This window comes from Cibotium barometz, chromosome 34, assembly GCF_041138505.1.
Source record: "Cibotium barometz isolate CiBa-2024 chromosome 34, ASM4113850v1, whole genome shotgun sequence".
NCBI lineage: Eukaryota > Viridiplantae > Streptophyta > Polypodiopsida > Cyatheales > Cibotiaceae > Cibotium > Cibotium barometz.
The window spans coordinates 8,343,231-8,415,319 of NC_141079.1; positions in this window are offsets into that span (position 1 = coordinate 8,343,231).

Below are 72,089 nucleotides of genomic sequence, written 5' to 3' on the forward strand. Positions count from 1 at the left end.
AAATATTCCTCCATGGCTTCAACCCACTTCTCCACAGCCTCGCCCAAGTTCTCCCCTTTGCCTTTGAAGGGTCCTAGATGAGTTCTATGAAGAGCCTTGCATACGTCAGGGTCAAGCTCTTCCTCATCAGTGAGAGGATCTAGCTGCTCTGTCGGCCACAGTTCCCTCACTTCATAATTTTGCCAAAAATGATACATTATTAAATTTTTATTTTGATTTTGTCAACGAGATCCTAAGACTTGAGAGGTTCAGAAAATAATTTTTTAAACAAGATAAACGATCTTATTGGAGATCTATGACATATGTCTGAGTAGTAGATTTTGCTTCATCAATTCGTTATATAATAAACAATCACTTATACAACAAGAAATTTTTCCACAAAACATTTCTTTATTTATATGAAGGTTGCAATATGTACATAGAGTATCTCGGCTCCAAAAAGTCAAAACCTCCTCAAGAAATGCATGACGGCGATACTGGTTGGTGGGCTACAGACATGCCCTGATATACAAATGTTCCCTTACTACCAAGGGAGCTACTATCTTCTCCTTTGGAATAAAGTGGCTAAGAAGTCTGTAGATATTGTAGGAAAGTCTAAAATCTCGAGGCGTAGGGTGATATAAAATGACACAATGAATCACTTTTAGCCTCATCAGAATCATGGCCAATGAGATATTCTCCCTCAGCATCATGTGCTGGTTACAAGAGGCGTGGACATACTGCCCCTACACACCACTTGTGCTGCCGTCTCTCCAACTGGGTATGGGAAATATAAATCCTCAAAATGCCTTACGAGTCTGGCTTGGCTCGTTCGAGTTGTAGCGGAAGAGATGAGATGCTCGAAGGCGAAAGCAGTCATATCTTGTAACTGGGTGAGATTGGGAATACCAGATAAGTGTGGAACTTCCATCTATAAAATCGAATTATTTGATTAAAAATCTTCATTACTGAAGCTTAAGGAATGAAAATACAAACGTAATGCTCTTTCTAAGTTCTTATTATAAATTTCTAATAAGAATTCATTTTCTTTATTAGCTTTCAATAAAGCTCTAACATACTAGTTGTGAGACCCCCGCCCCCTCTGAGGGCGCTAGTGATGGAAGCGGAGTTAGCCTCTCATGCAGGGCAGGGATCCACACTCAGGGCCTTGCCCACGGATATCCGGACAAGAGACTAGCTTGGTGGTTCCTCTGAAACCAAGCTCGGAAAAACCTCCCTTGCCCGGAAGGCACAAGCGATTCCACCAGGAAAATCATCTAATGGGAGAATTGATCTAACGAGTCGAAGTCTTAACTAACAAAACTGATCCAACCGAACGAGCCCGAAAGTCACATGGTCAGATCAAGGAAGAGACTTGCACTTAGTCCATAGAATCACCGCTTTTTTCCTCCTTTAGCGAGGCAAAGTTGTTGATTCCCTCCCACAGAACAAGGGCCTTCCTAGGACTTATTCTAACTAACGTAACTTAATCATAACTATTTGTATCGTAAGAATCCCCTGATCCCCAACCGGCGGTCCATGGGTTAGCCAACCGCCCAACCACTTTATTGGTGGGATTCCTTTATAAAACTTTGGTTCTGTTTTGCCTAGGTACCGAGAGGAAAAGAGTTCCCATGCCCCTAGTTGGCGTTTCAAGCAAAATTCAAAGTAGTCATACCACTTACACACCCAATATGAAATTGCCATTTTAACATATTCGACTGTCTTTAAAACAATCTTTAAATAAAATCATAGTATTACTGATCATAATCCTCCAAAATATTGAGTCCATTGTTTTACAAAATATATCATTCGGACTCTCTGTTGAAGACCAGCTGGTCAACCAATGAGATCCAATATACAAATTCCATTCACAAAAGTCGTTCTTTCGGTTCATCCATATCTTCCTCGATGAAAGATCCCTGCCCCCTCTGCGCAATGAAATCGAGGGTGCTAGCAGCGGAAGTAGCACTTCTTACGTAGGGAAGAGCCTCTCACTCGGGGCCTCACCCCCATGGATATCCGGACAAGAGACTAATCCCTCGATTCTCAAAAATCAAACCCAAAAAAACCTCCCTCGCCCAGAAAAATCATGGGCGATTCCTCCACGATATTTTTATTTTTAACAAAGTCAAGAGCCTCAACTAACCAAACTGATCCAACCGAACCTGTAAGTTACATGATCATATCAAGGAAGAGACTTGCACTTGGATTATCGAAACCAACACTTTTTTTGTCATCACAAGAGGCACATCCGTTGATTCTTTTCCATAAAACAAGGACTATCCGAGATTTATGTCATCTATCATACCATAACAGAATTGAGTCTCATTTTAGGGATCCATCAGTCCAGCCTAACCCCATCTAGTCCCATGGGTTAGCGAGCCGCCCAACCACTGTAGTGATAGGATCCATTTAGGAATTTGGTTATGTTTAACCCCGGGTACCAGGGAAAAGATTTCCCAGGCCCCCTAGCTGGCGCTTTAAGCAAACTTCAAGATAGTCTCACCACTTACAAACCCAATATGAAATTGCGTGTCTCACACATTCACCTATCTTTAAAACAATCTTTTAATGAAACCATAGTATCATTGATCATAATCTTCCAAAATATCCAGGTTGAATTCTAATTTCTAATCATTCTTTCATCGGTGTACCTATGGCATCATTGGCAACCAGAACGGTCACTGCACCTGTTCACTCAGGGGCCTTTTCAATAGTTCCTAGCTCATAGTACCCGGAAATATATTCACTTATAAAATCCAGATGGACTCTCCGTTGAAGACCCAATTACCAGTTTATGAATTTTTATTTTGAATACTGGTACTTCATAAATCTTTGACATTTCTTGCTTCTCGGTTGACAGCCGATGCTTCAAGCAAACTTTAAGGTAGTCACACCACTTACACACCCAATATGAAGTTGCCTGTTTCACAGATTCAGCTGTCTTTAAAACAATCTTTTAATGAAACCATAGTATCATTTATCATAATCCTCCAAAATATCAAGGTTGAATTCTAATTTCCAATCATTCTTTCATCGGTGTACCTATGGCATCATTGGCAACTAGAACGCTCACCACCTGTTCACTCAGGGGTCTTTTCAATAGTTCCTATCTCATAGTAGATGGAAATATATTACTTATAAAAATCCAGATGGACTCTTCGTTGAAGACCCAATTACCAGTTTATGAATTTTTATTTTGAATGTCAATTTGTATGAAATTTTATTTTGAATATCAATTTGTATGAATTTCATCACACAATTACAACCTTTTACTGGTACTTCATAAATCTTTGACATTTCTTGCTTCTCGGTTGATCCACTTTAACCAATTCATTCTGATCCCAGCTGAAAGATCCATGCCCCCTCCGCGTAACGAAATCGAGGGTGCTAGCAGAGCGGACGTAGCACTTCTTGCATAGGACAGAGCCTCTCACTCGAGGCCTCACCATGGATATCTGGACAAGAGACTAATCCCTCGGTTCTTTCAAAATTAAACCCGAAAAAACTTCCCTCACCCAGAAAGCACGGGCGATTCCTCCAGGATATCTTTATTCTAATGTAGTTAAGAGCCTTAACTAACCAAACTGATCCGACCGGACCCGTAAGTCACATGATCAGATCAAGGAGGAGACTTGCACTTGGATCATAGAGACCAACGCTTTTTTCCTCATCAAGAGGCACAACCATTGATTCTTTTCCATAGAACAAGGACTATTCGGGATTTACTTCATCTATCGTACCATAACGAAATTGATTCTCATTTTAGGGATCCATCAGTCCAGCCTACTAACCCCATCCACCAGTCCCATGGGTTAGCCAACCACCCAACCACTGTAGTGATAGGATCCATTTAGGAATTTGGTTATGTTTTGCCCCGGGTACCAGAGGGAAAAATAGTTCCTAGGCCCCCTAGCTGGCGCTTCAAGCAAACTTCAAGATAGTCACACCACTTACACACCCACCAATATGAAATTGCCTGTTTCACAGATTCAGTTGTCTTTTAACAATCTTTTAATGAAACCATAGTATCATTGATCATAATCCTCCAAAATATCAAGGTTGAATTCTAATTTCCAATCATTCTTTCATCGGTGTACCTATGGCATCATTGGCAACCAGAACGCTCACCACCTGTTCACTCATGAGGGGCCTTTTCAATAGTTCCTAGCTCATAGTACCCGAAAATATAATCACTTATAAAAATCCAAATGGACTCCCCATTTAAGATCAACAAGATCAACCAACAAATCCATATAAAAGAGCCATGGACTCATCCGTTGAGGACCAGCAAGGACAATCAACCAGATCCATGCCCGAGTTCATAAAACAACTCTAACACCTTGTTCCATTTTCTTCCTCAATGCACGTGTGGCTATCTTTGGTGACCCAAAGCCTGAGCAGAGCACCCTCTAGGTTCCTTTCGCAGGTCACCTAGCACTTCACTCATAGGCCGCTTCCTTAGTCCCTCATCCGCCGTACCGGAAGCTCACCATTTAAATCAAACCGAGGCTGGTCAAGACCGACCTTGCTACGCGAGACGTCCTTCATTGACTCTTTGTCAGCTGTGCAACTTTACCAATTAGGTCTCCATGACCTCATTCACAAGATGGTCAAAATGCTTCCCCAACAATCTTGACATAAAGCAACCATTTAAAACCAGGCCATAAATATAGTTTCTAACGAACTCTCATCTTTCCACATTGTTCCACATCATTTCTCAGTATTCCACATTCTTCTACATCAATTCACATTGCTTAATCCACATCCAATCATATGTATTTCCATCATCCACCATCATCCATTCTCATCCAATCACATCATATTACATCTCATCACATCTCATCCATTTACATATGTATTTCCATCGTCCATCATCCATTCTCATCCAATCACATCATATTACATCTCATCCATTCTCATCCAATCACATCATATTACATCTCATCACATCTATCCTCATCACATCTCATCCATTCACATCACATCTTATCCATTCACATCTATCTTAATTCACATCACATCACATCACATCCATTCACATCACATCTCATCCATTCATATCTATCCCGATTCACATCACATCTCATCCATTCACATCTATCCCAATTCACATCACATCACATCTCATTCATTCACATCTATCCCGATTCACATCACATACATTCCATCCACATTACATCATGTCCACATCTCATTCTCATCCATTTATATCACATCACATCCTTTCACATATTATTACATCTCAATCTCATCTCATCACATTTGCATCCACATCCATTTACACATCACATCCCATCCACATCTCTTCACATCCACATCCACATCCATTTACATCACATCTCATCACATCCACATCCATTTATATCACATCACATCCCATCCACATCTCTTCACAGCCACATCCATTTACATCACTTTCACATCTTATCACATCCACTCACATCTTATCACATCCACTCACATCCTATCACATTGCATTCACATCTTATCACATCGTATTCTCATCTTATTCACATTTAGTAACATTTTCTACTTTCGATACCGATGGAACTTTTTCTAAATTTCTGCCAATTGCTTGGCCTAGTTAAAGGTACTTTTTCTCGATGGATATTTTCATATTCTTTCTCAAATTTCTCAAGTGAAATATATTCAATATTCTTCTTTTGAGTAAAAGACTCATGGGATTTACAAAAATCAATTCTCCCCATATTTCCCAATAATGCTCAAAATTCCACTTTTGATAAATACTCATAATTTGAATTATGCTAAAAATTCATCTTTTTTTCATTTAATTTCTTGGATCTCAAATATCATGGGAATTCCTTTTTTTACGTTTAAATGATCGAATTCCAAATGTCATGGGAATTCCTCTTTTATCATAAAATAAATTTATCTAAAATTTCTCTTTTCTTTAAAAAAATATCCATTATTTCAAATAAGCCAAGAATTTCACTTTTACCATTTAAATGATTGAATTCCAAATGTCATGGAAATTCCTCTTTTATATCATAAAAATAAATTTATCTAAAATTCATCTTTTCTTTAATAAAAATGTCCATTATTTTAAATATGCCAAGAATTCCACTTTTACCATCTAAATGATTGAATTCCAATTGTCATGGGAATTCCTCTTTTATCATAAAATAAATTTATCTAAAATTCTTCTTTTCTTTAATAAAAATATCCATTATTTCAAATATGCAAGGAATTCCACTTTTACAATTTAAATGATTGAATTCCAAATGTCATGAGAATTTCTCTTTTATCATAAAATAAATTTCTCTTTTTTTTAATAAAAATATCCATTATTTCAAATATGCCAAGAATTCCACTTTTACCATTTAAATGATTGAATTCCAAATGTCATGGAAATTCCTCTTTTATCATAAAATAAATTTATCTAAAATTCCTCTTTTCTTGAATAACAATATCCATTATTTTAATTATGCTAAAAATTTCACTTTTACCATTTAAATAATTGAATTTCAAATGTCATGGGAATTACTCTTTTTGCATAAAAATAAAATTACCAAAATTACCTCTTTTCTTAATTACTTATTTATGAATAAACAATAAAAAATAGTTTCCCATGGATATGATGAAAATTATTAATTTTTAAAAATTTTGCCATAGCTTCGCTGCTATTACTGATAATTTTCAAAATTTCTAAGAAGAATAAGACTTTGTAATACAATTATGATAGATAACTATCCTTAATCTTAAATCCAAATTATGGAATTAAATCATAAATTTACCATAATTTTACTAACATAAAAGCATAAAAAGCCATTAGGAATGACTTTTCTTTTGGGAGAGTGAGATATACATAAAAAGCATCCTACTTAAGCATAAAGATTAACTTTCTTGTGATCAATCATTAGAATTCTTATAGAAAGCTTGATTTGCATTTAAAACAATCAATTTGAAACTTGTCAAGCTTGAGAGGGGTTGAGAAGTCAAATCATTGAGAATATAATCAAAAACCATGAAATTCTTCTTACCTTTAGGTTTGGCTTGCTTCTTTATCTTAGAAGGAAGTCCCCAACCAATCAATTGGTTTAGTACGTTGAGAAAAAGGCTCTAAGGATTGTTGAAGAGAGAGAGAAGCTCCAATCTCTCCAAAAGTAGAGGATTTTAAAGGGATAATAGAAAATATCATTATTTTAATGTAATACTCGCATGGTATAGTTCACAGTTTTTTTTTTCAAAAGACTAAGGATCTATTTATAGGTGAGGGAGGCCACTAACCAAGTCCAACTAGGTTCTAGAATTTTACAAGTTCAGTTTGACTCAATTTAGACAAGATTTGGAGACCAGTTTGGCTCCCTTTTTTATTTGGTTTGATCCAGGAGAGAGGAGAGATAAAAATATCATAATTTTTTTGAATTAAAAACTTATCCACATGTGTGAATTAGGTGCCTACCTCAAGAGTCCCCCCTCTCCTTACCAAGGTGTCAAAAGTGCATTATTATTCCAAAATATCTCATTTTTTTAAGTAATATCTCATGTTTTTTACTAATAAACCTTGTACTCAGTCAACTCTTCATCTTATGTGAGCATTTACTCATTTTTGGGTATTTTCTTTTATTCTTTGGATCTATCTCATCCCAACACTTGGATTAATCCAATTGGCCCATTGGAACCTTAATTGGACCATAATTCAAAAATTTCTAAAAATGTCGACCCTTAGGCTAAGGTCCTTTATACACATTTTCAATTAATTCCAAATGCACATTGGAAAGTTCTTTTTGAATTTCTATTTTAAGGGAATCTATTTTAGACATTAGGAGGATTTTTATATCCACCAAAGATATCTTAATTTAGGATTATCTTTCTCTAGACTTTTTCTCTCTCTAGGTCAAAACAAGGTAAAACAAGATCTTTCTTTTATTTCAGAGAGGGCAATAATTACAAGAATAGAAGGGGAGGTTCTTACACCTTTATACCTCAAAAGCTAGAGGGAGGAATCTTACATCCTACTCCAAGTTTGGCTTGATTCTCTATTAGCAGCAGTAGAGTGAATCTCTGACCAATTAATTGGTCCACCAAGAGGAGAAGAGCAACTCCAAGAGCTATTGTAGAGAGAGAGAGCTCCAAGCTCCCAACAAGAGAGAGAAAAATTTAAGGGATAATAGAAAATATGATTATTTTAATATAATACTGGCAATGTATAGCTCCAATATTTTTTTTCAAAAGATTGAGGGTCTATTTATAGGTGAGGGAGGTCACTAACCAAGTCCAACTCGGTTCTAGAATTTTTCAGGTTCAGTTTGACTCAATTTGGACAAGATTTGGACCAGTTTGGCTCCCTTTTTTATTTGGTCTAATTCAGGAGAGAGGAATAATAAAAATATCACAATTTTTTTGAGTTAAAAACCCTTCCACACATGTGAAAGACGCGCCTACCTCAAGAGCCCCCCTTTCCTTACCAAGATGTCAAAAATTCATCATTATTCTAAAATATCTCATTTTTTAGTAATATCTCATAATTTTTAACTAATAAACCTTGTACTTAGTCAACTCTTCATCTTATGTGAGCATTTACTCATTTTTGGAAATTTTCTTTTATGCTTTGGATTTATCTCATCCCAACACTTGGATTAATCCAATTGGCCCATTGGAACCTTAATTGGACCATAATCCAAAAATTTCAAAAAATGTAGACCCTTAGGCTAAGGTCCCTTATACTATTTTCAATTAATTCCTAATGCACATTAGAAAGTTCATTTTGAACTTCTATTTTAGGGGAAACCATTTTAGACAATAGGAGGATTTTTATATCCAAAGATATCTCAATTTTGGATTATCTCTCTCTAGGCCAAAATAGGATAAAACAAGATCTTTCTTTTATTTCAGAGAGGGCAATAATTACAAGAACAGAAGGGGATGTTCTTATACCTTTACACCTCAAAAACTGGAGGGAGGAATCTTACATCATACCCCACTTAAAAAACGTGATATGTCCTCATCTCAAAGGTGGAGTATAATCTCTTTCATCTTCTTCTTCTTCAATCACTTCCAGCATTACTGCCTTGGAAGTGGATGGTCGATTTGGAAACATCTCTCTTTGACTTCCCCTATTCTAAGGTGGAGGTCTTGCATTACTTTGGATTGAAACTAAGGGTCGGTTAAAGGATCTTACCTCTGGGATTTCCTTGATTTTGGCAGAAAGGTACCTGTTTACTCTGGAAGGAAGGAGCTGGAGTCTAGAATCTTGGTCCCTAATTTCCGCGCCCCGAAAACCTTGATCCAAAAGGAGTTGGGCAATCTATAGTGGGATTTCCAAATCCTTGACAATTATAGAATTTCACTTCTTTTGTTAAAGGGTGGAACTTCTAAAGTTGAATTCCAAGGGATTGAGTTCCGAGAAAAGAACCTTTCTTCCATTCTGGAACTTTCCATATCCTGAGCTTGACCTTGTTATCTCTTAGGCGGTGGGAGGTTGGAATCACCTTCTGGAGCTAGAAATCTTTTGAAAGATGATGGTACTAGCTTCGGCCGGACCTTGACATCGAAGGCCTTGGCAAAATCCTTTGCCATCCGCACTGCTTCGGCCATAAAAACTGGCTTGGCATTCTTCACTAGGATATTCAAAGCACGTGTGGCTATCTTTGGCGAGCCAGAGCCCAAGCACCGTATGGTGAGCACCCTCTACGTTCCTTCGCAGGTCACTTAGCACTTCACTCATAGGCTGCTTCCTTGGTCCCTCATCCACCGCCGTACCGGAAGCTCACCATTTAAATCAAACCGAGGCTGGTCAAGATCTTGGTCGACCTTGTTATGCGAGACCTCCTCCGTTGACTCTTTGTCAGCTGTGCAACTTTATCAATTAGGTCTCCATGACCTCATTCACAAGATGGTCAAAATGCTTCCCCAACATTCTTGACATAAAACAGCCATTTAAAAATAGGTCATAAATACAATTTCTAACAAACTCTCATCTTTCCACATTGTTCCACAAAATTTCTTGTTATTGCACATTCTTCTACATCAATTCACATTGCTTAATCCACATCCAATCATATGTATTCCCATCGTCCATCATCCATTCTCATCCAATCACATCCAATCACATCATATTGCATCTCATCACATCTATCCTCATCACATCTCATCCATTCACATCTATCCATGTCCATATCACATCACATCACATCTTATCCATTCACATCTATCCCGATTCACATCCATTCACATCACATCTCATCCATTCACATCTATCCCGATTCACATCACATCTCATTCATTCACATCTATCCTGATTCACATCACATCACATCTCATTCATTCACATCTATCCCAATTCACATCACATCACATGTCATCCATTCACACTTCATCGCATCCATTCACATCCATCTCATTCATTGCATCCACATCACATCACATACATCCCATCCACATTACATCACGTCCACATCTCATTCTCATCCATTTACATCACATCACATCCTTTCACATAGTATCACATCTCAATCTCATCGCATCCACATCCATTTACATCACATCACATCCCATCCACATCTCTTCACATCCACATCCATTTACATCACATCACATCACATCCCATCCACATCTCATCCATCCACATCCATTTACATCACATCACATCACATCCACATCCATTTACATCACATCACATCCCATCCACATCTAAATTTATCTAAAATTCCTCTTTTCTTTAATAAAAATATCCATTATTTCAAATATGCCAAAAATTCCACTTTTACCATTTAAATGATTGAATTCCAAATGTCATGGGAATTCCTCTTTTATCATAAAATAAATTTATCTAAAATTTCTCTTTTCTTTAATAAAAAATCCATTATTTCAAATATGCCAAGAACTCCACTTTTACCATTTAAATGATTGAATTCCAAATGTCATGGGAATTTCTCTTTTACCATAAAATAAATTTATCTAAAATTTCTCTTTTCTTCAATAAAAATATCCATTATTTCAAATATGCCAAGAATTCCACTTTTACCATTTAAATGATTGAATTCCAAATGTCATGGGAATTCCTCTTTTATCATAAAGTAAATTTATCTAAAATTTCTCTTTTCTTTAATAAAAATATCCATTATGTCAATTATACCAAGAATTTCACTTTTACCATTTAAATGATTGAATTCCAAATGTCATGGGAAGTCCTCTTTTTGCATAGGATATTCAATCCTAGAATATGGTAGGAAGTCCTCTTTTCACATTATGCATAAAAATGAGCTATGTATTAATTTCTAAAAAAATTACCATAGCTTCGCTGCTGCTATTATTGATAATTTTCCATAGCTTCTATCCTGCTACTATTGATAATTTGCCATAGCTTTGCTGCTGCTATTATTGATAGAAGCTATGGCAAATTTTCCATAGACTTTGTAATACAATTATGATAGAATAACTATCCTTAATCTTAAATCCAAATTATGGAATTAAATCATAAATTTACCACAATTTTATTAACATAAAAGCATAAAAAGCCATTTTCTTAACCTCTAGCTTGACAAGATTAGAGATTGATTTTGAATTAAGAATTTATCAATGAGAAGCATTCATTTGCTAAAGAGTTAGCCATAGAAATGACTATTCTTTTGGGAGAGAGAGATATACATAAAAAGCATCCTACTTAAGCATAAAGATTAACTTTTTTGTGATCAATCATTAGAATTCTTATAAAAAGCTTGATTTGCATTGAAAACCATTAATTTAAAACTTCTCAAGCTTGAGAGGGGTTGAGAAGTGAAATCATTGAGAATATAATCAATCAATTGGTTTAGTATGTTGAGAAGAAAGCTCCAAGGATTGTTGAAGAGAGAGAGAAGCTCCAATCTCTCCAAAAGTAGAGGATTTTTAAGGGATAATAGAAAATATCATTATTTTAATGTAATACTGACATGGTATAGCTCACAGACTTTTTTACAAAAGACTAAGGATCTATTTATAGGTGAGGGAGGCCACTAACAAAGTCCAACTGGGTTCTTGAATTTTCCAGGTTCACTTTGAATTAATTTAGACAAGATTTGGACCAGTTTGGCTCCCTTTTTTATTTGGTTTGATCCAAGAGAGAGGAGAGAGAGAAATATCATAATGTTTTTGAATTAGAAACTCATCCACATATGTGAATTAGGCGCCTACCTCAAGAGTTCCCCTCTCCTTACCAAGGTGTCAAAAATGCATCATTATTCCAAAATATCTCATTTTTTTTAGTAATATCTCATAGTTTTGAACTGATAAACCTTGTACTCAATCAACGCTTCATCTGATGTGAGCATTTACTCATTTTGTGTATTTTCTTTTATTCTTTGGATTTATCTCATCCCAATACTTGGATTAATCCAATTGGCCCATTAGAACCTTAATTGGTCCATAATCTAATTTTTTTTGAAAATGTAGACCCTTAGGCTAAGGTCCTTTATACACATTTTCAATTAATTCCAAATGCACATTGGAAAGTTCTTTTTGAATTTTTGTTTCAGGGGAATCTATTTTAGACATTAGGAGGATTTTTATATCCAAAGATATCTTAATTTAGGATTATCTCTCTCTCTAGACTTTTCTCTCTCTAGGCCAAAACAGGATAAAAAAAGATCTTTCTTCTATTTCAGAGAGGGGAATAATTACAAGAACAAAAGGGGAGGTTTTTACACCTTTACACCTCAAAATCTCGAGGGAGGAATCTTACACTCGACGTATGCATGGGTGTCCTAGTAACCGCGAGTCCATGCATCACCTGGTTAGAACCCTGTAGGATCCTACTTAGGTGTCCTAGCACTTCACTTAGGGACCGCTTCGTCGGTCCTCGCCGCCCATCATACCAAAACCGCACCATTTTAACCATACCACAGCTGGTCAAGACCTCGACAAGTTTTGCCACGAGCGACGTCCCTCGACGACTCCCCGCCAGCTACAACGAGTCTCTCCTTAGTTAAACACATACCAAATGCTTCCTCCAACATTGTGGTGTAAAACAGTCCTTTAAAAGAAAACAGAGGTTCTATGCAAGTAGAATTCCCGATTTGAGATTGGTTCCACAAAACCCTTTTCCTTTAATCCAGATTTTCTTAATGAGAATCATTGATCTCTCATCAAGGTAATCTACCCATCATTTGACTGAATTTTCAATTAGATTCTTGGTGATTTCGATTAAGGGAAAACTATGCTAATTCAACGGTAGTCTATTCTTTGTGTAAAGAATTGGAAATGGTCACAAGGTTTTTGCTTGATTGAGATTCGAGAGATGGGCAAGTAGTTTACTGGCCGCCCCTCTCATAGTCGTGGTCTAATAACCAAAATTATTCGGTTTACTTCTAACTTTGATTCCTAAGGATTTTCTTTAAATAAAAATCTTTGAACTTCTAACCGTAAGAAAAATTCCAAATTTATGAATTTCATTCCTTCCTAACCACATAATAGATTAAGAAATGGCTCTATATGAGAATATTAGATTTTTATAAAAATACTCTTCTTTCATTAATCTAATTTTGGGTAATATATCAATTTGGAGATTTATCCACCTAAAATATCCAAGAATATTCTTTCTACCAATTTAATTATCAACCCTAAGTTTCTATGTAGAATTATGGTGAAAATTCCTCTTTTGTCACCAAATTCAATTTAAACCTTTCTCTACTTAAAATACCATAAAAATTCTTCTTTTAATTAAATACAAATATCCATTTTGTTGAATATGCTTAAAATCCCTCTTTTTGCATTTAAATGATTGAATTCCAAATGTCATGGGAATTCCTCTTTTATCATAAAATAAATTTATCTAAAAATTTTATTTTATTTTAATTAAATAAAAATATCCATTATTTAAAATATGCCAAAATTTCTCTTTTTGTATTTAAATGATTGAATTCCAAATGTCATGGGAATTCCTCTTTTATCATTTAAAAATTTCTTATGTATAAAAAAAATTTATCTAAAATTTCTCTTTTCTTAAATTAAATAAAATATCTATTATTTTAAATATGCCAAAAATTCCTCTTCTACTATTTAATTACTTGGATCTCAATTATCATGGGAATTTCTCTTTTTGCATAAAAATAAATTTACCAAAAATTTCTCTTTTCTTTTAATTAAATATTTATGCATAAATACTAAAATTTATTTCACATGAATATGATGAAAATCATATACTTAATTAATTGATTAAGAGAAAAGAGTAATTTTTGGTAATTTTTTTTTTATGCAAAAAGAGGAATTCCCATGATATTTGAGATCCAAGTAATTAACTGGAAAAAGAGGATTTTTTGGTAAATTTATTTTATGCAAAAAGAGGAATTCCCATGATATTTGAGATCCAAGAAATTAAATGTTAAAAGAGAAATTTTTGGCATAATTTAAATTATGAGTATTTATCAAAAGTGGAATTTTGAGCATTATTAATTTTATTGGAAAATATGGGTAGAATTGATTTTTGTAAATCCCATGAATCTTTTACTCAAAAAGAAGAATATTGAATATATTTCACTTGAGAAATTTGAGAAAGAATATGAAAATATCCATCGATAAAAAATACCTTTAACTAGGCCAAGCAATTGGCAGAAACTTAAAAAACCTCCATCGATATCGAAAGTAGAAAACGGTACTAAAAGTGGGTGTGATAAGATGTGATGTAGAGCCGAATAAATGTAAATAAATGTGATGGGATGTAAATGGATGCGATGTGATTAGATGAGATGTGATTAGATGAATGTAAATAAATGTGATGGGATGTAAATGGATGCGATGTGATTAGATGAGATGTGATGTGATGTAAATGGATGTGGATGTGAATGTGATAAGATGTGAATGCGATGTGATAAAATGTGAGTGGATGTGATGGGATGTGGATGAGATGTGATGTGATATGATGTAAATGGATGTGGATGTGAATGTGATAAGATGTGAATGGATGTGATAAGATGTGGATGAGATGTGATGTGATGTAAATGGATGTGGTGTCAAAGTACCATGTGTCGTGTCTTTCATTGACACTGAGAGACATATACTCCAATGATGCATCATAACTGCAAGTAATGTGAATTGATGTAGAAGAATGTGGAATTGCGAGAAATGATGTGGAACAATGTGGAAAGATGAGAGTTCGTTAGAAACTGTATTTATGACCCGTTTTTAAATGACTGTCTTATGTCAAGAATGCTGGGGAAGCATTTTGACCGTCTTGTGAATGAGGTTATGGAGACCTAAGTGATAAAGTTACAACAGCTGCTGATGGAGAGTCAATGGAGGACGTCTCGCATAGCAAGGTCTTGACCAGCCTCGGTTCAATTTTAATGGTGAGCTTTCAGTACGGTGGATGAGGGACCAAGGAAGCGGCCTATGAGTGAAGCGCTAGGTGACCTGCGAAGGACCCTAGAGGGTGCTGACCATACGGTGCTCGGGCGCTGGGTCGATAAAGATACTCACGCGTGTGTCGAGGAAGAAAATGGAACAAGGTGTTAGAGTTGTTTTCTAAACTCGGGCATGGATCTGGTTGATTGTCCTTGCTGGTTCTCAACGGATGAGTCCATGGATCTTTTATATAGATCTGTTAGTTGATCTTGCTAATCTTCAACGGAGAGTCCATTTGGATTTTCTTATGTGATTATACTGCCAGGTACTATGAGCTAGGAACTATTGAAAAGGCCCCTAAGTGAACAAGTGGTGAGCATTCTAGTTGCCAATGATGCCATAGGTACAGCAATGAAGGAATGATTGGAATTTAGAATTCAAGCTAGATATTTTGCAGGATTATGATGAGTGATACTATGGTTTCATTAAAAGATTGTTTTAAAGATAGCTGAATTTGTGAAAAAGGCAATTTCATATTGGGTGTGTAAGTGGTGTGACTATCTTAAACTTTGCTTGAAGCACCGGGGCTAGGGGGCCTAGGAACTCTTTTCCCTGGTACCCGGGGCAAAACATAACCAAATTTCTAAATGGATCTTATCACTACAATGGTTGGGCGGTTGGCTAACCCAGGAATTGGATGGGGTTAGTAGGCTGGACTAATGGATCCCTAAAATGAGACTCAATTCTATTAAGTTTACGATAGTTGAAGTAAATCCCGGATAACCCTTGTTCTATGGAAAAGAATCAACGGCTGCCTCTTGATGAGGAAAAAAGCGTTGGACTCTATGATCCAAGTGCAAGTCTTTTCCTTGATCTGACCATGAGACTTATAGGTTTAGTCAGATCAATTTGGTTAGTGATGACCTTGACTACATTAGAATAAAATTATCCTGGAGGAATTGCCCATGTTTGCTAGGTGAGGGAAGTTTTTCTGGGTTTTGTTTTGGAAGAACCGAGGGATTAGTCTCTTGTCCGGATATCCGTGGGTGAGGACCCAAGTGAGAGGCTCTGCCCTGCGCAAGAAGTGCTACTTCTACTGCTAGCACCCTTGAATTCGTTGCACGGAGGGTGCAGGGATCTTTCACATCCCATGGTCAGAGGTCCCTTCACCAAAGATTCTATGACCCCACCACCGGAGGGTGCAGGGATCTTTCACATCCCATGGTCAGAGGTCCCTTCACCAAAGATTCTATGACCCCACCACCAAGACCAACAATCTCTTTGTTTGGTGACGCTTGTCATCAAACCCTTGATGATGCGCGGGAGCCATCCCCAATTTCTTTTGTCAATGCTAACGAAGTTGACCACATGTGGCTGGATTAACATCCTTGCTACACTTGACACACTCTCCAATCACAAACTCAGAATGCAATTTGTGGTCCCAACCGGCTAGGACCTTCAGGAACCCTACAAGGCCTTTGCTTAGCTTAACACCCTGAGTGTAAGTGTAGCTCCCCAACACAAAACTACCACCCTTTGGATATTTTAGATTTTTTCTTTGGCAAAAATATGCAAAGAAAAGGTACCTTGCTATCTCTCATAGCTAGCCACAATCTTTTGTCATAGGAAACATGGGTCTCCCTAGGCAAACCATCTCTTCACAGTGCCCATGCCAAAATTCAACTACCTAGTGGTGGACAACGTATACAAAGCCTTGGGTCTTTTACACAAACTTTACATACTGCCTCTAACCCATTGGCTTGTAAGTTTTATATGGTTCCACACAGGTGAAATAAAAGAAGTAGTCATCCTTGGAGGAAGCTGGGTCAAGAACGCTACAAGTACAATCAACTGAGCTGTGACAAAATAGCTACCCTCGCGCTTCCTAGGGAAAAGTAACGATGATTCTCTAGGACAGTGAGTGCATCAAATCGGATCCTTTTCCTGCACCATCTACTTCCACAAAGGGTACTCTCTCAACCCCAACAATAACTCGTAAGTCTTCCACTACTCCTAAACTTACACCAAAACTAAACCCACCAAGAATATGGATTGGACTCCCGAGTGACAAGGTTCTACAACAATGGCAAGCCCACATCTACCCTATGGTCCACACCAGTATCATATTCTTTAAGTCATGGAAAACTCTTGGAAAACCCACACTTACATAAGAAAACACTTACCTTAAAATTTCACATGAAATACATTTAATGAGTGTTGGGTATGTCATTCCTAAAATTTCTATAGGAAAAATCCAGCTAGAGTGTAGATTTCATGTCATAGATGCAGGAGTACTCCAAGGCCAGATTATCATTGGAAAAGAGTGGATTGATGCCACTCACTACTAAATCAATTGGTGACAAGAAACGACCACCATGGAAGTCAACGATAAAAAACCACAGTCCTCTTGTGTCCCCACCAAGAGGACATCATACACACACCCTCACCCTTGACTGCTCTTCCCCCTCACGTTCCATCCTTATCACCGATAGTATCCCATGTTCCCACACCCCATGCCTCACCAAAGCTGGTCAAAAGGGAATCGGCAACACCCTCCAACAATGACACTCAAGCCTCTTTGACAATCCTCCTCAACTCTACATCCTCGACCACCCACACCGCAAAAGAAACCCCACCTCTTACCTTTATTATGAGAATCAATGGTGGGTGCCCAAGAATCTTCTTCCTGATCAAGGATTCTATGATGGCTACAAAGAATTCTGGATCCCAAAATGGCCATCTCTAAAACCCAAGTGCAGCAAGCCAACCAATCCAACAAAAACCAACCCTAAGCAAAAGCTTCATTGGTTGCTAGTCCCCGACCACCTGCTAAACTGAAAGATCCCTGCCCCCTCCGCGCAACGAATTTTGGGGGTGCTAGCAACGGAAGTAGCACTTCTTGCACAAGGTAGCCTCTCATCACTCGGGGCCTCGCCCACGCATATCCGGACAAGAGACTAATCCCTCGGTTCTTCCAAAATCGAACCCGGAAAATTTTTCCTCGCCCAGAAAGCACGGGCGATTCCTCCAGGATATTTTTATTCTAACGTACTCAAGAGCCTTAACTAACCGAACTGATCCGACCAAACCCGTAAGTCACATGGTCAAATCAAGGAAAAGACTTGCACTTGGATCACAGAGACCAACGCTTTTTTCCTCATCGAGAGGCACAACCGTTGATTCTTTTCCATAGAACAAGGACTGTCTGGGATTTACTTCATCTATTGTACCATAGGAGAATTGAGTCTCATTTTAGGGATCCATTAGTCCAGCCTAACCCCATCTAGTCCCATGGGTTAGCCAACCGCCCAACCACTGTAGTCATAGGATCCATTTAGGAATTTGGTTTATGTTTTGTCCCGGGTACCAGGGAAAAGAGTTCTGAGGCCCCCTAGCCGCTGGCACTTCATGCAAGCTTCAAGATAGTCACACCACTTATACACCCAATATGAAATTGCCTTTTTCACAGATTCAGCTGTCTTTAAAACAATCTTTTAATGAAACCATAGTATTACTGATCATAATCCTCCAAAATATCAGGTTGATTTCTAATTTCCAATCATTCCTTCATCGGTGTACATATGGCATCATTGGCAACCAGAATGCTCACCACCTGTCCACCCAAGGTCCTTTTCAATAGTTCCTAGCTCATAGTACCTCGAAATATATTCACTTATAAAAATGCAGATGGACTCTCCGTTGAAGATCATCAAGATTAACCAACAAATCCATATAAAAGAGCCATGGACTCATCCGTTGAGGACCAACAAGGTCAATCAACCAAATCCATGCCCGAGTTCAGAAAACAACTCTAACACCTTGTTCCATTTTCTTCCTTGATGCACGCGTGGGTATCTTCGGGTGACTTAGAGCCCGAGCAGCATTGTATGGTAAGCACCCTCTAGGATCCTTTTTAGGTCACCTAGCGCTTCACTCATAGGATGCTTCCTTGGTCCCTCATCCACCGTACCAGAAGCTCACCGTACCGAGGCTTGTCATGACCTCGGCCAACCTTGCTACGCGAGACGTCCTCCATTGACTCTCCGTCAGCTGTTGCAACTTTATCACTTAGGTCTCCACGACCTCATTCACAAGGCGGTCAAAAGGCTTCCCCAGCATTCTTGACATAAAACAGTCATTTAATAACAGGTCATAAATACAGTTTCTATAACGAACTCTCGTCTTTCCACATTGTTTCACATCAATCTACATTTCTTAATCCACATCCAATCATATGTATTCCCATCGTCCTTCATTCCATTCTCATCCAATCACATCATATTCCATCTCATCACATCTATCCACATTTATCCTTATCACATCTTATCCATTCGCATCTACCCATGTCCACATCTCATCACATTACATTCATTCACATCTCATCCATTCATATCTAGACCCCGATCCACATCACATCACCTCACATCACATCCATTTCACATCACATCTCACCCATTCACATCTATCCTGATTGACATCACATCACATCACATCCATTTCACATCACATCTCTTCCATTCACATCTATCCCGATTCACATCACATCACATCACATCACATCTATTTCACATCACATCTCCTCCATTCACATCTATCCCGATTCACATCACATCACATCATATCCATTTCACATCACATCTCATCCATTCACATCACATCACATCCATTCACATATATCTCGATTCACATCACATCCATTTCACATTACACCTCATCCATTCACACCTATCCTGATTCACATCACATCACATCACATTCATTCATACCTATCCTGATTCACATCACATCACATCACATCATACCTATCCTGATTCACATCACATCACATCACATCCATTTCACATCACATCACATCACATCACATCCATCATATTCATTCTCATCACCATCCCATCACATACATTCTATCCACATTACATCACATCCACATCTATCCACATCATATCTCATTCATACACATCCCATCTCATTCATCTGCATCCTTCCAATCATTCACATGCACGACTATTCACATCCATCTATTCATTCACATTCGCACCTATCACTTCACATCTCATCACATTGACATCCACATCCCTTTACATCACATCACACCCACATCCCTTTACATCAAATCACATCCACATCCCATTCATTCACATCCACATCCATTTACATCACATCACATCTTATCACATCCACATCCACATCCACATCCACATCCATTTACATCACATCACATCCTATCACATCCACATCCACATCCATTTACATCACATCACATCCTTTCACATAACCTCACATCTCATTCTCATCTCATCATTCACCTCCACATTCATTTACATCACTTTCTTTCACATACACATCCACATCCATTTACTTTACATCTCATCCTTTCACATAACCTCACATCTCATTCTCATCTCATCATTCACATCCACATTCATTTACATCACATTCTTTCACATACATATCCACATCCATTTACTTCACATCTCATCCACATTCATTTACATTACACCACATCCTATCACATCCCATTCACATCTTATCACATCCATTCACATCCTATCATATCCCATTTACATCTTATCACATCCATTCCCATCCTATCACATCCCATTTACATTTTATCATATCCATTCACATCCTATCACATCCCATTTACATCTTATCACATCCTATCACATCCCATTCACATCTTATCACATCTGTTCTCATCCTATCATATCCCATTCACATCTTATTCCCATTTAGCAGCTTTTCCTACTTCGATACCAATAATGGGACTTTTTCTAGATTTCTGCCAATCGCTTGGCCTAGATAAACCGTCTTTTTCTCGAGCTATTTCCATATTCTTTCTCAATTTCTCAAATGAATTATATTCAATATTCTTCTTTTGAATAAAAGAATTCATGGGATTTACAAAAATTAATTCTACCCATATTTTCCAATAATGCTACTTTTGATAAATACTCATAATTTGAATTATGCTAAAAATCCCTCTTTTTTCCATTTAATTTCTTGGATCTCACTTATCATGGGAATTCCTCTTTTTGTGTTTAAATGATTACATTCAAATGTCATGAGAATTCCTCTTTTATCATAAAATAAACTTATCTAAAATTTCTCTTTTCTTTAATAAAAATATCCATTAATTCAATATGCCAAGAATTCCACTTTTACTATTTAAATGATTAAATTTCAAATGTCATGGAAATTCCTCTTTTATCATTTAAATATTTCTCATGCATAAAATAAATTTATCTAAAATAAAATATCCATTAATTCCAATATGCTAAGAATTCTACTTTTCCCATTTAAATAATTGAATTCCAAATGTCATGGGAATTCCTCTTTTATCATTTAAATAAAATTACCATAATTTTCTCTTTTCTTAATTATTTAATTATGCATAAACCTTAAAAATTAGTTTTCCATTGAATGTGATGAAAATCATTCTTTTAGCATAGGATGACCAATCCTAGAATATGGTAGGAAGTCCTCTTTTCATGCTATGCATAAGAATAAATTATGTATCAATTTCTTAAAAATTTTACCATAGCTCCGCTGCTATTACTGATAATTTTTAATATTTTTGAAAAGAATAAACTTAGTAATACAATTATGATAGTATAACTATCTTCTAAACTTAAATCTAATTTATGGATTTAAATCATAAGATTATCATAATTTTAGAAAAGCATAAAAGTATAAAAAGCTACTTTCTTAACCTCTAGCCTCACAAGCCTAGAGTTTGATTTGTGAATTTAGAATTTATCAATGAGAAGCATCATTTGAATAGAGAATTGGTCATAGGAATGACCATTCTTTTGGGGAGAGAGATATATACATAAAAACATCCTAAAATAAGCATAAAGATAAACTTTTCTTAATTATTCATTACAACTCTTAAGAGAAGCTTGATTTGCATTATAAACACTTAATTAGAATCTTCTCAAGCTTGAGGGGGGTGAGAAGTGAAAACATTGAGAATAGTAGAGAAAAACCATAAAATTACACTTTACCTCTTGTTTTTGCTTGCTTCTCTATCTTAGAAGAAGCCCCCAACCAATAAATTGGTTAGTGTGTTGAGAGGAAAGTACCAAGGAAGGTTGAAGAGGGAGAGAAGCTCCAATCTCTCCAAAATGTAGAGGATTTTTAAAGGATAATAAAAAATATCATTATTTTAATGTAGTACTGGCATGGTGGTTCACAGATTTTTTTACAAAAGACTAAGGATCTATTTATAGGTGAGGGAGGCCTCTAACCAAGTCCAACTAGGTTCTAGAATTTTCCAGGTTCAGTTTGACTGAATTTAGACAAGATTTGGACCTAGTTTGGCTCCCTTTTGATTTGGTTTAATCCAGGAGAGAGGAGAGATAAAAATATCACAATTTTATTGAATTAAAACTCAACCACATGTGTGAAATAGGCGCCTCCTTGAAGTCTCCCACCTTTCTTACCAAGGTGTCAAAAATGTATCATTATACCAAAATATCTCATTTTTTAAGTAATATCTCATAGTTTTAAACTAATAAACCTTGTACTCAGTCAACTCTTCATCTTATGTGAGCATTTACTCATTTATGGTTATTTTCTTTTATTCTTTGGATTTATCTCATCTCCACACTTGGATTAATCCAATTGGTCCATAGGAACCTTAATTGGACCATAATCTATAAATTTTTGAAAATCTTGACCCTTAGGCTAAGGTCCTTTATACACATTTTCAATTAATTCCAAATGCACATTGGAAAGTTCTTTTTGAAATTCTATTTCAGGGGAAACCATTTGAGACACTAGGGAGGATTTTTATATCCAAAAATATCTCAATTTTAGATTATCTCTCTCTAGACATTTTCTCTCTCCAGGTCAAAACAGGGTAAAACAAGATCTTTCTTTTATTTCAGAGAGGGAAATACTTACAAGAAAAGAAGGGGAGGTTCTTACAACTTTACACCTCAAAATCTGGAGGGAGGAATCTTACAGCTACAAGCACAAGGCTACTATGAAGGAAATACTCACCTTTGGCTACCCAAGAATGCCGCATGTACTCATCCACACCAACTCCCCAAGGAGCTATAACAAAAGGCCCTACGTCCAAAGATTAGGCAACCCTAGACACAACGATGGGTGTCTACCAATGTGATCAAATCTCAAGGCCTCCACATGAAGGAAACACACACCTGTGGCTCAAAAAGCCACAATCAAAATCCTGTCCTCAGTGTCAACAACCTACTTATGCTCAAAGTCTCATCGATAAAAAACCAAGAAGCCTTATTAACCACAAGCCTTCATCACTCGGCAACAATGGGTGCCCAAATGTCTCTTAGTAGAAGACCAAGGCTTCAATGATGGCAACTCCATCATTTGGATCCCACAGCATAACCCTCAACACCTAGCCCAAACCACAAAAACCAATCTAGTACCTATCTAGCTGACACAGATGGTTTGGCAACCAACTGGTAAGAAAGTCCCCACTAAATTAGCTAAATCTTACGGAATTTCCCACACCCAACCCATGGGCACTCAAAAGCTCAATTCTCCTAGTCCTTTCAACCAAAGGAGCCTTGTCCACGATGCTCCACCCCGCCCCTTGACTTTGTCACCAACCAAAGGAGCCTTGTCCACGATGCTCCACCCCCCCCCTTGACTTTGTCACCAACCCAAGGAGCAGTGCTGTTGAAATATGTAAGGTAGGTTCATGCGTATGTGGGAAAGCACCCTAGAGGTGCAAGATATCGTGGAAAGATAAGAATGCTGCATATGATATTGTATGTTGTGAGAGTGTTGACTAAAAGAGTGTTGCACATGGATGCACACATGTAAAGTGAGATGAGGGCTATCTATATTAGAAGCCTCATTGTATGTATAGTTCATTAAAGGTATGCAATAGAATTGAGTGTAAATTGTGCTACCCTCTCTCTCTTATCACCATGTGGTTTGACCCACGTTAGTTATGCTTAATCTATGTTTCTTATCACCATGATCAATCCCAAATTGGGATTTTAACATGGTATCAGAACTAGGATGGGCTCTTGATCATGGTGCATATATGTGTACTTTTCTTATTTATGAGGTTATTTGATTAAGCATATTGTATGTTTCAGTACTTTTATATGAAAAAATTAATCACACTCATTACATCGTTATCGTTGAATTGAGAGAGTATGAAGCTGCCAATGGAGTTGTAAGAAGAGAATCTTGCATTTTGAGATTTTAAGCTGCCCATAGAAGCTGAGAAATGGAGATTTCAGCAAAGACAAAGTATTGGAAGCTACCTCATCATCAAGGAAGGTGCAAATTGTAGTTGCAACAAAGAAGGTTGGTTTTGTGAGTTTTACCTCATGAAATTTTGGGAAAGGGTTGCTATTTTGGGATGTGTGAATCCCTTGGTACCTTTGAGCATTTGAGTCTATTTGCAAGGATAAGAGGTTCTTGGTTGTTCATTTGAAGACAAGAAATTATGTGCTAGTTACACAGTTGATATTAGAGCATGTCACTTGAGTCATGGCTCATGGTTTTGCTCATATAAGATGAGAAATTTTATGTTGAAGAAATGGAAAGATTTCACAATGTTGTGCACCTTTTGTTTCTCAAAAGAAACATGTGAAAGAGCACCGTTGAAGACTGTGCATGCAAGGAAGGCATCATGCACTGTTTGTGAGCTCAATGAGAAGCTCGTCAGATCCATATTGATGGTTGGTCTCAAGCTCAAGAAGGAGATTATAGAAGTGTGGAGAGATTGCTTGGAGCATCAAAATTATAGCTATAATGGCGACGTTGATGGTCACTATGGAAACCTTATAGAGAAGGTTTTCCAATTGAGGCAAAGAGACTTGGGTATGAGGCCAAGAAATCAGCAGTAGCCAGCAGATGGTGAAGAGAGAGCGCAAAATGCATAATGATCAAATTAAACAAAAGCCACAAGGTCACAAGAGAAGAGAGTTTGGCTCTGGTCGTTGTAGATGTCTAGAGAAGGAAATGGCATCCCCTCATGCAACACTGTTAGCGATAGGCTAGCTTCAGCTATACGGGCCAGTGCCGAGCAGTGCCGGACAGCCGCATGTCAATGTCATCAAACCATCAGGGCCTGCCTACTTTAAACGGTGCTTCCTTAAACACTCAGCCGGTGCATCTTATCATCACAGTACTAACAAATAATGCAAGGAGGCACTATAAATGGATGAGCCCTAAGCCTTGCAACAAGAAGCTGGCTACCGATTGTATCACTTCCTGTTTTGGATTGATATAAGCAAGATCGTTCTTTTGTGTTATCTCTCTCTTATACATTCATCTTTCTATTACGTCTCTATGTATTTCAGTTCTGTTTCATATGCTATGATCGTTAACGTTATCTATTAAGGTATTGTGTTTTTACATTGTTTATTAAGCCACTAGCCCGATAGTGTTCAATGATTTATGTTATGTGTTTGTTTGTGTTAGATTTGTATTTGTCTGGTGTATGCTGCATGCATAACCAGTGAACCTCAGTATGTTACAGCAGCAGGAATAAGTGGTCATATTCATCCGTCAACGCTTTAGCAACCACGATGCTTTTGCTACTTCTTGTTATTGCCATTTCACTTGATGCCTGATTGTCACAGTGTTTTAATCTCTTTCCCTTGTTTTCAAACCTATCCCTCATGTCAGCACGTGAAAGCCACTACTTGCAGCACAACCAAGCTCGACAATTCTTGTTCGCCAATTCTAAAGACCAACCCGACGAATGAGAACTAGATCAACCCGCATCCCAATCAAAAGAAGAACCACTCACCCCTACTACCCTGACCTCACCACCACTGTTTATACTACCTCCACCACCACCATCTCAGTAACCCCGTCTCCTTTGCTACCTCAACACAATGCATCAACCAGCTGTCAACGTAAAGTACCCCAAATTTTTCAAGAAATCCTAGAATGATGTAGATGCTCACATCCTAATGTTTGACACCATCTGTCATGTATCCAAGCTTTAAATGAGCAAGTAGTACCCCAACCAACCACCCAGGCAGCCGAATCATCAGCCATGGCGGTGACCAGATCCATGCAACCCAAGGCTTTGGAGGTGGTGCAAGAAGCGATCTTCAATAAGAAGTGGAGGCAAAAAGGAGTCACCTAGCAAGAACAACACAAAATCGAGAGACGGAAATATATGCTTGGGTGCAGCAGTAGGCCAAAGTGGCGCTGTAGAAAAAGCACTCGAAAAAGCAAAGGCCAATATATTGGCCATAATCACAACCCAGTTTTTTGAAGATGAGCCGAGAAGGAAAAGAAGACAAAGTGGCCTCTCCAATCAAGATGCAATGGAAAATGAAAGGTGCAGAGACACCAGGGCCGAAAGAATGTGCAAAGACACCAGGGCCGAAAGAATGTGCAGAAGCACAGAAGTGGGTGGATTACTCAAGAAGGCTCACACAAGAAGAATACCAACCATATGATCTATGGGAAGATCTGAAGCGAAAGCCAATACACATGTTGGTGGAACATTTACACACATTGGTACCAAGTTTCAGGGAGAGCAGCTGATTGGCCTCTTGAAACCTCAGGGAGAGGAGACACCACCCTTGCACAGCCATTGGAAGCAGCCATTGGAAGCCCTGAATATTGATAAGGTAGATACCCACCAAGGGAAGTCCCAATTTATGATGAAGCCATCCCAATGATCGAGGTCAAGTTGGTCAGAGTGGATATAGCAAATATTCTGCTAGATGGCGATTCCAGAGTCAATATCCTATTAGATGCAACATGCAGCAGCATGCTTGAATTGAGCAAATGGGAGCCTGTTCCATTCACTATCAAAATGGCAGATCAATGGTGAGTGAAGCCACTTGGATTGATCTGGGAGCTCACACTGGAGGTATCTGTTGGAATTAGGGTTGTAGGAAAGCACACAAAGCTTGGAGAAGAAGAAGCAAGAATGCACACAACACACAGTGTATTGGATTGTGTCAACATACAAAGATAAGTTAGCCCTAGAATGATGGGCGTATATACAAGTCGGGGGAAAAAACCTTCCAAACAAAGAGGGAAAAAGTGCCCCGGTGGCCCTAAGTGTGTTCACACACATCACTTCCTATATATATGGGAACAAATCCCCCCTGGGAGTGATGGTGTGAACGAGAGCTGGCACTCATGTATAGGGAAGTGCCATGCCCAAAGTAGATCAGTCCACAAAGGGGAGCAAGCCCAAAGCTTTGCGGAAAGCTTCAAACTTCTCATGAGGAAGCGCCTTTGTGAAAAGATCGGCGAGGTTGTCCTGTGTTGGCACATATGCCAAGCTGATCTCTCCTGCTGAGAGTCTCTCCCTTACATAGTGATAATGCACCTCAATGTGAAAAGATGCGAGCATGAAAAATTGGGTTTCTCGCAACTGCCAATGCGCTCTGACTGTCAGTGTAGATAGAGGTGGCAGACTCCTGTCCAACACCCAAGTTAGCCCCACCATAAGCCGTCTGAGCCACACACACTCAACCGTAGCTATGAAAGCTGCCCTGTACTCAGCTTCACAACTAGAAGTGGCCACAGTAGGTTGCTTCTTGCTCAACCAAGATATGCATGAGCTACCGAGCATTAAACAAAAACCACTTGTGGACACTCTTGTGTCATAGCAACTAGCCCAATCTGAGTCTGAAAAAGCATGTAAATCTGGCGGCAAAACGATCCCCCCTTGCACTTCTTTCGAAGATGTGTTCGCTTGGAGCTACACTGAGATGAAAGGGATTGATCCTAGCTTTTACCAACATTGGATAAATCTAAAGGAAGATGTCATCCCTATCCAACAACAAAGATACCAGATGAACCCGAATTATGCCAAAAGGGTGGAAGAAATAGATAAGCTGCTACTACAAGTTGGATTCATATATCCAATCGATTAAGCAACATGGTTGTCCCCAATCGTAATAGTGACCAAGCAAAACAAAAATTTGAGGGTTTTTATAGATTATTGGAAGATGAATGTAGCAACCATCTCAGATCCTTTTCCCTTGTCATTCACAGATTCCAGGCTTGATGTTGTAGTAGGATGTATTCATTCCTAGATTCAGTGGATATAATCAAGTTCAAATGACTCTAGAAGATCGGGAGAAAATAGACTTCATGGAATGGGGAGATTTTGCATCAAACATCATGACTTTTGGCCTCAAGAATACTCCTGCCACATTTTAGCGCATGGTCCAAGAAATTTTTGTTGATTTCATGACCACCTTTATGCAAGCATTCATTGATGACTTTACTGTTTTTGGCAAAAAATCTCAACATTTGATGCACCTACAGCTATGCTTGGCCAAATGCAGACTCTCAAGATTAAGTCTAAATCCAGCCAAATGTGCCTTTGCTGTGTCTAAAGCGGAATGCTACTAGGCAAAATCATTTCCAAGGAAGGAATAGCAGTCGATCCGAAGGTGATGATCCAAAAAGCCCAAACTCCAACAAATGAGAAAGAGCTAGGAATATTTTTGGGACAAGTCAGATGGCACAACCGAAGGGTCCGATACCTTGCCCAGGTAGTAGCAGCCCCCTTGAATCAAAGGATGGTGCAGATCAAAGCACCTTTGACCAAGTAGTTAAGGCAAAAGTTAAGGAAGAAGTGGATAGAGGAATGACACATAGCATTCTAGCATCTCAAGCTCATGCGATCACAAAAGCACCAGTTGTCCACCTTCTGAACTGGGACCTGCCCTTTCATGTCTTTGTGGATGCCTCTGATGTCGCACAATTGGAAGTGTGTTGATGCAAGAGACCGAGGAGAAATGGTTCTGGCCTATCTACTACGCCAGCCAAAGGCTCTGTAATGCTGAGTGCAACAACTTAACCACACACAGAGAAGCCCTTGGCATGATGTACTCAGTAACCAAGTTTTGGCACTACCTATTGGGTAATAAATTTACCTTTCATGTGGATCACTCCGCCTTGCTGTACTTAATAGATAAGAAGAGTCTAGTAGGAAAGCTAGCCAGATGGATACTAATACTCCAAGAATTTGAGTTCACAATAGTGCACACCCCAGCAGCCAATCATATAGTGGTGGCAGATTATATATCCCGGCTTGAGTCCGCCGAAGAATCCCCAACTAGAGGTAGCAAATAACCTATCGGATGCTGAGCTATTCACAACTGACACAGTCATTCCCATCCCCTAGACATGGTATGATGAAATGCTGACATTTGTTGTCACAGGTTTGATGGAGGATAGTATTTCTAGAGATCAACGAAAGCAGATTGCAATCTACAGCCGAATCTTCCGAGTCATATAGCCGGCCAACTATACAAGAAAGGGATTGACCAAATCCTCCAGAGGTGTATCCCACCACATGAGTAGGAATCTATCCTCAGAGATGCTCACCAAGGAATCAGTGGAGGACACTTTGCCAAAGAAATCACCAAGAGGAAAATCCGCCAAAGGCAGTAATTGGTGATGCATATAGATGGGCCAAACAATGTGACACTTTGCCAAAGAAATCACCAAGAGGAAAATCCACCAAGGCAGTAATTGGTGATGCATATAGATGGGCCAAACAATGTGACATATGCCAATGTCTCGGTCAACCAAGTGATGGAGACAAGATGCCACACAACCCAACCAATCCTTCCCCTAGAACCATTCCAAAAATGGGGCCTGGAATTTTTTGGCCCATTTAAGTCCCCAGCCCATTTTATTAGTCACAAGTATCTACTAGTAGCAATCAGACTACAGCACCAAATAGGTTTTTGCCCATGCTCTCCGAGATAACACAACAAAATCAACTGGTGAATTCCTACACGAGATGATAATCACTCATCTTGGGATGTCCGGTCGAGTTGATTAGTGACCAAGGCAAGCACTTCGTGAATGATTTCATCAAAGAACTGGTCACCCAACATCTCATCATTCATAAATGCTCTACAATGTCACACTATCCGCGCAAGCCAAATCAACCAAAAAAATCCTTAAGAAGATCCTCACATAGTTGGTAAATCAAAATCATAATGACTGGGATGAAAAGCTTTATTCATCTCTATGGGAATTCTGCATAGCCTACAAGGTTTTGACTGGAATGACCCTATTTAAAATAGTTTATGGGCACCCAGGCAGTCGTACCAATGGAATTCCTAATGCCAAGTCTCCGCATTGCCATTGCAGAAAAGTTAAGCCCGAAAGATTCCCTTCAGCATCGCCTGGACCACCTCCTTGCACTAGATGAAGCTTGCTTCAAGAGTTTCTATGTCACCATAGTCATTTAGAAAAGAAGGAAGAAATGGATCAATTGCCACTCCAAGTTTTGAATGTTCAGGGAAGAAGATCGAGTCCTCTTGTTTTAGTCTCGTAGGTTCGCACCCCAAAAATCTGAAGCTCCAATGGACAGGTTCGTTTTCTGGATCGTTGAAAAGTTTTATGACGACACTTTCCTTCTCGGCACGCTCAACAACGAACGGTTCTAGAAGCCAGTCCAATGGCTACTACGTGCAACACTAAAATGCACCAATGCCACCAAATCCCTTCATTAAGGTGACAGGACCACCAATCCACTACCTGAGCATCCATCACCATCATGCCATCACCCCTCTCCAGACAATCATGAAAGATTTGCCTCAAGTGATGAGCAACATGACACACTCTCATCAAGAAATTTCAACCACTGTGCGCCAATGCTACATGGTAACTCTTTTTAAACATCCCCAAAATCCAACTAATCTTTGTGTATCTATCTTTATTTGCATGCAAAACCCCTTCTCACCCAAGCCATAACCCTTCCCCCACAAACGGCCTTCTACACTTTCTCTCGCCTTACACATGATCTGCACACAATCATGAAGAAAACCATATATCTGCCCAAAGGCCAACTTCTAACCCTAGAAAATCCAACCCCCAATCCAAAACTGAAGTACAACCAGTCTGCACATCCACACCCCATGAGATACAACACACTCCCTAAACCCAATAGCCCCTAGTTCCTTCTTCTGTCTCTGTTTACACAAGGTGAAGTTACCATTATCATGAAAAGGAAACCACCATCTACGATGACTATCTATGCCCTCATAGAAGTTTCTACAGACAAGGCCAATCATTTGGCGGTGGCACAGTAAAGATCCTTACAACAAAGGGAGAAGTCGAGGAGATAGCCAAAAAGAGAACCGCCTTCTTTGCAACACTAGAGATCAAAGAATGGATTTCAAAAGCTCACTCCTATGCCAACAACCATCACAACAGTCATAGCTATGATGACAAAGACAGCTACTCTGGTGGGAGAGGACAAAGAACCCAACATTCTAGAAGATGGAGATACAGCAACAATGACACTAGAAGACCATTTACAGGAAAACACTCTAGTTTTGAGGTTACTACCAGCAGTAGTAACACAGAGGAACATGCAAACACAAGGGATCATATTCAAGGATCATGGGCAACTCCTCTACCTCCCCTCTCTGTGCTCCTACCCGATATAGTTGGGATATCACTAGCAGAGGCAGAGGCATCCTCACCTCAGAGCATCACTTTGCCCTCTAAAGTAAGTGGTGAAGTTAGGAAAGTGGCAAAAGCACCGGAAGTGGAGATAGCCCCACAGAACTTGCCAACACTAAATCCGCAGGAACCTATCAATATAGGGAAGCTGGAGCTATTGGAAGTGCTGAAGGATTATTCCACTACTTTCCAAAAGAACTATGACCCTTGCATCACTGGTGGGTAATCACCATGATAATGCTGGACAAAGACTGGTAGCAAATCGACAACCACGGCACTGTTGAGATCCTCGCTCATATCAAGGAACTCAAGGGCAAGTACTCTAGGAAGAAACCAGTACTACACCGAAAGTTTTCTTCCAGAAGTCTGCCTTCGGGAAGAAATCCCTAGAATTCATCTTGTGGAAGGAATCGATCATCCTCCACCTTCCAGGTCCACTCCTCCAAGATGTGCATGCTACCACATCATTCAAGATCCGACCTCTACAAGCACTAAACCAGAGGTCATCACTAACAACTCCATTAGCTGTGCTCAAAACTTGCCTAGAAGCTAAAAGGCATCTAATAGTCTAGAAGACAACAACATTGAGGGTTTAAGTCATTGGATTGGGAATTCGACCCACCACCAGGTGTGCCAAGTGTTAGCCATAGGCTAGCCTGAGCCACGGGCCACCTATACTGGACAACCGCATGTCAGCACCGTCAACCGTCAAGGCCTTCCTACTTTATTGCAAGAAACAAACCTTCCTTAAACAATCAAGGTGCATCTTATCATCACAGTACTGATAAATACTACAAGCAGGTTCTATAAATGTATGAGTCTTAAGCCTTGCAAAGGTTGGCTATGCCAATTGTATCACTTTGTATTTTGGATTGATATAAGTGAGATTGTTCTTTTTTGTTATCTCTCTCTTGTACATTCATCTTCTTGTTACATATCTTGTGTATTTTAGTTCTGTTTCATATGCTATAATTGTTAACATTATCTGTTAAGGTATCATATTTTTACACTATTTATTAAGTGGTCAGCCCGGTAGTGTTCAATGATCTGTGTGCTGTGTTTGTTTTGCATTGGATCTGTATTTGGCTGGTGTATGCTGCGTGCATAACCAATGAGCCTTAGTAGGTTGCAATAGGAATAAGCAGTCATATTCCCCCGTCAACAAACACACAAGGCAACAGATGGCCCAAAACCTAGTAAATAAGCTACAATGGCATTTATCACTGGCAATCCAGCAATAACAAGTGTACAATGGTGAAATAGAACTCACTGTGTTGAGTTTCCAGTGGCTGGGCATGACTTCTTCACAATTAGAATTGCCAAAGAAGTAGTTTACGATAGCTTAGCACAGTTGTGTGCTCAAGTGAGAGCTGAGCTAAATAACACGTATAGTGTCAGGATTGAAAAGCGATCTATAGCAATAGTGTAGCGCTCACATAAACATAGAGAAGCAGCAATTTGAATTTGCAGAGAAGGGCATGCAAGGGAAGCCTCAATATGGTGCAAAGAGAGAGATTATGGAGCGCTCTGATGTTTTCTCAGAAGAGCACAAGAAGGTATGCTATTACGGGGAACGCAACAACAAGCATAGTCAGCCATTCGGAGAGAGAGAGCCAAGTTTTGTGCGGAGCAGCAGGTGGTGCTAGAGAAAAGATGGATTACATTGAAATAAAGCATTGGAGAAGAGATTTGAGCTCCAGCTATGTTGATGCACAGAGTTGCAAGAAACTCATGGGGGGAGAGCTGAGTGGATAGAAGAAGATGATGAGATAGAGCCTAGCGAGTTGCAAAGCAAGTGATGTGGGTCTTGGTAGACGAGCGTACAACGTAGAGAGATTCCCTATCATATATGCAAAGGTTCTCTACGGGTTCACTACTCGGCCTGATGAGTTACAGAGAGTAGGTGATGTGGGTCGTGGGGTAGAGCGTAAAACGTAGAGAGAGAGCTGAGTTGATAAAATAAGATGATGAGCTAGAGCCTGACGAGTTTTAGAGCAGGTGATGTGGGTCTGTATACTTTGTATTGATTTTTTCACCTAGCATATGAGGGTAACCGTACCCGATCTCACCAAAAATGGTTTTCTAGTAGTGTGCATAGGCGATGCACGTGCAAGGTGCATGCGCATGGGTTGGTTCCCACTCAAACATTTATGTTCAAGTCAAAATTAGTGGTTCTATTGTGAGCAAGTTCTCAAAAAGTTCTTCGTGTCTAGGATGGTAGACACATGCACACACATTCTTTACTTAAACACTCCAATTTTGCATTGAGGGGAAGTGCTGAGAGACGTGCTGCATGCATGCAATGCTAAATTGTATGGGTGATGGGAAGTGAGAACACCTCACTTAAGATGGGAAATCACCCTAGAGGTGAAAGATATTGTGGAAAGATAATAATGCCACACATGATATTGTATGGTGTGAGAGTGTTAACCAAAAGAGGAAAAAAGAGTGTGCCACATGGATGCACACATGTAAAGTGAGATGAGGGCCATCTATAGTAGAAGCCGCATTATATGGCTCATTAAAGATATGCAATAGAATTGAGTGAGTGTGCTAATCTCTCTCTCTCTCTCTCTCTCTCTCTCTCTCTCTCTCATGGAGTTTTTGGTGTGGTATAACGCACCTTAGTTATGCTTAATCTATGGTACTAATCTCTCTCTCTCTCTCTCTCTCTCTCTCTCTCTCATGGAGTTTTTGGTGTGGTATAATCCACCTTAGTTATGCTTAATCTATGGTACTAATCACCATGATCAATCCCATATTAGCATTTTAAAAAGTTCCAAAAATGTTTGAGCTTATCCAACCACTCAAAGATAAACTCAAGGGTAAGCTCAAAAATATTGCCAAGTGGGATAATTAATACAAAACCCTCTTTAGGGGTGCTAACCATAAACACGTGTAAGTCCTCACCCACATGCGGACTCAAAAAAAATAGTCTTGAAAGATCCCTGCTCCCTCCGTGCAACGAATTCCGAGGGTGCTAGTAGCAATGGAAGTAGAACTTCTTGCACAAGGCAGAACCTCTCACTCGGAGCCTCGCCCCCACCGATATCTGGACAAGAGACTAATCCCTCGATTCTTCCAAAACCGAACCCAGAAAAACTTCCCTCACCCAAGCAGACATAGGCGATTCCTCCAGGATATTTTTATTCTAATGTAGTCAAGAGCCTTAACTAACCAAACTGATCTGACCGAACCAGTAAGTCACATGGTCACATCAAGGAAAAGACTTGCACTTGGATCATAGAGTTCAATGCTTTTTTCCTCATCAAGAGGCACAGTCGTTGATTCTTTTCCATAGAACAAGGGTCATCCAGGATTTACTTTAACTATCGTAAATTACCAGAATTGAGTCTCATTTAAGGGATCCATCAGTCCAGCCTACTACCCATGGGCTAGCCAACCGCCCAACCACTGTAGTGATAGGACCCATTTAGAAATTTGGTTATGTTTTGTCTCGGGTACCAGGAAAAAGAGTTCCAAGGCCCCCTAGCCACGCTTCAAGCAAACTTCAAGATAGTCACACCACTTACACACCCAATATGAAATTGCCTGCTTCACAGATTTAGCTGTCTTTAAAACAATCTTTTAATGAAACCATAGTATCACTGATCATAATCCTCCATAATATCCAGCTTGAATTCTAATTTCCAATCATTCCTTCGTCGGTGTACCTATGGCAACATTGGCACAACTAGGACTCTCACCACCTATTCACTCAGGGGCCTTTTCAATAGTTCTTAGCTCATAGTACCCGGCAATATAATCACATAAGAAAATCTAGATGGACTCTCCGTTGAAGATCAGCAAGATCAACCAAGAGATCCATATAAAAGAGCCATGGACTCATCCATTGAGGACCAGCAAGGACAATCAACCAAATCGATGCCCGAGTTAGTAGAAATCAACTCTAACACCTTGTTCCAATTTTCTCTAGCGCTTCACTCATAGGCTGCTTCCTTGGTCCCTCATCCACCGTACCGGAAGCTCACCATTTAAATCGAACCGAGGTTGGTCAAGACCTCGACCGACCTTGCTACACGAGACGTCCTTCGTTGACTCTTCGTCAGCTGTTGCAACTTTATTACTTAGGTCTCCCCACGACTTCATTCACACAAGATGGTCAAAATGCTTCCCTAGCATTATTGACATAAAACAAGTCATAAATACAGTTTCTAACGAATTCTCATCTTTCCACATTGTTCCACATCATTTCTTGTTATTCTACATTCTTCTAAATCATTTCACTCTGCTTATTCCACATCGAGTCATATCTATTCCCATCATCCTTCATCCATTCTCATATCATATTACATCTCCTCACATCTATCCACATCACATCACATCTCATCACATCCAATTACATCTATTCAGATCCTCATCACATCACGTCACATCCATCCTCATCACATCTCATCCACTCACATCTACCCATATCCACATCACATCACATCACATCCATTCACAACACATCTCATCCATTCACATCTACCCTAATCCACATCACATCACATCATATCCATTCACATCACATCTCATCCATTCACATCTACCTAGATCCGCATCACATCTCATCCATTCACATCTACCTAGATCCACATCACATCTATCCATTCATATTACATCACATCCATTCAGATATCATCATATCACATTCACATCTCATCGCATCCACTCACATCTCATCACATCCATTCATATCTCATCACACCCATTCACATCCATCACACCCATTCACATCCATCACATTCATTGCATCCACATCACATTACATACATTCCATCCACATCTATCCTTATCACATCACATTCATTCCATCCATATCACATCACATTCATTCCATCCACATTACATCACGTCCACATCTATCCACATCACATCTCATTCATTCCATCCACATTATATCACGTGCACATCTATCCACATCACATTTTATTCATTCCATCCACATTACACCACATCCACATCTATCCATATCTCATCACTTCCATTCACATCTCATCACATTCATCCACATCCATCCATTCATTCACATCTCATCACATTCATCCACATCCATCCATTCATTCACATTCACATCTATCCACATCCATCCATTCATTCACATGCACATCTATCCATTCATTCACATGCACATCTATCCACATCCATCCATCCGTTCACATGCACATCTATCCACATCCATCCATTCATTCACATTCACATCTATCCACATCCATCCATTCGTTCATATGCACATCTATCACTTCACATCTCATTATAATCCATTTACATCACATCTCATTATAATCCATTTACATCACATCACACCCATTCACATATCATCACCTCTCATTCACATCTCATCACATCCACATCCACATCCATTTACATCACATCACATCTCATCCACATCTCATCACATCCACTCACATCTTATCACATCGCATTCATATCTTATCACATCACATTTACATCTTATCACATCACGTTTACATCTCCTCTTATGACATTCACATCTCACTAATCACATTGCATCCATTTACATCCCGTCACATTCATTTACATTCATTCGACTCTACATCACATCTTATCACTTCGATACCAATGGGACTTTTCTAAGTTTCTGCCAATTGCTTGGCCTAGTTAAAGGTACTTTTTCTCGATGGATATTTTCATATTCTTTCTCAAATTTCTCAAGTGAAATATATTCAATATTGTTCTTTTGAGTAAAAGATTCATGGGATTTACAAAAAACAATTCTACCCATATTTCCCAATAAACTTAATAATTCTCAAAATTTCACTTTTGATAAATACACATAATTTGAATTATGTCAAAAATTACTCTTTTACCATTTAATTACTTGGATATCAAATTTCATGGGAATTCCTCTTTTTGCATAAAAATAAATTTACTAAAAATTTCTCTTTTACTTTTTAATTACTTGGATCTCAAATATCATGGAAATTCCTCTTTTTGCATAAAAATAAATTTACAAAAAATCTCTCTTTTACCATTTATTTACTTGGAACTCAAATATCATGGAAATTTCTCTTTTTGCATAAAAATAAATTTACCAAAATTTAGTCTTTTCTCATAATCAATTAATTATGCATAATTACAAAAAAAAATATTTCTCATGAATTTGATGAAAATCATTATTTTTGCATAAGATGTCCAATCCTAGAATATGGTAGGAAGTCCTCTTTTAGCATTATGCATAAAAATAAGATATGTATTATTTTCTAAAAGTTTTACCATAGCTTCGCTGCTATTACTGATAATTCTTAAATTTTTCTAAAGAATAAAAACTTGTAATGGAAATATGATACTAGTTCCTCTTTTATGCTTAAAATCAAGTATTGAATTTAAATCATAATTTTAACCATAATCATAAACTTAATTATGATTTTTCCACAAGCTAATTTCATTATTTCTCTTTTTCCAAATTGATAGGATAATCTATTTCTCATTTAGAATCAATCAAAGTAGTTTTTAACTACTTATAAATAATCTAAAAGAAATAACCATTATTTTGTTAACACAAAATCATAAAAATACCATTTTCTTAATCTCTAGCTTATCAAGCCTAGAGTTTAGCTTTGAATTAAAAGACTATCATCGAGAAGCATCCTTTTTCAAAGGATTTAGCCATAAAGATGGCTATTTCTTTAGAGAGAGAGATTTACTTAAAGAAATCATTACAAATAAGCATAAAGATTAACTTTCTCTTATTTACACATTAAGACTTAAAGGGAAAGCTTGATTTGAATTAAAACAATTATTTACAAAGCTTCTCAAGATTGAGAAGGGTTGAGAAGAAGAAAGTCATTGAGATAAATTGGAAAAAACCATAAAATTTGATTTTACCTCCAAGTTTGGCTTGATTCTCTAATTACACTGAAGCCCCTGACCAATCAATTGGTCCACCAAGAGGAGAAGAGAAACTCCAAGAGTTGTTGTAGAGAGAGAGAGCTCCAAGCTCCCAAGAGAGAGAAAAATTTAAGGGATAATAGAAAATATGATTATTTTAATATAATACTGGCATGGTATTGCTCTAATATTTTTTACCAAAAGACTAAGGGTCTATTTATAGGTGAGGGAGACCACTAACCAAGTCCAACTAGGTTCTACAATTTTCCAGGTTCACCTTGACTCAATTTGGACAAGATTTGGACTAGTTTGGCTCTCTTTTTTATTTGGTTTGATCCAGGAGAGATAAAAATATCATATTTTTTTAAATTAAAAAACCTTCCACACATGTGAAATAGGCCCCTACCTCAAGAGTCTCCCTTTCCTTACCAAGGTGTTAAAAATGCATCATTATTCCAAAATATCTCATTTATTTAGTAATATCTCATAATTTTTAACTAATAAACCTTGTACTCACTCAACTCTTCATCTTATGTGAGCATTTACTCATTTTTGGGTATTTTCTTTTATTCTTTAGATTTATCTCATCCCAACATTTGGATTAATCGAATTGGCCCATTGGAACCTTAATTGGACCATAATCCAAAAATATCTTAAAATGTAGACCCTTAAGCTAAGGTCCCTTATACCATTTTCAATTAATTCCTAATGCACATTGGAAAGTTCATTTTGAACTTCTATTTTAGGGGAATCCATTTTAGACACTAGGAGGATTTTTATAACCAAAGATATCTAAATTTTGGATTATCTCTCTCTAGACATTTTCTCTCTAGGCCAAAACAGGGTAAAACAAGATCTTTCTCCTATTTGAGAGAGGGGAATAATTACAAGAATAGAAGGGGAGGTTCTTACACCTTTACACCTCAAAAGCTGGAGGGAGGAATCTTACATCCTACCCCACTTAAAAAACGCGAGATGTCCTCATCTTACAGCAGCTGCTGCTGGAGGATAAACTCTCACACCTTAAGATCCAACTGATTCTGGGGTTCCTTATAGTTTTAGTCAACCCACACAGAATCCTGGGATAAATACCCCTTCTACAAGAAGAACATACAGAGCTCATTATCAGAGAACAAATCATTCAGAACATATCATTCATACCCTTAACACAATAATGGTCCATCATACCGAAAATTCCATCTACAAGAAGAACATACAGAGCTCATTTTATCGGAGAACAAATCATTCAGAACATATCATTCATATCCTTAACACAATAATGGTCCATCATACCAAAAATTCCATCTGAACATTCCTCCATGGGAATTTCAGTTATGCAGGTTCTCAATTTGTCATTCCTTAATTATATCTTTGGGTCAAAGGTTAACAGTAGTAATCTGTCAGCACAATCCACTAATCTCATATAGTGATTTGTTGAAGTCATAATCGTCATTCCAGTTACTACCATCATCACCGGGATTCTTCCCATTCATCCTCATTGTGGCTTTGTTCAACTTATCTTCCTTCAAAGAGAATTCAAGAATCATCATCTTTCAATCAAAATCCAAATCAACTCATCAATTCTCAACCAGAATTCTAAAATCATATAAACCAGCATTCGAATTCATCCTCTGGATAATATTTTTTCTTATAACTTCAAGGTCTTAGATTTACTCATATATATTGTCAGTATATATAGGTCTCAAGCAAGTCAGCCGGGATTCCATACAATTGCGGTACTTCCATCTGAAGACCCAATTTTCAATTTATGAATCTTCATTTTGAATATCAATTTGTATGCATTTCATCACACAATTACAATCTTTTAGTGGTACTTCATAAATTTTTGACATTTCTTGCTTCTCGGTTAATCCACTTTAGCCAATTTGCTCTGATATCAGCTGAAAGATACCTGCCCCCTTCGCACAATGAATTTCGGGGGTGCTAGCAGCGGAAGTAGCACTTCTTGCACAGGGCAGAACCTCTCACTCGGGGCCTCGCCCATGGATATCCGAACAAGAGACTAATCCCTCGGTTCTTCCAAAACCAAACGTGGAAATCTTCCCTTGCCCAGAAGACATAGGCAATTCCTCTAGGATATTTTTATTCTAACGTAGTCAAGAGCCTTAACTAACCAAACTGATCTGACCGAACCCGTAAGTCACATGGTGAGATCAAGAAAAAGACTTGCACTTGGATCATAGAGTCCAACGCATTTTTCCTCATCATCAAGAGGCACAGCCGTTGATTATTTTCCATAGAACAAGGGTTATCCAGGATTTACTTCAACTATCGTAACTTAACAGAATTGAGTCTCATTTTAGAGCTCCATCAGTACAGCGTAACCCCATCCACCAATCCCATGGGTTAGCTAACTGCCCAATCACTGTAGTAATAGGATCCATTTAGAAATTTGGTTAAGTTTTGTCTCGGGTACGAGGGAAAAGAGTTCCCAAGTCCCCCTAGCTGTTGCTTCAAGTTAACTTCAAGATAGTCACACCACTTACACACCCAATATGAAATGGCCTGTTGGTTTCACATATTCGGCTATCTTTAAAACAATATTTTAATGAAACCATAGTATCACTGATCATAATCCTCCAAAATATCCAGCTTGAATTCTAATTTCCAATCATTCCTTCATCGGTGTACCTATGGCATCATTGGCAACTAGAACGCTCACCACACCTGTTCACTCATTCAGGGGCCTTTTTAATAGTTCCTAGCTCATAGTACCTGGCAATATATTCACATAAGAAAATCCAGATGGACTCTCCGTTGAAGATCAACAAGATCAACCAACAGATCCATATAAAAGAGCCATGGACTCATCCACTGAGGACCAGCAAGGACAATTAACCAGATCCATGCCCGAGTTCAGAAAACAACTCTAACACCGTGTTCCAATTTTCTTCCTCAATGCATGCATGGGTATCTTCGGCGACCCCCCAGAGCCGGAGCACCATATGGTCAACACTCTCTAGGCTCCTTCCCAGGTCACCTAGCACTTCACTCATAGACCATTTCCTTGGTCCCTCATCCACCGTACCGGAAGCTCACCATTTAAATTAAACCAAGGTTGGTCAAGACCTCAACTGACCTTGCGATCAAGACTCACCTCTTTGAGGATTTTTCAGAGCTTCTTTGTCGGATTCCCTACACTTGTTTCACTCTCTATAACCGACGAAGAGCTTGACTTTGAATTTGTATATTCTTCTAGAAAATACCCTCAGCCAATATCCTCTTGCTTCCTTCCCCTAACATAATCTTCCCTCTTTTTGGGCTTGGCCATCTTCCCCACTCCCCCCGTGCTTGCTTGTGGCCTCCACCTTCTTTGTGATTCCATAACTCTCTATAATGCCTGCAAAAAACCTCTTGTCTTTCTTAGGAATTTGCCATGCAAGTAGTCAAATCTTCTTTCTACCTTACAAAATCAAATACGAGTAGTGAAATCTAAAAATTCACCACAACTTTGCATGAGTACATATGTATTTAGTGCAAGGAGTCATATCTTATAATTTACCACCACGAGTACCAAACATGATTACCACAAGTTATATCAAAACAAAAATATAAATTTTCATATTTTACATATAACAATTATTCTTTTTTATATGCTAGCAAGATATGCTATTTGGTACATGCTAACAACCATAAAAAGCATAGCACATTGACATGCTTACACCCATAATTATCTCAATCATCAGATCATTCACATGGTAATTGGGTCAGGTCTTGGTGATCCAAACTTTTGAGAACATTTTGGATGTGAAATCAATCAATTTGAAAATGAGGCAATCTATAAATGTAATGTTCCACCTCATGTTCAAAAAGTGAGAACACATCTAAGGTGTGGAATTAATAATGTAATGTTATGATGCAAGTAGTTTTAGGGTATGTAAAGATGATGAGTGCAAGTAGCACAAGTGGATCATGTAGGACTACAAAGATAAAAGGCAACAGCATCCAAGGAGATAATTCCTCCTTACCTCTCATAGAAGGTCATGGGCCAAATAATTATAGAGGGTTAATGGGTACATGCTCAAGTTTCATGTCAAGGATAGGCACACAGACAAGGCTTATTACGTCATATTCCCATCTTATTGCAGTAGTTGGCTCCTACAAGGTAGTTATACTCAATTTATTTAGATTTCTACCATGGGGCATGGAGTACTTGAGGTGTTTCTAGGATATGGGTTCTTACCACACCATCAAAGCCTTCTTCCAAGTAGATCCCATCTCGGTTAAGGGAGGGAAGAGAGTTATTCTAAGATTAACCATGGGGAAAATTTACAACTCTCTCATATTACCAAGAATAGGCCATGCATGGGTAAAGCACATGTAGCAAAGGTATAGTAGGTAGCCATGCTTAGCTCGATAAAGATAATCAATCCCCATTAGATAGATGTTAGACTTTCATATCTTGTTACACCAATGGCATGAAGAAAAGCTATATTTATATATACTTTTATTTCTACAAACTAAACCAACTCACTCAAATGGACACAAGGGTGCTTCTAGAGTTGTATGGCCTTTAAAGAGCAATATGCTGATGTAGCCATCCAAAATTTTACAAAGCTCATCTAGAAACAATTGGAAAAGTGCTCACATTGGGAGGACAATACTAAGGTGGAGGTCTCTTGCTCATCACAAGAATTATATATTTAAGACTAGAAGCCTCGCATAGAAGGGAAAACTTTTACTCAAACCCCATACAACAAAAAGAAAATATATTTCATAACTTTTCCACCTTTAAAGAATCCCCAAGTAGAGGACAATGTACAAATGTTGAGATATCAAGTTCAACTAGTGCTACAGACATTGATGATGACCCACTTCTACACTTATGCCACTAGCATGGTTGGTGAGATTATGGTTGATATGCCGCCTATGGTAGATGACAAGCTATGTGATAGTTTGTCTCTTGGAGTACTAGAGTTATGGCATAGTTATAGCACCAACTCATGTAGTCAAGTTCACAATATGGACCGACCATTGTATGTTATAGTAGGAGAGTACTTTTCCTTATAGTATGTACTCTTATCTTTTTATGTTAATTGTGAGATCCGCGCACCGGATTCTTGATTGCTGGCAGCGGAAGCAACTTTCTCTTGCGTGGGGTAGGGTTTCCCACTCGGGGCCTCGCCCTCGAATGTCCGGGCACGAGACTAGGCTGGCGGTCATTCCGAAGACCGAAACCAAGAAAATTTTCCATGCCCGGAAAGCGGGGACGATTCCACCATTTTGAATTTCTTAACGAATTTTTCTAACGAGGTCAAGACTGAACTAACCTTCATCTGAATAAATCGGATAGAAGGGAAACTATAACAGACTTAACTTGAAGAAATCAACGCTTTTTTCCTAATTGAATTAGGCACACCCATTGATCTATTCATTTGAGAAGTCTTTAGGTTACTATTTAACTATTTGAGTTCTAAGCGTAATCTTATTAATCAATTTTATTATTAAAACTCTACTGATTCTAGCATCCGGCCCATGGGTTAGCCACTGCCCAACCATTGGAATAGTAGAACCAGACAAGTACTCACCCACCCATAATTGAATGCCTTTCTTAACTTTTGCTTTAGAATACAGATACGCACACACTTCTCTTTAAACTTTAATTTATAAAACAATCCATTGACAAATAATTACTGGGTACAGATGTCACAACTCAAAATTTCCATTCAATCCTTTGAACCCTCCCCGCCAGCAGCTGTTGCAACCAAACTTCCCTTAGAAAACACATATACGAAATGCTCCCTCCAGCATTGTGGCGTAAGACAGTCCTTTAAGAAAACAGGGTTTCTATGCAAGTTTTCAGTTTTGATTTTCTTTTGAATACAATGAGTATATCTTAATTCTGTATCCCAGGACTTCTAGATCACAGGTCTAGAGTCCCAAGGAGAATTCCTTGAATTCTGAATTCTTGATCCTTTGATAAAAAATCAAAGATCTCAACTTAGTTTCAGATTTGGTGGGTGATTTGAGTGTAGATTAATGAACTGGTCACATCATCTATTCTTGAAACTGACGAAGGAGTTATGTCTTGGTCATAGTCCGATTCAGGGTTTAAGTCTGGAAAGGTCCTCCCTGATCTATCTTTCTCGAAGGTAATAATTCAATTACTACTTTACTGAATTCAAAACTAAACACGTATTCCTATGAGGAATAAATTAGTCATTTATCTCAAATTTCGACTTCGATAATTTTTTTGAATTTTCTCATTACCATCCTAGAGAATATGAAACGGTAAAATTTTCTTTCAGAGAGTATTTATTTAATTCATTTACCAATATTCATGGGATTTAAACAATGATTAAAGAGAACTCTTATTTTGATATAAGAATTCTGTATGCATCTATTTATGCATAAAAATCCATTTTGATGAAAGTAACACTTTTATAATAAAAATCCATTTTGATGAAAGTAACACTTTTATAATAAAAATATTTTTTTATGCATCTATTTATGCATAAATATCCATTTTGATGAAAGTAACACTTTTATAATAAAAAAGATATTCTTTTATGCATCTATTTATGCATAAAATCCATAATGATGAAAGTAACACTTTTATAATAAAAAAATATTCTTTTATGCACCTATTTATGCATAAAATTCAATATTGATGAAAGTAACACTTTTATAATAAAAAAATATTCTTTTATGCATCTATTTATGCATAAAAATAAATATTGATGAAAGCAACACTTTTATAATAATAAAAATATTCTTTTATGCATCTATTTATGCATAAAAATCAATATTGATGAAAGTAACACTTTTATAATAAAAAAATATTCTTTTATGCATAAAAATTAATATTGATGAAAGTAACCCTTTTATATAAAAAAATATTCTTTTATGCATCTATTTATGCATAAAAATCAATATTGATGAAAGTAACACTTTTATAATAAAAAAATATTCTTTTATGCATCTATTCTTGCATAAAAATCAATATTGATGAAAGTAATACTTTTATAATAAAAAAATATTCTTTTATGCATATAAATCAATATTGATGAAAGTAACACTTTTATAATACAAAAATATTCTTTTATGCATAAAAATCAATATTGATGAAAGTAACACTTTTATAATAAAAAATATTCTTTCTTGCATCTATTTATGCATACAAACCCATATTGATGAAAGTAACACTTTTATAATAAAAAAATATTCTTTTATGCATCTATTTATGCATAAAAATCAATATTGATGAAAGTAACACTTTTATAATAATAAAATATTCTTTATGCATCTATTTATGCATAAAAATCAATGTTGATGAAAGTAGCACTTTTATAATTAAAAAATACTCTTTTATGCATCTATTCAATATTGATGAGAGTAACACTTTTATAATAAAAAAATATTCTTTTATGCATATAAATCAATATTGATGAAAGTAACACTTTTATAAAATTAAACAAAAAATTCTTTTATGCATAAAAATCAATATTGATGAAAGTAACACTTTTGTAATAAAAACAAATTCTTTTATGCATCATTTTATGCATAAAAATCAATATTGATGAAAGTAACACTTATATATTAAAAAAATTCTTTTATGCATCTATTTATGCATAAAAATCAATATTAGTGAAAGTAACACTTTTATATAAAAAATAATCAATATGCATCTTTCTATGCATAGAATTTAAATCTAATGAAAATCACTCTTTTATTTAAAAAAACCAATATGCATCTTTCTATGCGTAGAATTTAAATCTAATGGAAATAACACTTTTAGAATAAATATATTTCTACTATGCATTTTTCTATGCATAGAATGAAAATGACACTTTTAGAATACACAATTGGTGGGGATGACTCTTTTTGAATGATAAAAGATAAAACTTATTTTACCAAAATTTAAAAAATTTTGCCATAACCTCCTTTGTATGGCTGACCATTTTTCAATTTTTCCTATCTTAAAATTACTCAAAAATTATCTCCAATTGGTTTAAAGCATTCTAGACTAATCAATTATCTCCAATTGGTTTAAAGCATTCTAGACTAATCAATTTTTATTTTAAAAAAGAAACAATATGAAAAGTTTAATTCTAACTATTAGATCACTTAACTAAGATAAAGAAGGGCTGATTTTAAGAATGAGAGAGGGAGAAAGCCATTCCAGCAAGGCATAGCATCAGATTATCATTTCAAACAAAATAAAAATTAGAAAACTATAAAAAGAATAAAGAAAAATATAAGATTCATAACTTACATGAATTTTGGGAGCTTTCCTTTGGCTTGATGGTTTGAGGGATCTACTCTTGTTTGCAACAAGAGTGGCCACCAAATCTTTAGAAGAGGGAATGGTCAAAAACTAGTGAATTATTAAGAAATTCACAGTTCTTGGCTCTTGGGAGAGGAGTAGAGTAACAGTGCATAAAACACTATTAAGCTTCAACAAAGGGGGAGGCTTCTATTTATAGGAAAAAGTGAGCTCCTAACCAAGCAAATTGATTCTAGAATTTTCCAGATCAGTTTGGTCAATTGTTGACCATTTTTAGGTTAGTTTAGCTTACTTTTTAGAACTAGACTTGAATTAGGAGAGAGAGAGAGATGAAATATCTCAATTTTCGATAATTTAAAACTCCACCACACATGTGAAATAGGCGCCTCCTTCATGAGGGGAGAATTCCCATTGTAAGGTGTCAAAAATCCATTTTTTTAGGTATTTCCTTTGGTCCTTAGTCCACTCTTCATCTTATGTGAGTATTAACTCATTTTTGGGGGGATTTTTTTTATTTCTTCTATTTATCTTCTCTACACATTTGGATGAATCTGATTGGCCTCTCAAAACCTTAATTTAAAATTTTCAAAAAATCTAGACCCCTAAGATAAGGCCTCTTGAACAGATTATACTTGATTTCTAATGCACCTTCTGAAAATCTTTTTGAACTGCTATTTCGGGGAAACTTATTTTAATAAGAAGAGATATTTTTCCATCCAAAAATATTCAAAATCTGAATAATCTCTCTCTAGAATATTTTCTCTCTCTAGGTCAAAACAGGTAGAAATAAGATCTTTTATATTTCTGAAGAGGGATTTGACTACAGGGGAAGATGCTAGACATCTTGAGAGGCTAGGGAGGAATCTTACATTCTCTCCCACTTGAAAAACGTGAGATGTCCTCATCTCGCAAATTGGGGGTAATCCCGCAATAGTTCGGCTTCATTCTCCCAGGTGGCATCTTCAAAAGGATAGAACTTCCATTTGACCAATAATTCTCTCAGAATTCTGTTCTTGAGAATCTTTTCTTGAACATCAAGGATTTCTTCAGGTTGGAGTTCCATCTGCCCTTGGGTTGAAGAAGTTAAGATTTCATCAAGCACATGATTCGGGCTTGGTACATACTTTTTAAGAAGTCTGACATGAAATATATTATGTACTTTGAGATGAGGAGGCAGAAGAAGCTCGTAGGCTAAGTCACCTACTTTCTTTGTAATGAGATATGGCCCACAATATCTAGGGGATAAATTCTTGTACTTCCCAACAGATAGAGAACTTCTTTTTGGGGCGTACTCGAATGAAGACAATATCTGCTTCTTCGAATTCTCTCTCTGTCCTCTTCTTATCTGCATACTGCTTCTGTCTATCCTGGGCAGCTTTTATATCTTTGCAAATTGACTGCATCTGCTGCTCCATGTCATCAAGCATTTGTCTGGACATCTCGACCCTAATCAACAGACCAAGTTAATGGAGTTAAGCAATCTTGTCCATACAGAGATTTGAAAGGGCTCATCCCAATACTCCGGTGATAAGAAGCATTGTAGGCGAGCTCGACTAGGTGCAGATAGCTTAGCCACTTCTTGGGTTCCTTGCCCCACAGCATGACCGAAGTATATCTTCGATTACTTGGTTTACCCTTTCTGTTTGACCTTTGGTCTCAGGGTGGTAAGCTGTGCTGAGATCCAAGAAAGTTCCTACTGCTTCACAAATGCAGTCCAGAATCTTGACGTGAATTTGGGATCTTGATCACTTACTATTCTTTTGGGTAGGCCATGCAATCTGAAGATTTCTTTGAGGAACACTATGGCCACATCCACTGCAATGTAGGTTTCTTTTACTGAAATTAGATGGGCAACTTTGGTTAGTCTATCAACTACCATGAAGATGGAGTTGTAACCTGATTGCATTGAAGGTAATCCAGTAATAAAATCCATACTGATGCATTCCCACTTCATCTGGGGAATGTCTAATGGATGTAACTTCCCAGGCATTTTTACTCTCTCAGCCTTGACTTTCTGATAGGTCAGACATTGGCATACATGATTAAGTACATCCTTTTTTAGACCAGGCCAAAAGAAGCTTTTCTTCACAGACATGTAGGTTTTGATGAAACCTGGATGTCCTGCAAACAATAAGGCTATCATGGCTTCATTCAGAATTTGACCCTTAGTTCCCTCATCATTGGGAATGCATAGCCTACGATTATAATACATAATTCCATCATCCAGGCTGTACCCTTGAACTCGGTTCAACTCATGTGGAGTTTTGCTTTCCTGCATAAGTAGGGTAGCAATAGGGCCAAAGAATCTATCGTGCATGATCTTCTCTCTTGCTTCAATAATCAAAGGATTTGACACTACAGTAATTGCAAGCAAGGAGGCTTTTTTGCTGAGGGCATTTGCTACCACATTTTCTTTGCGTGGGCGGTACTTGATTTCAAAATCAAATTCCTATAGGGTCTACATCCACCATCTTTGGCGCATGTTGAGATCCTTTTGAGTTCCACTTTAAGCTCTGATGATCGGTCATCAAAGTGAATCTTTGACCCAGTAGGTAATGTCTCCACAACTTCACGACATATACTACTGAAAGGTCATGGTGGACAGCATAATTTCTCTCATGCGTTCTGAGTTTTCGGGATTCATAGGCCACTGCATGACCTTCCTGCATGAGTGCACCTCCCAGGGCAAAACCACTGGCATCAGTTATTACTACCTCAAAGGGTAGAGAGAAATCTGGCAGCTTTAGAATGGGATTAGTTACCAAGGCAGTCTTCAGCTTATCAAAAGCACTCTGGCACCTGGCAGACCATTGAAACGGGATATTCTTCTTAAGAAGAATAGTCAAAGGGAAGCTACGAGAGCATACTTTGGTATAAAAATTCTATACCAAACCAGTCAATCCCAAGAATTCTGTGACTTCTTTCACTGTCTTTGGTTCAGGCCAATCTTTGACTGCTTGGACTTTTGCGAAATCTGGAGAAATTCCATCTTTTGATACTAGAAAGCCCAAGTATTCAACATGGTCTCGGTAGAGAAAGTGCATTTGCTCTTTTTTGCAAAGAGTTGGTGCCTCCTTAGAATCTCAAGAACTTTTCTGACATGAGCTTCATGGTCAGCTGCATTCTTTGAGTAAATGAGAATATCATCAAAGAAAACAAGAACAAAGTCATCCAAGTATTCTCTGAGAATGTCCTACATTAAGCGATTGAATGTAGCTGGGGCATTTATCAATCAAAACGGCATGATAGTGAATTCATAATGCCCATACCGAGTATTGATGACTCTCTTTGGGATATCTTGCTCATTAATCCTGATCTGATAATATCCTGATTTGAGATCTATCTTTGTGAAGATCTGGGCTCCACTTAGCCTGTCTAGAAGCTCATCAATTCTGGGGATAGGATACTTATTCTTAAAACTGTCAGCTGATTGAGACCTCTGTAGTCCACACAGAGTCTTAGCGTTCCATCTTTCTTTTTCTGAAAGAGAACTGGCGCACCCCAAGGTGAAACACTGGGTCTTACAAACTCTTGTTCCAACAGTTGTCTAAGCTGTTCCTTGAGTTCGATGGCTTCAGGAGCTGGCATTTTGTACGTGTGCAAGGCTACTGGCTCAGCTCCGAGGGTCAATTCTATCACATGATCTACTTCCCGAATTGGAGGCATCTCTGTTAATTCTACTGGGAATAAATCATCATTTTCACTTAACCATTCAGGTTCTTTAGCTTTTAACTTTGAGTCTACCGGATTCATTTTGACAAGATAAATGCGTTGCTTCTTTCTAAGTCCTTTTAATAACTTACAAGTTTTTACTAACTGCAGACTTGGGGATCCTGAAATTCAGGTTCCTTGAACCTTGTTTGCGTGAAGGTCACGGAAGGAAATGGTTCCATTATGACAGTGAATGTCAGCTTGATTTTTATGGAGCCAATCCATTCCAAGGATCCTGTCAAAAACTCCCAAAGGTATAACTCTGAATTGACAGTTCCCATCTAGATTGAACTGAATACAATCTGTCTCAAGGTGAGTGAAAAGAATCTTTCCACTTTCCAATTAAACTTACATAGGTTTCCCTAATTTCTGATCTAAGACTAGCTTATGCAAGCATCCAATAGAAATGAAAGAATGAATATTGCCCAAATCAATCAAAAGCTTAAAAGGCTTACCCTGATACTCAGCTGGAGTATGAATGACGGAGAATTGGCGATTTGGCCCTTGGTTTTCAATTGTAGCATAAATCCGTCCTCTTTCCTCTTCCACTATTCTGCAATTGTGACTGCTCTGGGCTGCTGCAGTTTGAGGCGGAACTCTTTCTCTTTGGTTGCCCTAGTTCTGGGAAGGAGTTCTGAGGCTACTCTGGACGACAGAGGCAGATGGCTGAGCTGAAGTTCTCCTGGGATTTCCTTGATTTAGGCAAGATGGACCTTGATTTGATTGATAGAGGAAGGGGTTGGTCTTTGCACTCTCGGTCCTTGACTTCCCTATCCCCTTAACATGGTAGGAGTCGGGAAGTCTTTCAGCAGCTAGTGACCAAAACCCTGGCATCCAAAACATCGGTTCTCACTTCTGAGCTCATCTCTCTGAATCCCTGAAATAGGTGGGGCTCCTGAGAAAGTGTTCTGGGAAAAGGGTCTTCCTTCACTTCTGAATCTTCCCGCATCCTAATTCTGAATTGGGTGTTGCTACTTCTTTGGGGGAGGAAAGTTTGAAGTACTTCTCGGGGTTTGGAATCTTTTAAAGCTAGAGGGTGCAGGCTTTGGTGGGACCGCTTTGGCAAAGTCCTTCGCATTCTTACTGCTTCGTCCATTGAGACAAGTTTGGCATTCTTTACTAAGGTGTCCAATGGCTCGTTCATTCCTCGAATGAACATGGCCATGAGCTGCTATTCATCCAATTGCGGGGAATATTTGAGGAGAAGGGCAAAAGCTTGATGGTACTCTTCAATTGTCTGGCTATCTTGCTTTAGTTCCAAGAACTCATTCATCTTAGTTTCAAGGAAGCCCGGAAGACAAAACCTCTTTTTGAGGTAAGCTTTAAGATCAGTTATGGTCTGGGTATTTCGGTCGAGACGGTTAGTCTCGCAGTGATTCCTCCAAGCGACCCTAGCCATTTCCACAATCTTTAACTTGGCGAGATCCATCTTGCTTCTCTCATTGTAGCCAGTTACATCAAATTATTCCTCCATTGCTTCAATCCACTTTTCCACTACTTCACCTAACTGCTCCCCTTCACCCTTGAAGGGACCAAGTTGGGATCTGTGCAGGGCTTTTTGGACATCTTGATCTAACTCTTCGTCTATCTGTTAGAGGATCCAGTTGCCTTGCACGGGCTACACGCCTCATGACGACTCTGACAAAACGAGATTTTTGTCAACTTAACTTTGACAATAGATTTATGGTTATTTAATTTTTATAATTTATTTTTTAAACAGATAATTATTTCATCATACTTCATGAAATTAGATTAACCATATTCACAATCATGAAAACAATTTGAAATTTTTTGCAAAACATCATTTATTATCAAAAAATTTTGATATATACCAAACAAGTACTCACCCACCCATAATTGAATGCCTTTCTTAACTTTTGCTTTAGAAAACAGATACGCACACACTCCTCTTTAAACTTTAATTTATAAAACAATCCATTGACAAACAATTGGGTACAGATGTCACAACTCAAAATTTCCATTCAATCCTTGTTTCTCACAAAACAATATCACTCTGGACTCTCCGTTGAGACCAGCAGGTCAGCAAACGAGATCGACTAACAGATTATAATAAGTTTCTCGTCATCATACATATATACATCTTCCACGACATACGCATGGGTGTCCTAAGCACTGCGAGCCCGTGCATCGCCTGCTGGTGAGAACCCTCCAGGATCCTCCTTAGGTGTCCTGGCACTTTACTCAGGGACTGCTTCGTCAGCCCTCGCCGATCGTACCGGAAGAAGCACACCATTTTACACCATACCTGGGCTGGTCAAGACCTATGCAGGTTTTTGTCATGTGAGCTGTCCTTTGAACACTCCCCGCCAGCTGTTGCAACCAAGCTTCCCTTAGAGAACACATATACCAAATGCTCCCTCCACCAGCATTCTGGCGTAAGATAGTCCTTTAAGAAAATAGGGTTTCTATGCAAGTTTTCAGTTTTGATTTTCTTTTAAATACAATGAGTATATCTTAATTCCGTGTCCCAAGACTTCTAGATCACAGGTTTGGATTCCCAAGTAGAATTCCTCGAGTTCTGAATTCTTGATCCTCTGATCAAAAATCAAAGATCTCAACTTAGTTTCAGATTTGGTGGGTGATTTGAGTGTAGAATACTGAACTGGTCACATCGTCTATTCTTGAAACTGACGAAGGAGTTATGTCTTGGTCATAGTCTGATTCAAGGTTTGAGTTTGGAAAGGTTCTCCCTGATCTATCTTTCTCGAAGGTAATAATTCAATTACTATTTTACTGAATTCAAAACTAAACATATATTCCAATGACGAATAAATTAGTCATTTATCTAAAATTTTGACTTCAATAGTAACACTTTTATAATAAAAATATTCTTTTATGCATCTATTTATGCATCAAAATCTATTTTGATGAAAGTAACACTTTTATATTAAAAAAAATCTTTTATGCATCTATTTATGCATAAAATTCCATAATTATGAAAGTAACACTTTTATAATAAAAAATATTCTTTTATGCATAAAAATCAATATTGATGAAAGTAACACTTATAAAAAAAATATTCTTTTATGCAACACTTTTATAATTAAAAAATATTCTTTTATGCATCTATTTATGCATAAAAATCAATATTGATGAAAGTAACACTTTTATAATAAAAAAATATTCTTTTATACATCTATTTATGCATCAAAATCAATATTGATTAAAGTAACACTTTTATAATTAAAAATATTCTTTTATGCATCTATTTATGCATAAAAATAAATATTGATGAAAGTATGCTGGACATCTTGAGAGGCTGGGGAGGAATCTTACATTCTCTCCCACACTTGAAAAACGCAAGATGTCCTCATCTCGCAAAGTGGGGGTAATCCCGCAACAGTTCGGCTTCATTCTCCCAAGTGGCATCTTCAAAAGGATAGAACTTCCATTTGACCAATAATTCTCTCAGAATTCTGTTCTTGAGAATCTTTTCTCGAACATTAAGGATTTCTTCAGGTTGGAGTTTCATCTACCCTTGGGTTGAAGAAGTTAAGATTTCATCATCAAGCACATGATTCGGGCTTGGTACATACTTTTTAAGAAGGCTGACATGAAATACATTATGTACTTTGAGATGAGGAGGCAAGCAGAAGGAGCTCGTACGCTAAGTCACCTACTTTCTTTGTAATTAGATATGGCCCACAATATCTGGGGGATAACTTCTTGTACTTCCCAAGATATAGAGAACGTTTTTTGGTGCGTTCTCGAATAAAGACCATATTTGCTTCTTCAAATTCTCTGTCTGTCCTCTCCTTATCTGCATACTGCTTCTATCTATCCTGGGCAGCTTTTATATCTTTGCGAATTGACTACATCTCCTGCTCCATGTAATCAAGCATTTGTCTAGACATCTCGACCCTAATTAATGGGTTGGACCAAGTTAATGGAGTTAAGCAATCTTGTCCATATAGAGCTTTGAAAGGAGTCATCCCAATACTTCGGTGATAAGAAGCATTGTAGGCAAACTCGACTAGGTGTGCAGATAGCTTAGCCAAACTCGACTAGGTGTGCAGATAGCATTGTAGGCAAACTCGACTAGGTGTGCAGATAGCTTAGCCACTTCTTGGGTTCCTTGCCACAGCATGACCAAAGTATATCTTCAATTACTTGGTTTACCCTTTTTGTTTGACCATCGGTCGCAGGGTGGTAAGCTATGGTGAGATCCAAGAAAGTTCCTCTGCTTCAAAAAAATGCAATCCATAATCTTGACGTGAATTTGGGATCTTGATCACTTACTATCATTAGGGGAAGGTTGAGGTCTATAGGGGCCCTTTAAGCTGCCATATTATGATTTTAATGACTTTTTGTTAAAACGTTAAGTTTCTTTGACTTTAGATACCTTCTTGTTCTTCAAACGGCTAGAAGTTTGAATTTCAAAGTTTCCCGCCAAAATTGAATTTGAAATCAAGCGAGCAAAACTATATCATGTGACATATCTATGGAAAGAGCTCGACGAGTAGATTCTGGATCTGTAATCTTCGACAAATTTTGAGCTCATATGTAGAAGTTACGGACGTCCGAAATTTCAAAAACTTTCCCCCCACTTTTTAGAAATGAAAAGTACAAAAAGGCATCTTCTAGAGAATCTTTTGACCACCTTTAATCACCCAACATTTTTGTATACATGGCATCACATGATTGGCTCTTTTCCTTAATAACCTTTTAATCACATGGCATCTTAAAGGGCCCCTATAGACCTCAACCTTCCCCTAATGTCTTCTAGGTAGGCCATGCAATCTGAAGATTTCTTTGAGGAACACTTTGGCCAAATCCACTGCAGAGTGTAGGTTTCTTTTACTAGAATCAGATGGGCAACTTTGGTTAGTTTATCAAAACTACCACGAAGATGGAGTTGTAACCTGATTGTGTTGAAGGTAATCCAGTAATAAAATCCATACTGATGCATTCCCACTTCATCTAGGGAATGTCTAATGGACCCATGCATTTTTACTCTCTTGGCCTTGACTTTCTAATAGGTCAGACATTGACGTACATGATTAAGTACATCCTTTTTTAGACCAAGCCAAAAGAAGCTTTTCTTCACACACATGTAGGTTTTGATGAAACTTGGATGTCCTACAATAAGGTTGTCATGGGCTTCATTCAGAATTTGACCCTTAGTTCCCTCATCATTGGGAATGCATAGCCTACGATTATAATACATAATTCCATCATCCAGGCTGTACTCTTTAACTCCGTTCAACTCATGTGGATTTTTGCTTTCCTGCATAAGTAGGGTAGCAATAGGGCCAAAGAATCTATCATGCATGATCTTCTATCTTACTTCAATAATTAAAGGATTTGACACTATAGTAATTGCAAGCAAGGAGGCTTTTCTACTGAGGGCATTTGCTACCACTAACATTAGCAAAACATAAAAATCAAGAAAACCATAGACTTTTCAATAAAATTTGTAGATGAAGTAAGAAAATTAGCTTACATGGAGCTTGTAAGCTCTCCTCTAGCTTGAGGGATTGGGGGTTCTACTCTTGTTTGAAGCAAGAGTGGACACCAATTCACTTTGGAGAGGATTAGGCCAAAAGCAATTGAATTATTAAAAAATTCAATGTAGATGGCTCAAGGCAGGAGGAGTAGAGCAACAGTGCATATACACCATTAAGCTTTTACAAAGGGGGAGGCTTCTATTTATAGGAAAAAGTGAGCCTCTAACCAAGCAAACTGATTCTAGAATTTTTCAGATCAGTTTGGTCAATTTTTGACCATTTTTAGGTCAGTTCAGCTTACTTTTTGGGATCTAGTTTTGAAACAGGAGAGAGGAGAGATGAAAATATCTCATTTTATTGATTAAGATTTTGGGGTAATGATGAGAAAAAGGTGCCTACTTCATGAGGGGAGATCCCCACTCTGACGTTTCAAAATTCAGTTTTTTTTAATTGTTTTCTTTGGTCCTTAGTCCACTCTTCATCTTGTGTGAGCATGTACTCATTTTTGGGAGGTTTTTTTTTATTTCTTCAATTTATCTCCTCCCTACATTTGGATTAATCTTATTGGTCCATAGGGTCCATAATCCAAAATTTTCAGAAAATCTTGACCCTTAGGCTAAGGTATTTTGTGCACATTATAATTAATTTCTAATGCACCTTAGGAATTTCTTTTTAAACTTCTGTTTCAAGGGAATTTATTTTAATGAGAAGGGATATTTTTCCATTAAAAGATATCTAAAAACTAAATTATCTCTCTCTAGAATATTTTCTCTCTCTAGGTCAAAACAGGTAGAAACAAGATCTTTTATTATGAATTCTGAAAAGGGGATTGATTACAGGGGAAGAAACTGGACATCTTGAGGGGCTCGGGAGGAATCTTACATTCTCTCCCACTTGAAAAACACGAGATGTCCTCATCTCGCAAATTGGGGGTAATCCCGCATCAGTTCGACTTCTTTCTCCCAGGTGGTATCTTCAAAAGGATAGAAATTCCATTTGAGAAATAATTCTCTCAGAATTCTTTTCTTGAGAACCTTCTCTCGAACATCAAGGATTTTTTCAGGTTGGAGTTCCATCCGCCCTTGGGTTGAAGAAGTTAAGAGTTCATCATTAAGCACATGATTCAGGGTCAGTACATACTTCTTAAGTAGGCTGACATGAAATACATTATGTACTTTGAGATGAGGAGGCAGAAGAAGTTCATAGGCTAAGTCACCTACTTTCTTTATAATCTGATATGGCCCACAGTATCTGGGGGATAACTTCTTGTACTTCCCAAGAGATAGAGAACTTCTTTTGGGGCGTACTCGAATGAGGACCATATCTGCTTCTTCGAATTTTTTGCCTGACCTCTTCTTATCTGCATACTGGTTCTGTCTATCTTGGGTAGCTTTTATATCCTTGCGGATTGATTGCATCTGCTGCTCCATGTTGTCAAGCATCTGTCTGGACATCTCGACCCTTATCAATGGGTCGGACCAAGTTAATGGTGTTAGGCAGTCTTGTCCATACAGAGCTTTGAAAGGGCTTATCTCGATACTTCGGTGATAAGAAGCATTGTAGACAAATTCAACTAGGTGCAGATAGCTTAGCCACTTCTTGGTTTGGTTTAGGCGCCAATCTATGACTGCTTGGACTTTTACGGAATCTAGAAAAATTTTGTCTTTGGATACCGTAAAACCCAAGTATTCAACATGGTCGACAGAGAAAGTGCATTTGCTCTTTTTTGCAAAGAGTTTGTGCTTCCTTAGAATCTCAAGAACTTTACGGACGTGAGCTTCATGGTCAGCTGCATTCTTTGAGTAAATCAGAATATCATCAAAGAAAACATAACAAAATCATCCAAGTATTCTCTGAGAATGTCTAGCATTAGGTGATTGAATGTAGCTAGGACATTTGTCAATCCAAACGGCATGACAGTAAATTCATAGTGTCCATAGCGAGTATTAAATGGTTGTCTTCAGGATATCTTGATCATTAATCTTGATCTGGTAATACCCTAATTTGAGATCTATCTTTGTGAAGATCTGGGCTCCATTTAGCCTGTCTAGAAGCTCATCAATTCTGGGGATAGGATACTTATTCTTAACTTTCAGTTGATTGAGACCTCTGTAATCCACACAGAGTCTTAACGTTCCATCCTTCTTTTTCTGAAAGAGAACTGGCACTCCCCACAGTGAAACACTGGGTCTTATACAAAGCCTTGTTCTAACAGCAGCTACCTAAGCTGTTCTTTGAGTTCAATGGCTTCAGGGACTGGCATTTTGTACGTGCGCTGGGCTACTAGCTAAGCTCTGGGGGTCAATTCTATCTCATGATCTACTTCCCAAATTGCAGGCATCTCAGTTAGCTCTGCTGGGAATAAATCATTGTACTCACTTAACCATTCTGGTTCTTTAGCCTTTAACTTTGTGTCTACCGGATTCATTTTGACAAATAAATGAGCTGCTTCTTTCTAAGTCCCTTCGATAATCTAGAAGCTTTTACTAATTGCAGATCTGGGATCTTGAAATTCCAGTATCTTGGACTTTGTTCCCGTGAAGGTCACGGAATGAAATGGTTCCATTGTGATAGTGAATGTCAGCTTGATTTTTATGGAGCCAATCCATTCCAAGTATTTCGTCAAAAACTCCCAAAGATAAGACTCTGAACTGGCAGTCAGTTACATTTCCATCCAGATTAAACTGAATACGATCTGTCTCATGGTGAGTGAAAAGAATCTTCCCAATGGCCAATTCAGCTTGCATAGGTTTCCCTGGTTTTTGTTCTAAGACTAACTTACACAAGCATCCTGGGGAAATAAATAAATGAGTACTACCTGAATCAATCAAAAGCTTAAATGGCTTACCCTTATACTCAGCTGGAGCATGGATGACAGAGAATTGACGGTTTGGCCCTTGGTCTCCCCTTGGTTCTCAATCGCGGCATAAATCTGACCTCTTTCCTCTTCCACTACTTTTGCTATCATAACTGCTCTGGCTACTACAAATTGGGGTGGAACTCTTTCTCTTTGGTTACCCCAGTTCTGGGAGGGAGTTCTGAGATTACTCTGAACAGAGGAAGATGGTTGAGCTGGAGTCCTCCTGGGATTGCCCTGATTTTTGCGAGACGGACCCTGATTTTTGATTGATACGAATGGGCTGGTCTCTGCACTCTGGGTCATTGACTTCCCTGTCCTCTTGACATGGCAAGAGTCAGGCAGTCTTTAAGCTGGTTACCAAAACCCAGGTAATGGTTATATTTCATAATATTTGTTTCATGTTTGAGCTATATTACTTATTTGATTTTTTGTGTCCTAATCGTCTGTATTGCTTACCTCTGCTATTATGGTTCCACATTAGCTATCGACATGCAAAGGCTCATGTAGATGGGATAGCGAGTACCCCCAAGACCCGTGTCATTATTCGAGAGTATCATTTCTATATCAGTGATGATCGTTCACATGATGCACATTTTGTGCAACACTGTTTTCATATCCATGACGATTTTTTACAAGATTGTGGGATCATACATGGTGGCAGTGATGGGTTTGGTCGAATGGTTGTGGCGCACAGCTCAAGTCGTCACTCACGACAATTCTATTGGCTCTACAGGTAGTACTTATGGTTCTCTTATATTCGCAATTAAACTAAATTCACTACAACATCTTAAAGAAAACAATAACTAAGACTTTGTTTTATGGATTTATAGGTGGCATGTGCAGTCTAGTATCCCAGTGATTTGGTCATTCTTTGAGATTGGTCACGGGAAGGGAGAGCATGATGGTGCGGGTGCGTGTGTGAAACGTGCCCTGAGGCGTCATCAGCTGTGTGGCAGGCTGCTGAGCGGTTCAGAGATGCGGGCCACATAGTCGAGTGGTGCTCCCAACATTTGTGTGGGAGTGCAGCATCATCGTATCATCCCAAACGTGATGCTCGGATTGTCAGGAGATTTTTTTGGCATGTGGATGGTGGCATGATTGATCGTAGAGCCTCCCATGATTGTGACACAGTACCTAGAACCTTGGGCTTACATTCCATCAGGAGCACGTGCATGGCGGCCCCCACAATTTACACACGACGGTTTACATGCTTCTGTGGAGCATGTATGGATGGCGATTGGTCACATTGTGCCTCGAGAGGATGGGTAGATGCATGGATACAGACATCCCTCTCCCCTGAGCATCCCTCACATCCAGTGTTGTCTGATGAGCACACAGGTCCTGCGTTCATGGTCAGTTATGATGACCTGACATATTTGCTACAGGAGGGTGATGTATTTGCTGTTATTGCCGGTGAGGGAAATAGCGAGGGAGTAGACTACTATCTGATGAGTTGCACTAGGCCAAAGTGCATCCTTGATGATTATGGGTTTTCGTTTGAGGCCCATAGCATGATTGTGGCAGGCCGGTTCTACTAGCAGATTCGACTTCATCGGGGGAGTCTCGAGTTCCAGGCAGTGGAAGTGGGAGTTAGAGGCATTTTAGTTCTCTCATCTAGTGGTTACTACAAGGCTCACTCTTGATCGAGTAGTACAGAGCCGAACACACAGTTCTCACCCTCGTTTTCGGCTTCGAGTGGATGACCATGAGAGCATTCTAGAGCAGTTGAGAGCTAGAAAGGGTGCTGTTGACTAGATCTCTATCTTGATAGTGACTAAACTCAGACTAGCTGGGATAGCTCACATTGTACTTAGATTTTTTGGGAGTGAATAATCTCAGAATAGCTGGGGTAGCTCATTTTCAAAATACCTTGATCTTTTGAGTTAGTGGCTAAACCCAGAGTGGCTGTGTTAGCTCACATTCTGATGTACTTAGTTGATGTTTATATCATTATGAGTTTTCTCATTATTGAGGATCATTGCATTTTAGTGATGTTCATGGTTCTTTGATTTTTTAACACTTTGGCTATCATATCATTTGTTGAAAATCACCATCACCATATTGTTTGTTGAAAATCACCAAACTTTGCAAGCACTGGGCGCTAATTACTAACCCGAACAAACTTTGCAAGCATGTGGGGGTGGGCCCCTCCCACATGCTTGAAAAGTTTGGTCCCCATTGGAGCATGTTTGGGTATGATGGTATGGGGAAGGCCCAGATTTTCCATGGCCTCTAAAGCACCAAGAGACTTGAAAAATCTGCACTAGGCGCTAATTACTAACCCGAACATGCTTCGATCATGAACAAAGTTTGCAAGCATGTGGGAGGGGCCCACCCCCACATGCTTGCAAAATTTGGTCCCCATCGGAGCATGTTTGGGTACGATGGTATGGGGAAGGCCTGGATTTTCCATGGCCTCTTAAGCACCAAGAGACTTGAAAAATCCGCACTGGGCGCTAATTACTAATCCAAACATGCTCTGATTGTGACTAAACTTTGCAAGCATGTGGGGGTGGGTCCTCCCACATGCTTCCAAAGTTTCGTCCCCATGGGAGCATGTTTGGGTGTACGATGGTATGGGGAAGGCCCGAATTTTCCATGGCCTCTTCAGCACCAAGAAACTTAAAAAATCTGCACTGGGCGCTAATTACTAATCCAAACATGCTCCAATTGTGACCAAACTTTGCAAGCATGTGGGGGTGGGTTCCCCCCACATTCAAGCAAATTTTGGTCCCCATCGGAGCATGTTTGGGTACGATGGTATGGGGAAGGCCCGCATTTTCCATGGCCTCTTAAGCACCAAGACTTGAAAAATCCTCACTGGGCGCTAATTACCAATTCAAACATGCTCTGATTGTGACCAAACTTTGCAAGCATGTGGGAGTGGTCCCTCCCACGTGCTTGCAAAGCTTGGTTCCCATTGGAGCATGTTTGGGTATGATGGTATAGGGAAGCCCGGATTTTCCATGGCCTCTTCAGCACCAAGAAACTTAAAAAATTCACACTGGGTGCTAATTACTATAACCCAAACATGCTCTGATCATGACCAAACTTTGCAAGAATATGGGAGGGTCCCACCCCCACATGCTTGTAAAGTTTGGTCCCCATCCGAGTATGTTTGGGTACGATGGTATGGGGATGGCCCGGATTTTTCATGGCCTCTTAAGCACCAAGAGACGTGAAAAATCTGCACTGGGCGCTAATTACCAATCCAAACACGCTCCGATTGTGACCAAACTTTGCAAGCATGTGGAGGTGGGCCCTCCCACATGCTTGCAAAGTTTGGTTCCCATCGGAGCATGTTTGGGTACGATGGTATGGGGGAGGCCCGGATTTTCCATGGCCTCTTAAGCACCAAGAGACTTGAAAAATCCGCACTAGGCACTAATTACTAACCCAAACATGCTCAGACCATGACCAAACTTTGCAGGAATGTGGGAGGATTTCTCAAGTCTCTTGGTGCTTAAGAGGCCATGGAAAATCCGGGCCTTCCCCATACCATCGTACCCAAACATGCTTCGATGGGGACCAAACTTTGCAAGCATGTGGGAGGGGCCCACCCCCACATGCTTGCAAAGTTTGGTCACAATCGGAGCATGTTTGGATTGGTAATTAGTGCCCAATGCGGATTTTTCAAGTCTCTTGGTGCTTAAGAGGCCATGGAAAATCCGTGCCTTCCCCATACCATCATACCCAAACATGCTCCGATGGGGACCAAACTTTGCAGGCATGTGGAGGGGGCACCCCTCCACATGCCTGCAAAGTTTGGTCCCCATCGGAGCATGTTTGGGTATGATGGTATGGGGAAGGGCACCCCTCCACATGCCTGCAAAGTTTGGTCCCCATCGGAGCATGTTTGGGTTGATGGTATGGGGAAGGCCCGGATTTTCCATGGCCTCTTAAGCACCAAGAGACTTGAAAAATCCGCATTGGGCACTAATTACCAATCCAAACATGCTCCGATTGTGACCAAACTTTGCAAGCATGTGGGGGTGGGCCCCTCCCACATGCTTGCAAAGTTTGGTCCCCATCGGAGCATGTTTGGGTACGATGGTATGGGGAAGGCTCGGATTTTCCATGGCCTCTTAAGCACCAAGAGACTTGACAAATCCGCACTGGACGCTAATTACTAACCCGAACATGATTTGATCATGACCAAACTTTGCAAGCTTGTGGGATGGGCCCACCCCACATGCTTGCAAAGTTTGGTCCCCATCGGAGCATGTTTGTGTACGAGATATGGGGAAGGCCGGGATTTTCTATGGCCTCTTAAGCACCAAGAGGCTTGAAAAATCCGCAGTGGTGGGCGCTAATTACCAATCCAAACATGCTCCGCTGATTGTGACCAAACTTTGAAAACATGTGGGGGTGGGCCCCCTCCCACATGCTTGCAAAGTTTGGTTCCCATCGCAGTATGTTTGGGTATGATGGTATGGGGAAGGCCCGGATTTTCCATGGCCTCTTAATAAGCACCAAGAGACTTGAAAAATCCATACTGGGCACTAATTACCAATTCAAACATGCTCTGATTGTGACTAAACTTTGCAAGCATGTGGAGGTGGGTCCCCCCCACATGCTTGCAAAGTTTGGTTCCCACCATCGGAGCATGTTTGGGTATGATGGTATGGGGAAGGCTCGGATTTTCCATGGCCTCTTAAGCACCAAGAGACTTGAAAAATCTGCACTAGGCACTAATTACCAATTCAAACATGCTCCGATTGTGACCAAGCTTTGCAAGCATGTGGGAGTGGGTCCCCCCCACATGCTTGCAAAGTTTGGTCCCCATCAGAGTTAGTATGTTTGGGTACGATGGTATGGGGATGGCCTCGATTTTCCATGGCCTCTTAAGCACCAAGAGACTTGAAAAATCCACACTAGCCGCTAATTACCAATCCAAACATGCTCCGATTGTGACCAAACTTTGCAAACATGTGGGAGTGGACCCCTCCCACATGCTTGCAAAGTTTGGTTCCCATTGGAGCATGTTTGGGTACGATGGTATGGGGAAGGTCCGGATTTTCCATGGCCTCTTAAGCACCAAGAGACTTGAAAAATCTGCACTGGGTGCTAATTACCAATCCAAACATGCTCCGATTATGACCAAACTTTGCATGCATGTGGAGGTGGCTCCCCCCACATGCTTGTAAAGTTTGGTTCCCATCTGAGCATGTTTGGGTACGATGGTATGGGGAAGGCCCGGATTTTCCATGGCCTCTTAATAAGCACCGAGAGACTTGAAAAATCCACACTGAGCGCTAATTACTAACCCAAACATGCTCCGATCTCATGACCAAACTTTGCAAGCATGTGGGGGTGGGCTCCCCCCACATGCTTGCAAAGTTTGGTTCCCCCCATCAGAGCATGTTTGGGTATGATGGCATGGAGATTTTCAACAAACAATATGATAGCCAAAGTGTTAAAAATTTTAAAAAAATCAAGAACATCAACTAAAATGTAATGATACTCAATAATGAAAAAACTCATATAATGATATAAACATCAAATAAGTACATCAGAATGAAAATGAGCTACCCCAGCTAGTCTGAGGTTAGTTCACTGCCCATAAATCTAAGTACAATGTAAGTGAGCTAACCCAGCTAGTCTAAGTTTAGTCACTACTATCAACGGCAACCCAATCATTATCTCTAACTGCTGGTCGACATGCACGTCGAGGCTGTCGTACACGTTAAGGAGGCTATGCCAGCGGGGGTCGTCGAATATTTACGGGGAGATCTGCCTCAAAGGCAGGATCATGAGCTGGTGTCGGTGTACTCGGTACATGCAAAGGATGTGGATGCAGGGCCAAAGACAGAGAATCTTAAGGGCATGAAGCCCCACAACCCTAGCCTGCAGATCTTTATTAGTACATTTCATTTTGTAAAGATTTTTCTCGATACAAGATTTTTTCTCATATCTTCATTTTTTTAAATATCCAGAACTCTTATTGAACCCCTCATTATTTTAGCAATTTAAGACAACTTTTAAAATAATTTACAAAAATATATATATATATATATATATATATATATAGAGAGAGAGAGAGAGAGAGAGAGAGAGAGAGAGAGAGAGCAAAGTATAATACAAGTACACAGATAAATTGAAATGTCGCAAGATATTTTCCATTAAAGTAACATTGAGATACAAATTGTTTTAAGCCCAAGTCCTCAATACAAAACATTCCTAAAGTTCCTAATCATCCTGCTGAGTAGGCTTTTCTTCAGTTGGCTTGTTTTGGGTCTTCTGAAGGATCGTTTACATAGCTTTGGCTTCAGCCACCATCAGTTTTTCTACATCTTCAAGGTCTTTCTATCTGTTTTCAAAGTACACGATAGATTTATCATCTATATCCCCAACAGAGGAATACACTAAATCATCTTATGAGACTGGAGGGGGCATAGCAACCCAACTCGGAGCATCCTTATCGCAAGAAGAATTTGAATCCAATGGGAGGTTGGCTTTTTTTATGAGCTATGAGTAAGAAATAATGTCACAACTTTCATATGTAGGATGTCTTTATATACTGCTAAAAACCATGTTCTACAATCCTGTGTGCCATAAAACCACCCTAGAACAACTATCATCTCCAATCCTGTGTACCATAAAACCATTTTCCCAGCCTACAATGAATTGACCATTCATGTGTTATAAGAATTCACATCCATGGGATAGCTTTCTACAATCCAAAAAAATATGTTAAAATACACATTGCACTTTTGATTGGTAAATCATAAAAGATTTTACAAAAATGATTTAAAAAGGAAGCTTGGAAGGTATTGTTCTAGAGAAGTTCATTAACTCAATCGATATACCCTCAACCTTCGAGTCGGTATCTACCAAGGCCATCGGCTCCATTTGCTTATGAATCTTCCTATTATTCACCTTGAATTATGCCTTGCTAATATCCTCACCTCCTACGATTTAAAGGTGCTCCCTAACATTTAGGAGGTGAGGATATTATGCCTTGCTAATATCCTCACCTCCTACGATTTGAAGGTGCTCCCTAACATTTAGGAGGATCCAATGTCTACTTGCACTTACAACTTCTATCACACCACTTGGCAACCGAACACATATGTCAAATAGGTAAAACAACTTGTTCATCTGCCTACATTGGAACCCAATAACTGTTCTCTTTCATCCATCGCTCATAAGATGCACCCCCTCTACAATACTTCGCTGCTCTCCAAGCAAGGCAGCCATGTCATCACCTAGTACTTTCTTGCACACAAACATGGTAGATGTTTGTGAGAAGGTAAAGTGATTGAACAGCTTAGCAAAAAGATGTATTGGGCATACCCAAATAAGACCCACAGATCAAGAGGGCTTTGCAAACTTTAAAGACCCTTGTATATCACAAAGCATCTTTGCTTTCATGACCATTAAAGTCCAAGCATCTGGGATTGGCCATTCAATAGAAGAGAGGAGGGGAGATGTTATCATCTGTAACTTACCAAAACCACCATCATGCCTTGGAACCACATAGGAGTGCCGGTAAAAGAAAACTTTTTCTTTGAGAAGTTCTGCACTGTTTCTACAAGAAAACATTGCTTCACTGATATCTCCATGTAATGCTTGAAATGTTCCAGTAAGACTGCGTAATGGCTTCTCCTCTACCAAGTTTGAGGGAAAAATGTCTACAAACAAGAAATAAGATGACTTAGAAAGAAAGAAACTTCTGGCAGTCATGAAATCATATGCTCCTTTCAAACTCATGATACTTACAGTTGCATGGAAGCTTAGTTTGTTGGCGAAGATGGATATCTCGTGTTGTGTAAACGTGTTGTACCATGGCCACTAGTTCTCCATTGCTCGCCTTTTTGAAACCCTGTAAACAATCTTTCCAATGAAGCTCCGTCACATCTCGTTGTCGAACTCGATGGGGACCAATTGCAGTAGATTGTAGATAAACCCAAGAACCCTTGCGAAATGCCTCTCCCACCCAAGCACCATCGTCATCCTTCCTATTATGTAGCGATATCTCCTCAATCTCATCTTTTAGTCTTCTTGGTGTGGCCATATCAACCTGAAGCTCAAGGTGAAGCTTGTTGTGCGAAAGGTTAGGATTGGGTGAATGTTCTAGAATGAGATCTGTAGATTAGGGTTTTGGAGGAGCCTTGGAGAATGAAGAGATGAAAGAAGGGAGGAGATTAATGAGAGTATAGTTTGGATGTTCAAGAAGCTAAGCAGACTTGAAAATGAGACTTTGGTCTATAATCAAGTTTGAGATGAGTTTTTGGGAGGAAAAGTGACTGTTTTGGAATAATGAGCCACAAAAATTGTGGGACCACCTACCTACTCTAACCCCCTACTTTTTGTAGGAGACAAATGCCTCCCTACTTCCTAGTCTCTCTCCCTATATACAAAGGAGACCAAATGTGCACACTCCTCTATTCTTATTGGTCTGTACTAATTACTTTCATTAGTATAAAAGGCCCAAAATATGTTCAAATGCCCCCTAATGCTACCCCTCCCACTCCTTCCTCGCGAATATGGTTGGATTATGCATCTATGTTCACTGTGCAAAATGTGAAATGCAATCTTGTTTAAATATCCCTCCCACATATAGCCTCAATGCTTATGCACAATGTGTATTAAATAGAGATAATCATGTTCACAAGACACAATCAAGGTAAATGTGTATATCAATGCTAATATATTTATGTCACCACGTATAAAATTATTCTTATCACACACTTTGACAATGAATAAACTTATTTGAATGTGTTTTTATTAGCATATGAGGGTGTTGTAATTTATAAACAATGGTATTGAAAAATATGTTATCTCAAGATTTCTTAGCCAACCTGAGGGTTCACAAGCTCCTTCTCCTTTCACTAAGTGCTATTAAATTCATTTTTTGTCATTGCGATTGTTACCATTCTTGACTATGTGTGAATCCTCCGATGCTCAATTTGATGACTCAAACCTTAGAGTAGACCTTGTGTCTGGTCACGTACATCCAATGGGTAGTGGTGGACTATTTAACTAGAGATTTGATACTACCATCCATTCAACCCCTTTGCAATACTATTACACTTGTAGGGAACAGACCAATGTAGGAAAAGATTCCCCTACAAGTTAAAGGTCATGAGTGAGGAGGATGATCTAAACTAGATACAAATGATGTCCATAATTGATAGCCAGGAAACCAGAGGATCTACATGGGTTACACATGATGGTGAGGATCTTCCTAAGGTTGTGCCATTACGAATGATTTGGGAGCTACCTCTTAGTGCCAAGGGGATTGGTTATAGTGAACTTGAGTCCACATGGGATGACTCAAGTACGAGAACTAATGATGATGAGTCTAAAATAGAGACTGGAAGTGACACCAACTCCTCAGTTACCAAAAGCAAAACAAAGCTAACAACATCAAAAGAAACTGGAGGGAGTAGCTCTAAATCTGACATGGATTCCTAATCTAAACAAAGGGATAAAGTTCTTCAAAACACCAAGGAACATCTACAAAAATGGTAAAAACATAAACGCTATGTAGCCAATCATCAAAAGAAACTGGAGGGAGTAGCTCTAAATCTAACATGGATTCCTAATCTAAACAAAGGGATAAATTTCTTCAAAACACCAAGGAACATCTACAAAAATGGCAAAAACATAAACGCTATGTAGCCAATCATCATAGAAAGTTGTAAGAGAGAATAACTACTACCCAATGGCTACAACATGTTGCTACATTTGATGCACATCGCAAGTTTATTGAAAAATGAGGAGAGGAATTACAAAAAAGTTATATATTTTAACCCTCCTTCCATTGAGTTGATAGCCAAAATTGATGTCGTGGATAGATGAACCAAAACTTAATCATTCCGCAAGGTGGAAGAAGAACAAAGAGTTGGCCCAAAAATGGAGGAAAGTAGAAGCTATAGCTAAGGAAGCTGCTAAAGAAAGTCAAGAGTCAACACCTAATTTGTGCCTAACACTTGAGCATTATAAGTCATACACAATTGTGGACCACAGGTTAGTGTTTAACAATTTGAAATGTAACCCCGCAAGTGAGAGTGGAGGAGTCTATGATGGGCCTAAAGAGGTCAAGGAAGTAGACTTGGCTAAACCAAGAGAAGATCCTAAGCCTGTCTACATAGGCAAAGACTCAAGTAAGGCCTAGGAGGATGAACTTATAGCTCTCCTCAAGGAGTATAGGGACTACGTTACATGGACTTATCATGGCATGAGGGAAATGTTTGCTAGTGTTGTATAGCATACCATCCCAATGGTACCAAATGTTAGACAAGTCTAGAAATGAACCTATCCAATGAATCCTAAATATGCCAAAATTGTGTAGAAAAAAATTGATAAGCTTATTGAATGTGGATTCATTTATTAGATTGAACACTCAAAGTGGGTGCAATAGACTAGGGTTGGTCACTCAAAGCATACATGGGTGTGGGTCACCATCCTAGGGCAATAACTAAGAAGGCCATGAAAGCTTGGGCATGAGTACCAAGAAGACATAGATGTCTATAAAGTGAATATGATAAAAAAGGTGCAATGTCAATGAGCCCTATGTCTAATATAGTCCAAATCCCCCCAAAACAACACATGTAAATGTCCCTAAGCCCAAGTGCCTAGGCCCCATTCCCCATGTGCATGTGAAACCAAATCTACTTCATTACAAACCATCCCCTCCTACAATGATTTCATCCTTGAAATTAAAGGGTGGTCATGCCCAAAGAAAAGGCATATACAAGTGGCTATGTACAAGAGTCAAAAATCACATCTATGAACTGAATTTTGACAGAAGACCCATACATGAATCATATGACTCCTAGGGTCATATGGAAAGGATAAAGGGCTCCCATTGATGATGAGGCTATATATGCAACTGCCTGGATCGAAAGGAAATCTGAGGCATGGAAAATCCAAGGCAATGGTCTCGTGATAATATGGTGCAAATGGAGAGGATAAGGAACTGCTCCCATTGATGATGAGGCTATATATGCAACTGCCTGGATCGAAAGGAAATCTGAGGCATGGAAAATCCAAGGCAATGGTCTCGTGATAATATGGTGCAAATGGAGAGGATAAGGAACTGCTGCCAATGACGAAGCTAGTAGGGTATCCTCTAGGATCAAAGGGATATGTATGGTATACATCCTGAACTGTCAAAGCTGAAACGGTAGTAGCTCCGAGGTCAAAAGTAAAGCTCAACTCTGTAGCCGAAGTAATGGTAGCTCCTGGATCAAAAGGAAAGCTCAACTTCAAAGCCGAAGTAATGGTAGCTCCTAGATCAAAAGGAAATCTCAACTTCAAAGCCGAAGTAATGGTAGCTCCTAGATCAAAAGGAAATCTCAACTCTATAGCCAAATTAATGGTAGCTCTTGGATCAAAAGGAATGCTCAACTCCAAATCCAAAGTAATGGTGGTAGCTCCTGGATTAAAAGAAAATCTTGACTCCAAAGACATAATAGTTCTAGGAAAACTCACAAACCCATTGTAATATAGGGGGATTGTTTTTGAACATAAGGAAAGCCCATGAGCATGGATATGGCCAGGCAAGTATGGAGGCCCAACATTAATAAGTGTGAAAAGGTGGGCAAGTATATAAGTAAACAAATTGTAATTAGGGGCATCTAATAATTTTGACTAATCAAATCATACTTTCTTGGAGCTCCAAGATTCCATGGCTATGATGGTACTCCCTTGAGTGCATGTGGTACTCCATTATGAGTGTATTCTCTTTCTATCTCTCCCCATCATTATAGTGGTATCAGAGCCATGTCTTTGATCCATTTCCATCTTAGATTCAAGAAAATTTTGGAGTTTCTTGGAATTCTTGATTTTCTTGATCTTTCTTGAGTTTCTTGGAAATTTTCTTTACTTTCTTGATTTCTTGATCAATAAATGGGACATGAGTGATCTTTGGAAGGAAAATTATCTTTCTTGAGTGGTATTAATCTTTTGATTCTTCTTTCCCGAAGCTTTTGGGGCCATGGATGGCAGAGGACCAGATTTTGAGGGAGCCGCTCCTAAATTTTAATCTTGTGATCGAAATTGGAAAAAATTTGTTAATATTGATTAGGAGTTAATAAAAAACATTTTTCCTCTTATCTTTTCTTGCTTGATCTTGAGGGAAATAGCTCTTCAATCTGTATTGGATCTGTAGCATTAGGACTTTGAGAGGGCTCATCTAGTGAGGCGGTGGACAACAGTGATGATGACCCCCGCCTGGGGGATAGGCCCCACACGTTTTGGTTCACACTATAGAGAGCCCTAGTATGTATTTGGTTGAGTACCTTTTCATATGTGTGTACTCTTATCTTTGTATACGGTGTGTTGAGTATTGTGTGAAGAAGAAGAATATTTTTAGCCTCTCACCTTGTGTGTTCTCTTTTAGGGTTTTATGAGTGTGTGTGTGCTTGCAAGAGCTCAAGCTCTCTCCTCCCCTGCATCTTTTCATGGTATCAGAGCCTGGTTCATGCTAAGGGCTAAGCTGCAAGCAAGAGAAGCACAGGAAGCAGTACGAGGGGTAAGATCTTCAACCTACTCTTCCCTATTTGTGTTGGCGACTACTCCCTTGTCGAGAGCTCTACGAGAGGCACCGGCAAACGATCTCTGATTGAGGAGCTTTCTTCACAGGAGTAAAGCTATAGGAGGGAAACTATACTATACGCATTGTATACTATCGGCGGACAAAATTTTTTGGGCTGAAAATGCGTTTCGGGCGTGTTAGGACCTCCGTTTTTCAGAAAGCAGGCGATTTCGAGCACTGCAGGTAGGAGGTCAACAGTTGCCATTGGGTGTATGTATGCACATTGAGGTCACTGGTTGTGACATTTGAGTGTAGTACTGTACCGCTGCACAAAATACAGCAGTTTGTGCAGGACAAACCAGAGTGCTGTTTCTGCTAAATTTTTGTGTCTGGCAAGATGTCAAATGATGGCATAAACTAGATTGTTGCTGAGAAACTTAATAAGAACAACTTCCATGCTTGGAGTTTCAGGTTTAATTTCCTGATGGGAAAGGGTTACTAGGACTACATAGAAGGTGAGCATGAAGAGGCACCGGAGATACCGGAGATCAATCGAACTACTGTAGATGTGAAAGACTTCAAGGATTGGAACCAAGGAGCCAGAAAAGTTATGTATTGGCTCTCTATCAGTATACAGGACACCATGATTGGGCACATACAGGATGCCAAGTCTCCCAAGGAGGTGTGGGATACCTTGGTAAAACTCTATGAAACGAATACCAAGGCACGAAAGATACAGTTGAAGAATGAACTTCATACAATGGATAAAAAGAG